Source organism: Folsomia candida, unplaced genomic scaffold (assembly GCF_002217175.1).
Source record: "Folsomia candida strain VU population unplaced genomic scaffold, ASM221717v1 Fcan01_Sc030, whole genome shotgun sequence".
In the NCBI taxonomy this organism is placed as follows: Eukaryota; Metazoa; Arthropoda; class Collembola; order Entomobryomorpha; family Isotomidae; genus Folsomia; species Folsomia candida.
Genome location: NW_019091222.1, coordinates 1,066,344 through 1,127,291, shown reverse-complemented (window position 1 = coordinate 1,127,291; position 60,948 = coordinate 1,066,344). Strand labels below are relative to the sequence as shown.

Genomic DNA, 60,948 nt, shown 5'->3' with positions numbered 1-60,948 from the left:
AGGTAGTAAATTTAAATTGTCCGCTTCAATAAGATTTTTACGTGGACTTACGCTCTCACTAGTCATGACCTTCCGTATGGCTGCGGCATCCGCTGGGTTGGCCCCGATTCCAAACTCAGAAGCCCCAATCGGGGGTTGGAATTTTCTCTTATTAAGAGTCTCTACCGCCAGTTCCATAGGGTCAAAATCTGGGGGCAAGGTGCGACTTCTTAAGTTTCCCGCAATCGAAAGTTGTTTGCCATATGGGTCGTAGCCAATGGACATGGTGTCGGCCCTCCTGTCCTGAGTCTTCCAAACGCTAAATGCATCACTCAGGAAATCTTGGGTAAGTTGAGAAATTCGAATTTGTTTCTCCTTGAGAACTTTTTTCGTCTTGGATGGTGTTCCGGGATGATCAATCAAGTTTTGAATTTTCTGCACTGCTTTTGCCTTGACTTCAGCAAAGTCCAATTTCGAGGGGTCAAGGGCCTTTAAGATTGGGGCATTTCGGGACTGGTACACTTCTTCGTGTAAGTCTACTGCAACTTTGTTTGCCAGTTGGGCCAGATCAGAAGGCGAAGGGGCTTGCGAAAGTACGGAGGGAAACAAAAAGAAGGACAGTATTAAATGGAAATGTGCCATAGCCATGAATTTCTTTACTCTTCGACCTCACATCCTGCAATTAGAAATTAAAGCCCGTTTATGTATTTCTTGAATGCAGAGGTGACTAAACAATCAAGCACACGAAAACTGGAATTTAAAGTCAATTTTTTTCCCAGTCTCATTTAACCCCAATCCCCCAGACATCTGGGTGTTCACCTGTCGTACTTCTTTCTAATAATGTCAATTGGAAAACTTCTTGGCGTCGAAAATCTAGGCAAAAAATTGTTCACTTTGTTCCATCCTATTTCCAACTTTTAAGGCAATCTCTGTAAACTTTCCTGTCATCTGTTCTACATGTTTTTGAAACAAATTATTAGAGATTGGTTTATCTGATACAGTTTTATTATTATATTATATACCAACTTACCCTCTTAACTCCACACTTCTAAACTGACGAGCATTCTCAACTATTTATCAATTCGGTTGATTCATTAGCGTACTCATTCCTGTGGTATTGTAAGCTTGAACCAAACCGAACTGAACGTAACAATTTGCAACTCTGCAAAATGATGGCCTCCCAAGAAGATTGAGTAGTCCTACATACATAGATAATCCGAATCCACAGCACAAAAAGAGGATTAAATTGTGGTATTCAATATATAGCTAATATGAATCACATCCATTCCAAGTAAAGATAAACTTCTCTTTGTATTTTAGTTGTTTATCCGGACCTATGTATAAAATAATGTCCTAGCGGATGTGCCTAATTCAATATATAGCTAATATGAATCACATCTATTCCAAGTAAAGATAAACTTATCTCTTTGTATTTTAGTTGTTTATCCGGACCTATGTATAAAATAATGTCCTAGCGGATGTGCCTAATTCAATATATAGCTAATATGAATCACATCTATTCCAAGTAAAGATAAACTTATCTCTTTGTATTTTAGTTGTTTATCCGGACCTATGTATAAAATAATGTCCTAGCGGATGTGCCTAATTCAATATATAGCTAATATGAATCACATCTATTCCAAGTAAAGATAAACTTATCTCTTTGTATTTTAGTTGTTTATCCGGACCTATGTATAAAATAATGTCCTAGCGGATGTGCCTAATTCAATATATAGCTAATATGAATCACATCTATTCCAAGTAAAGATAAACTTATTTCTTTGTATTTTAGTTGTTTATCCGGACCTATGTATAAAATAATGTTCTAGCGGATGTGCCTAATTCATCCTGTGATTGATTACTAATAAACGGACACAATAATGTAAAAGCCATAATATAGAGTTAGCACACTTCTCTACCTTAATTAATTGAGTATTGAAGGAGCTAGTTAATTATATAGTATCGATATATTTAAACTTACCAATATCCGACTATATGGAACTTCCTAACGTTGCCGAGTATAGTAGATTTTATTTTTAAAAATTGAGAAAAAATTAAGATAAATCAATTAAATATTTTATAAAGTCACATGATTCTCAATTAAAATTCTTATCGTTTAGAAAGAAAATCGTGATTTAAAAAGCTTTTAGTCATGAAACGAATATTGGTCTGCGGTAACAAACTCGGACTGACTGGAAAGAGTGAATACAAATGGTTTGACTCACTCTTCTCAAATACTGATTTTGACTTGACAATGGTGTGTGCATTGAAGGAAAACAAGTTTTTACGAACAGTTTGCTGAGTGAGATAAATCAAATGTACCCTAACCCAACCACAATATGCATACAAATTTTGTTAATGCTTGGCATTTATAAGCTGAAATTGCATACGCTTATCACGCTACCAGGAATCTGCTCATACATACTTGTCAGCCTAGAGATGTTGGCTCTGCAATTATTCCAGATGAGAATGTGAGTCATGGATTAATCGCTCACAAATTGTTTGAGCAAGGATAGGCAAATTTTCCTTAGTTCTTTGCTATATTCAATCTTCATTTGTGCTAAAGAAAATGCAATGTTTATGAAATATATCGATTTGAAAATTTGGAGGTTGGGGTCATCCTAAAATTGCACCCCTTACGAAGTAACGTTAGTTAAGTACTTCAAGCAGTGTGTAAATTTTTGCCACAAAATTTGGTTCGTTTCCGAAGGATTTTTATAATTTCTAAGGAAAGGAAGTAGTTGCGGTTGACCATTAAATTTGAAATGGTTAGGTTGCGTCATGTTATTCATTTGTAACGACTAGAAAGTCTATATTGACCTGCGGGCAAACGTCAACTCCAAAATTTTTTGTGGGATAAAATGAAAAACTTATTAACTCTCTGTACTATCTCAGGTTGGCAAATTGGCAAACGCATTACAACAACCCTGCTGGATACGACACAATTCAAATTTATGACACCGAACTAATTTATTTTAGATGCAAGGGACATATTTTAGAGCAAATAAGTCCTCGTAAAATGGATTTGCTAAAGTAGCGTTAGGTAACGGATATCCAATTAAATATACATACATGATAAAATGATAAACATGCAAAAAACAAGAATTTTAGTTTTTTAACATTTGACCTGGAACCGGTTGATCTATTTTCCCCAAATAAGTTATAATCACAGTAGCTAATAATTACTTTACGATCCAATCATAATCCAGTTTAGTCCAGTTTGCTTTTAATTCCTTGACTATTTACTATACGTATTTATTTTAATTGAGCAAAATCTGCACACATATCACGTCCATTTAAAATTACACATAATTTTTTCCGATATGCAAATTCCATGCAAAACTCGACTCCATAAATTATTTTCCCAATCCCACCTCGTAACCATGACTTATCAAATATCACCCCTATCCACACGTAGGCTCACTATTCAATCCAGTTTTATGACCATCATATGAAAATTGGTTGTCGAAGAGTGACTCGTAAATCTTTACAAAATTGTCTTCTTTCTCACTCTCTCCTTCACCAAGTAAATAAATATACATGGGTGCAAAACTGGTTTTGCAATACTCAGCCTTTAAATAAGTGTAGGGACCATGCATAAAATATGTCATCGGATGGTAAATATCTTAATTTTATAAATAGCCGCTCTACTCGTAAGATTCCTAATATCGTTTTTAATCTTTTTAGTATCTAACGGATATTTACTTTCTAGAGTAGTGACGAATTTTTTATATTTAAATTCAGCCATGTTAAGACGAGATCTTACTATTTACGTCCTCCTGTCAGAATAACATAGAAACACCGTTTAAAATAATCATGAATTTATTTCCTGTAATCTGTGTTACTTAAATGTCCAGCAACATTTTAAACCATGACTGAATTTAGGTTGCCTTTCCATGATCGGAATTTGCCTCACCGTCGTCCCAGTTAAACAAGAGGATGTTGTCATGAAACAAACAAACACCGCAAGATAAAGCCTGCCCTCATTTTCTCGCAATTTGTCAAGTTATGTAGGACTTTTTGTATTAAAGCGATTACTCAGTCGCAAAGTGACCGTTTTAGGTAAGTAGGTTGTATGTGTTTACTTTTATTCATGAATTCCAGACGTAGATTATTTCTATTAAGGTGGTTTGGTTATATTTGTACCCTAACATTTACTACCTTTGCAAGTATGTGAAATAATAGAAACTATAAGTGAGCCAAGGTTGGGATTTTCCAAAATAGATTTTATCACAAACTTTCCTTTCCCCTTTACAACTCCAAACTCCAAACCTCACTAAAACGCTTTCTCTGGGAATTACTGTCTCAACTTTCTCCAGACCGGAGGGTTACTATCAAATCTGTCTGGTTACATTCTTAATCGATACGTAAATGTACACCATCATTATTTTCTCAATAAAATTTCTCAGATATCGACAACATTCAAATACCATGTTCTTAAAGTAAAGATACAAATAATACAGAGTATGCATTCAAATTCTATTTATTTTATTCTCATATAAAACAATTATACATAATTGCGCTCTACTTCCTGCCATTCCAACAACTTTTTAAATGCAACGGGTCTGCCGCTAAGTCGCGAGTTTGCTTAGAAATTTGTTCATATTCAGAAACCAAAGTGTCAAATTGTTTAGAGGGGTTAAAAATCCAAAGTAATACAGAACAGAGTAAGGCCACACCGGCCATGCAAGGGACAATCAGGCGTAGAATGACTGCATTACTCTCATTATTCTCATTACTCTTATTATTCTCATTACTCTTATTATTCTCATGTCCCCCCCAAAGAATACCGCCGACCGCCGTACAAGACCCGACGACCTGCAGGATTCGAATCACATGTCGCATATAACTTGGTCGATTAGCCTTTGCTTTGTATAAGGCCTGATCCTCCTTGTCTAAATAAATAGGGGGAAAATGTTATTTTAGAATAATTTCTATACATACACAGCTTTAACATTTATCTTACCAAGGTCATCCAAAATTTTAACGCCTGTTGTCAAAAGTAATGTGGAACTGAATGAACCAGGATTTTCCTGGTTCTTAAATTAGTGCGATTAAATTCTTTATTTTTGGTCAGATCCAACTTTTATCAGGAATAGGAGGGTCAAATTATAAGGAATGTGTGGCTGCGATAATGCGACGAGTCATTACGGATCAGTTGGGAACTCAACTGGCGTGGAAAGGAGTACGAACAGGGCCCAATAAAAAGAGACCATTCAAAGATTTGAAATTAAAGAAGGTTATATTCGGTGAGACGTTTATTTTACTGATATGTTGTGCAGAATTTATTAATCCGTTTGAACAATATCTAACTCTATTATCATTTTTTATATGGAGCTGTATTGGCCACTCCGACTGGACAGTGCTCAAGCGCTACCGAGCATGACATGAAAGCCAAGATCGCAACCTGGCTCACACATTCCGGTGACAGGATTAAGGGGCACCTGGAGAAGTGTGAGACATCTTTCCCACCACATCTCACAATGCTGAGCTTATGACCCGATTTTTTTTGTGAGAATTGATAGATCTCCGCCGACATATGGAATTTGGCGAAATTTTTTATTGCATATGAAAGATTATTAGTTGCACTATAAGTCTCTGTACCCCAAATTTCAAAATTTTATTTGGTTATGCGTGATAACAAAGTGTGTAAATGTAGGTAAATTTGAAGAGGGAATTTGGAGCATCATAATTTCGACGCCAAATAAAATTTTGAAATTTGGGGTACAGAGACTTATAGTGCAACTAATAATCTTTCATATGAAATAAAAAATTTTCCCAAATTCCATATGTCGGCGGAGATCTATCGATTCTCACAAAAAAAATCGTAGTTTTTCAATCACCAAAGGTGACTAAATCATGCCTACTCGCACCAGTCACACCAAATTTAAAAACATGAGTGCTGGTGCTGATCCTCTCACTCTGCCAGTCAAAATGAGACTGATTTGAGATATATGGGTTACATATGGGTGATTGAAAAAAGTGAAGGCATGCGACCTCTGCCTCCACTTTCAACACCACAGTTCTCTGCGATTCCGCAGAGAAACCGTAAATAAGGAGTCATGCTTCTTAAACAGGTAACTTATAGTGTTACTCCGTCATAGTTGCGAAAATTGCATACAAAATATATGTTTTATATATATATTATAAATATATTTTACATACAAAATATGCATGCAAACATTGAAGATTTATTTGTGTTTGTTTAAGGAAAACACAAAACGACCGAAGGTTGGTGCAGAAGAGAAGAGGTCCGACGATATTTGAATTGAAGGATTGGCATTTAAAGTTATTTATACATTTCAAAATTAGTTCTGTACCAGAAAATGCAATAAATAAGTTTATTTGGTTGGAATTCAATTATGTAATTCAATTGTATAACAATAAAACCAATGGTGCCACAATGGAACAAAAACTGCGCTGTTATATCTCCACAATCTCGCATTTTGTTCGCATTATAACATCATCACAGGATAAACTGTGGACCTCACTATTGCGGACATTTATTCATCCTCAGTATGTCCAAATGTCCTCATGCATCCATACTATAACATCCTAGGGAGGAACTGTTCCTCCGATTAGGATATTAGTATGATAAACATAGAATATCAGTTGGCCGTTTGGGCTCCAGTTGGATGATGTTGTTATGAAATTTGGATGCTCCAGTTTTGATGTCTCTATGCTCTAAAAAAATTATTCGCACTACTTAATGATAATCACTTGTATTTTGGTATAATTATTTTCACTACAAATTCAAGTTCATTACAAATTATTTACCGGCAACGTATGCGAAAGAAAGTGAGTCAAGAGCGCGGAGGAGGTTGTCAATTGTAGTCCTCTGTCCTTGTCCGACTTATCCAGTCGTTTAAAATGTGGTGAAAAACCTGAAGTTGTGTCTGAGGCGTATGTTTCTGCCAACTGGATGCCGGCACATCTAACTCGTTGGCCAACTCATCACTCCTTGACAAGAAATGCGGGTCATTGATGTTTACTAGGAATTGTGCAACTTCGAATGAGCGGATGTTTGGTGCATTGTTATTCCTGATTATTATTATCTACATCCCAAGTACCTCTGTTCAAAAAGAAGTTTTGTAACGATGATCACACTAAGCCAGGCCGGAAGTCGGTTTAATCTTCTTCTCTGTAATTTAAGTCACACACTATAAAATAAATTAACTTGTGTGAAGAATGACACTTCTGATTAATTTAAAATAAATTATATTATGAATTAATAATTCAGTAGAAACCTTTGCCAAAAAGATCTACATATCTACATAGATTCTATTCAATTCTACCATTCTACACTGTAAAAAAAGGTGAGTCAAATTGCCACCAAGGCAACTATTGAGTAAAATTTACCGCGCCAAAGTTAAAATTTAGTCAAGGTTGAGCAAAAATCTTTCAAAGTTGGATAAAGTTTAACTTTTATTGGATAACTTTTACTCAATACTTGTCTTGGTGGCAATTTCGCTCAAAATTGAGTGAATTTTACTCGATATTTTTTAGAGTGTACTGCTAGCTGTTACACAGGGGGGAGAACGACTGCGACATTTGAAACGTGTGTCAGTCGAGAAAAAATGGTTCATGAAATGGGCCACGTCCTATGTTTTGGCCATGAGCAGAATAGGAATGACAAAGCGGGGTGGATCTATGATTGTAGCACGGAAAAATATGAGCATTTGAACTTTGGTCATTTATACGACTATATGAGCATAATGCAATATGGGTGTTGGTCATGCATCGCCCCGACGAGGGAAGGGGTGTCTCTGGATCAATGCGAGTCACGAGATGGTCTCTCCATCTTGGACGCGGAAAAGATTAATGACATGTACAACTGCGGGGGTGAGTTTGTAAATATCAAATCCGTAACAATTTTATAACGAAAATGTTCTACAAGAATCTCTGATTATTTTCCAGGCTGCCAATCCTACCGTTTCAGGTTCTCCCATATGCTAAGCGGCACCACAAACGTGGTCCTTGGCGGGTCAGAACCCTCCGGCGAGCCGTCTGTCTGTACGTCTGTCGGGCATTTGTCAAGGGGGAAATCGTGTCGGGCAAGTGCGTCGTGCGAGGAGGGGTTTGGAGTTGCTGGGTCCCTCACGGCGGGTCAGAGTATGGGGTCCATAACCAGGAGGAATTTGAAGGGCTGACGAATCCCGCGAACGTAAATTTGCGCTGGGTCGCAGGTGGGGGTGGGGCCATTCCAGGGAATGCGATTGCCTCGGGACGAACTGCGAATGGTGAACCGGTTTAACCGGTTTCTCGATGTCGAGCAAATATTAACGGACAGTTGGTCAATCCGGGCAAGGTGTATAAAAGTCGGGCAGGAGAGGCGTTCTACCCATACGGCGGGGCGGAGGTGAAGTGCACCGTTTTCGATGTGCTGGTTTGTGGATGAGAATTTTAGGGATGTCATTACCGTAAGTATTCTTGTGGATGAAATACACATAAATAAATCATCTTTTGAATAAATATCAAATTACGAATTGGAATACTCGGGACGAATTTTTTTTCACACAAATTGCATCACTTGCATGACATTTCCTAACTCCAATATTTTACATTTGTTCATGGACAAAATAAACCCTTGCAAACGCAAGTATCCAAACGGTTAAAGCAAGTGGTACTAATAAGGTAATTTTGAAAACATTTTTTTGTCCTGAAGATGTGAGGTTTAATTTGTGTGTGGGAGAAGTGAACAGCTGACTGACAAGGGAACTTTGTATTGTTTTAACAGAGCTTTCAACGAATGAATAATGCTTATATTTTGTAATAAAATTGTGGCAACAAATAATATTAGCTTGGCTAGCGAATTTCTTACTTTGATTTCCACATTAAACTATTTATAATACCTCTTTCCATTTTGATACTTCCATGACGTTGTCAATGAGCCAGTTTACGACATGTTAAAATCTCGTACCGGTTTGCCACCAAATGAAAAGGAAATGGGCAGAACTTGAACTATCATGATCAAAGTCATTTATGCAAATACAATTAATTTGGAAATATGTAACACAGCAAATTACGCCCTTGTCCACTACGACGCCACCCTTCAGGACGCGCTGGAAGGGATCTTCAACTGCTCTCTCTCGGATGCAGTCGTCCCTGCCGGTGAAGGAAGGCGGCCTCGGGGTCAGGCACGCTGTGGATGTGGCAATACCATGTTTTCTTGCGTCCGCCCACAGCGTCCTGCCCTACGTAGAACGTCTAATTCCCGGCTATCTCCATGGCAGAATTCAGCGGATAGCACACGTCATAATGCAAAACCTGCCACTACATCAACCATTGCAGTCTCTAGAAAACGGAATAACAAGGGCAACATAGTTTCAGCATGATTTCAGTCTGTCGTCCCGTTAGTACTAGTATAATAATAATTAATAATTGATTATAGTGTAGTAATTATTAGTGTAATTATATATGCATCAAGTCATCTAGTAACAATGTTTGACCTTGAACGCTGTGACCTTCAGTGCTCATTTTTGAACTCGTCATTTTTGAATGAAGTCGGAACGGAAGTCGAGCACAGCGGAAAATCCGTGACCATTTATATGAAAAACTACAAGAGCAAAGAGTACGTCGTCACGCACATCCAAGAAGTGCACAAAAACAACGCCTTCACGAGGCTGATGTGTCCTCAGTGCAATACCACATTCCAGTACGCCCAATCTTTGGATCGGCTCACAGCGAGGAGGGGATGAAAAGGTTTAAATGTCCGGATGTCCAAAAACCATTACGACCACGAAAAGATTGAGGTTAGAAATTACACTAATTTTTTGTTTAAATCTTATAATTTATAAATAAAGAAATGAAGAACTTTATGCATGAATTTTTTTAATTTTCGAATTTTGCTTTGTAGACGGTGAACATTGCGGAGGAGGGTCTGAACAATGGGAAACGTTTCCTCTGCAACATTTGCACCCAGGACTTTTCGACGGAGGACGGGCTAAAGTCGCATATCACTGGGAAGCATTTTCCTATCCACTTCACCTCCTTGTGTGACCACTGTGGCCTCCAAATTAGTCAGAAAAGGAAGAAGTGGCACTTGTGGAAATATCACGGCGTGCCAATTAATAAGGTAATTGATTAATTAATCAATCAGTGTATTTAGATTAGATTTTGGAATTTGTATATGAATATATTTTTTAGAAACACGATGTGGCAAAAACGAGCGAGTCCAGGACTCAAGTCAGCTCTGTGTTCGAGCTTTTGGACATTTTGCAGAAAATATACATCAAGGCTCCATCCTCGAGGGGAAAGCGAAAACGAACCAGGGTTACCAAAGAGGGAGAGAAAACCATTGTCTCACTGAAAAGATTGTTCATAAATCCGAACAAGAGGAAACGGCATGGGGGATCATCATCATCATTGGATTTGTTAGGAGGTAGATTTATTAGTATCGCGCTAGAACGGTGTGATGCTACTAATTGAGTTGTAATTAAAAACTGAATTACTAAAGTTCAAATTTAATGTCTTGAATACAAAATCGTTTTATTTTAAGAAATAAAGAAATGGACCTATGTGTACATATGTTTACATCAACCCAATAGCATCAGATCCTGGTCTCCATTTGGTTGGTGCGGCTGTAGGGGTGGTTGTGGCGGCGCTGGGGGTTGCTGTAGTGGTCCTGGAGGAGGCTGTGGGGGTCCTGGAGGATGCTGCCGCTTCCACTGCAGGTCCAACTGCCTTTCCCTGCGTAAAAGATGCTCGCGGTCACGTTGTTGGTTGAAGGCTCCATGTTGAGGGCCTCGGCGGCCTCCATGTTGACGGCCTCGGGGGCCTCCATGTTGACGGCCTCGGAGGCCTCCATGTAAAGCGCCTCGCCCAAGGGCTTGTTGCGGAACTTGGCCCCTAATTCGCTGACGTTGGCGACGTCCCTGGGATGTTCCGCGGCGGATGGGGCCAGGTCTCTCATATACATTAATCGTGACCATTGTACAGGTCCTGGGAAGACCAAGGTAAACTGAACCAAGTCCGAAATGACGATAAACTAAAAAGAAAAAGGAAATGAATTAGACCTGAGCAAGTCTAAAAACTGCTGAGTGTGATGAGGAGGAGGAGGTCGTGGGGCTCACCTTTGAATTATTTGTGGTCCTGGGATGACCGACGTAAACTCATCCAGTCCGGAATGACGATAAACTAAAACAAACGAGGAAAATGAATGAGACCTGAGCAAGTCTAAAAACTGCTCAATGTGATGAGGATGAGGAGGTCGTGGGGCTCACCGTTGATGTATTTGTGGTCCTGGGATGACCGTCGTAAACTCAACCAGTCCGAAATGACGATAAAATAAAAAGAAGAAAACGAGGAACCACTCGAGTTTCCCTCAAATTAATTTTTGGACGAGACCATTTTTGTGAGGGGTGTGGGGCAACGTGCTTTATGCACCGTTTTACATGGTGCTTATACCTCCTTAATTGACGTTAGTGACTGAGCAGCCCTACTACGCAACTGACTTTCTCTACGACACGTATCACAATTCTCAAACACAACCGCTCTCAGTCTCACTTTCAACTTACATACAAACATTATCATTTCTGTGCCGTTTTCACTCTGGGCACAGAAATGCTACAACTACATACATTTTCATGCAGGATTCGACAGTACACATGTCAAGTAGTTTATCTGGAACTTGACATCTCTCGAGTACGTGGCTTTGCCGCCCAGCTGGGCGACAAATAAAAGACTTGTGTAAATTAACACGAGCTTTTTCATTACAACGTGTTGGACACGATTGCTCAAGCTCAAATGGAATAACGTGAATTTGTTCTGCACGGAAGTTGGTTTTAAACGATAAATAAAGTATGACTTAATCTTTTGGACGACAAATGCCAGGTCAGGATGGAGGCCGACCTGGCAACCGAGTTAACCGCAGAGGTCGACTCCCTCAAACATTTCTTGTCCCTGAGTTGTCAAAGAATTCGTGAAATTGGTCGTCTTTTTGGAACATTGGCGAACAGGAGTAATGTGGTAATTGGATTGAACAAACTTGAGAGCAGGTTCTCAGTATGCAATGCCTTTACGCAATTTGGATACAGATGGTGAACCCAGCGATACTACACGACTGCTGAGTTTGGCTGATGCCATTTTGTCCCTGTCCTTCGCCGACGTCTGCATTTCAGGGTCGGAAACTACTTGTTTGGCCCCTTTCCCAACCAACGTCAACGAGGAAGACGACCCTCTTGGATTTGAGGAAGGCGAATTCCGCCCTTCACCAAGTCCACGCGACCAGGACGTTGAAGGCCCGGTGACCCGATTGAATTAATATTCGAAGTGAAGGAAGGATTGGACATTGATATTGAAAATGACCAGAGTTGTGACCTCGAAGGAGAAGACGCTGGAGTCTTCAGGCAACCTGACGATGGCAATGCTAACGATGTGAATTTGGGTAACTCATACATTATGCGTTATCAATAAACTAGATAAGGCAAAAAACCCAATGTTCTTGACCACCCCTTAAACATGTGTCCAACACAAGCACGACATTTTTGGAGCCATCAATAGGGGAACGTACATAAAATACGTAACTCTCGAGTGGGTTGAGGTCGACTATCTCTACCATGTTAAAATTATTCTCTCGTAACGTGTACAGGGGGAGAAAGTGTTGAAATAATCGAAAATTCGCGTTACGTATGTTATGAACATTCCCGAAGGTTAGGTCGATTTGTGAGACTTCTGCATAGACAGTTTTTCTATTAAGATGTTTTTGTAATGATCAATTAATAACTGCGAATACACTTCCAATTAATTCCATCAAAGTGCAGGCGGATGAACACTTGTTCATTTTTTGGGAACTTGTTTTATAAACTATAATAAACCGTGGTAACGTTAGAAGTTGCTCACCCTGTAATAATGATTTTGGCATAATTTTGCACCAATGGTGGAGAATTGGCAGATAAAATAGATACGCAATTTTGGCATAATTTTGCATTAATGATGCAGAATAGGCGGAAATAATTCATTACATGAATAAAGAATGAATGGAAAATTCGTGGAACTTCAGAATTTCAGAAAGAATCAGTGGATTTTGTATTCATTTTTTTTCCCGGTATGTTAAATACATGGAGTAAATAAAGAATGAATGAAGAATGAATGAATAATTTTAAAAAATTCAAATGAATGAATTCTACATGAACAAAAAAAGTTTGTACAGCTATGACTACAGTCTTATGCGTATGAATGTTGAACACCTCTTCATTTATCTTATCTTATCAAGTATGTACACACGATAAAATTAATCATGAACACCTCGGGGCCTCACCTTCACCTACGTATTCATTCCCTTGCATCGCATCACAAGCTACACACATCCACAAATTCCCATTGCAGAAACCATTAAAAAAAGTCGTGTTAAAGAATGCGGCATATTTTGACGATCTCACGTGGCATGGTCCTCATTGGGATCTGCTTCATAATCCTGTCACCTGTGGGATCCTTGTGCGACATAATCGTTTGGGATGAGGCCGACGACAGCTTGGAACTCAAGGTTGCCAATGTTTTCTTGGAGTATCGGAAAAATCAAATTTTCAACGACGCGGTAAAATTTATAAAAAATTTGAGCTTGGCGGGTTAACAAAATGAAACTAAATTATGTAAAAATTCAGATATACCTTTCCGAGCTGGCTGATGAAGCTGGCTCGAACGGTTGTGACCTGAAAATCCCTCGCCCACCAAACATCATCTCGCTAGCTGACACCCGACCCAGCTGGATCTTAATGATCTTCATGAACGCAAAGGTGGACGACTGTGAAACTCATGAAAAGATTTTAAACGTACAGAAAGCGGGGTATGCGGGGCTAATCCTAGTCTCCGAATCCAGCTACACGGACGTAGAACTACTCCGGCTGAATACAAATTTCCAATCAAAGTTTGACATCAACGTGTCCTTTATCCGAAAAATTGATGGGATCAATTTGCGGCAATTTGTAGTCAAAACGAGACATTCGAAACGGTAATAATTGGTTAAACAATTTTTGGAAATGAGAAGGAAATTGACAAGTTTTTTTCGACAGGTTTACATTAACAATTAGAGGAGAACTTCCCAAATCTACGACGACGAGGGCGACAACGACGACCCCAAAGCCAATTATTATGCCACCTAAACCCCGGATTATTCCACCGACGTAGTTTCCTTTAAATTCGACAACTTCATAATAAATTTAATCGATTCGTTTTAAGAGGGTTGTCGGTTCTTACAGGAAACCAGGACAGGATGCCGTTAAGGGAAATCTGTTGTACGCAGGGCTTTTATTCACCCTCGTGCCAGCCTTATACTTTGCTTATTTGGTCGTTTCCAAGGGGAGAATTCAGGAATTGATGCTTATTTCGGGCGCGGTCGGAATTGGATTTATTTTTTACGCATATTCTATAAGAATCCAGGACATTAGCGAGAGTGAATTATAACTCAGAGAATAAATGTTCACATAATACACTTATCTAATTTATCTTATCCCCGAGACGGGAAGTGAATCACTCTTTCATACACGTACATAACTGACTTCAATGGAAAAATAAGAGTCAGACTGTGAGCTCGTGCAGTTGACTTAATTGTAATGGACTCGTGATTTAGATAAGAAACGTTCCGAGCACTGGTAATCTGTGCAAAGCGATGCCGAGATAACACCCAACAGCGTAGATGATGATTACAATATTTAACGAGTTGCGAATTTTTTACACCATAATTCATTTGAGTTAGTTAAGCACTCCAGTCTATCCTTGGTGAACGAGATAAATTTTAATTAAGTAAAAGCAAGTCAATTTGAAAGGGACTTAAATCCCGTGTGAAAATGGTGTAGCGAAAATTAGCTGGATTTTATGCATAAAATTTTATGCGTATTTCAGCACGATTTTTATAATTTGTGCATAATTCTGGAAAGTATTTTCCGTAGAAGAGTTGTGCATAAAGTTTAAGGAAGTGATGGTGTGGGTAATTCTGCAGAATTCCGAATTGGTTTATGTAGAAAATCCAGCCAATTTTCGCACAGGTTTACTAAAGCGGGTTTTTCCAATATCAAACCAGGACCGACGCGCTATACTATATTGACGCTCTAATATGGAGGGGATCTATAAAACGTTAATGCTACTCGTAACAGCAGCAGCAGTTTCATCATCCCGAGTCAAATTTGATCTCCCGCCAGGCACCCCCGTCATTGGGATTGATTTGGGAACTACCTACTCCTGGTTAGCAGTAAAGTTGCCTTTACACTTCACACCTTGGTTCCTTGCGCCATACTTAAATTATAACATTGGCGCAAGTTACCAAGGACTGAAGTGTAAAGGCAGCTTAAGTCGTTTAATGCAACAAGGTAATTCACCTTTGAATCCTGCCATTTGGACAGTGTCGCCATTTCAATCAATGGCCGTCGCGAGGTGATCGCAAATTCTCAAGGAAATCGGATAACTCCATCGTACGTGGCATTCACCCCAGATGGTCACCGCTTAATTGGTGACGCGGCAAAAAGTCAGGTCACGACAAATCCAAAAAATACCGTTTTTGACACGAAACGGATCATCGGACGGAGATGGAGCGATCGAATTCTTCAGGCGGAAATTAAAAATTTCCCCTTCAACGTTATCGAAATGGAGGGAAAGCCATTCATTGAGGTAACTAAGAAAACAAGCGTCTGCCTAAATCTAAATTGAGTTAAGTGCATTCGTTGCCTAATTGTAAAGTGAGCTAAGTGCATACGTTGCTTAATTTTAAAATGAACTAAATGAATTCGTTGCTTAATTTGAAAATGAGCTAAGTGCATTGGTTGCTTAATTTTGAAATGAACTAATGGCTTGGTTTGCTTAATTTTAAAATGATATATGTATACGGTTTCCTCAATTTTAAAATGGGCGAAGTGCAGTAACTCCCCAATTTTAAAATAAGATAAGTGCAGCCACTAAACATGGTATTTGCGGGCACTTAGCTCATTTCAAAATTAGGAGGTTAGTGTACTTAGCTCATTTCAAAATTACGCAAACCGTGCACTTAGCTCATTTTTCAGTTAAGCAATGAATGTACTTAGCTCATTTCAGAATTAGGCCGACGCAAGTTGATCTAAAAAAACTGGATGCCGAAAACCTATTTATTTTTTAACTTGTAAATTCTTGTGCTGACTAAATCAAGCTCCGCACAAAACCGGGGACCACGCAATTCTTCTCGCCCGAAGAGATCTCCGCCATGATCCTGGCCTACATGCGGGAGACTGCCGAGTCCTACTTGGGTGTCAATGTGACCCACGCTGTCGTAACGGTTCCCGCCTATTTCAACAATGCCCAACGACAAGCAACCCGAGATGCCGCTGAAATTGCTGGACTACACGTAATGAAAATAATAAATGAACCCACATCCGCCGCCATGGCGTACTGGGACCGAACAACATTCGACCAAAATCAACGTGTCCTTGTCTACGACCTCGGTGGTGGAACTTTAGACGTGACTATACTCGATATCGACAAAGAAGGCTTCATGGTGACGGCAACAAATGGGAATGCGCACCTCGGTGGAGAAGATTTTGAAAGGAATGTCGTCTCCTACTTCGTTTCAAGACTGAAGAAAAAGATAAATGTCGATATCTCCCAAAATGACGGGTGAGTTGATAAAATTGTCATAAATTATGGATATTTAAACTTTCCTAATATCTGGCAGAGCCCTGCAAAAACTTCGAAGAGAGGTCGAGCGTGTAAAACGAGTTCTATCGAAAATTACCCTTGCAACCGTCGAAGTTGAGAATTTTCTGAATGGCCAAGATTTCTCGGAAACATTGACACGAGCCAAATTTGAAGATTTAAATTACGACTTGTTCAAAGAAACTCTACTCTCGATTGACCGTGTCCTCGAAGATAAAGGGCTGAGCAGTGGAGACATCGACAAACTCATTCTGGTCGGTGGATCCACCAGAATTCCAAAAATTCGACAAATGGTCCAAGACTATGTTAGACTAGAAGCTGTCTCTGCCACAGCGGTGAATCCCGATGAAGCCGTTGCCATCGGTGCGGCTGTTCAGGTGCGAATTCTGTGTGGGAAGTTGGTGTGATTTTTGAGAACCTTTAAATATCGCAGGCCGGAATTTTGGCGGGTCATCTCGACATCGTGGACGCGGACGTGTTGCCATTCACCCTCGGTCTGGGGATAAAGGATGACCAAATGTCTGTACTTTTAGAGAGAAATACGCCTATTCCAGCCTCAAGGACAAAGGGGTTTACGACCATTAAGGATAATCAAGAGGTGGTTGAATTCCCCGTGTACGAGGGAGAACGCCCGTTCGCCTCGGACAATAATTTCCTCGGGAGCTTTGAACTTGGCGGGATTCTCCCAGCCCCAAAAGACGTTCCCGACATCCAAGTCACGTTTTCTGTAAATTCTGACGGGATTTTGGTTGTTCGCGCAAAGGACGTGGCAACCGGGAATGTGAATGCTATCACGATTAAGAACGATCATGGTGGCATGAGTCCGGGAGAGATTAAGCGGAAAATCCGGGTGGGTGAACTGCAAATATTTTTGCCGCTGAGCTTGCACGTATTAAACTAATTTGAATAGGAGGCGAAAGACTTTGCCCGGGAAGACGAAAGGGTGAGGGAAGCTTTTGCCGCGAAGGATGACTTGGAGAGGGTTCTGGTTCGGGGGAAAAATCTGCTCTTACTAAAGTATCGGAATACCGTCGCTGTTCGTGCATAATGAGCTAAAAGTGAAAAAATGGCCGGCTTCAGAAAGTGACAAGTCGTTTTTCTCACCTTTTAAGTAGAGGCGGAAAAGAAATTAATGCTTCATCTTATTGCATCTGGACATTAATTTTATATTGATAATATTTTGGCGATCAATGGAGTAATTATCGGCGGGAAAAAAACATTTTGTAAGTCGTGAACAGACATATAATTGCTCAATGCTCCCCAAAAATGACTTGGTACGTTATGAAATCTCCCACTTTTTCACCTGGTACATTATGCACGAATAGCTAATAAATTCATAACAAAGTATTTATTTAAACTAGGGAATCTGGTTGATTGGATGGTGATAATTATGTAGATAACTGATGAGATTGAGCAGTGGTTCGCCGGTCAGGATACCCTTCAAGAGACCCACGCTTATCAAGAACAACTCGGAAAATTGGAAAAGATTCTTCATCCGTTGGTTAAAGAATTATACTCCGGCGAGGGTGAACAATCGGATGGAAATAGAACCCGGACAGAACTCTGATAATACATTTATTATTGCAAATTTCCATTTTGTTTATGTACATTATTAGCTCGCCCTGCGTAGCAGAGGAGCTATTGAATTCCTCTTGTAAGTCTGTCTGTCTGTTAACGAGTTTTTTGCATCAATTGATGCTAATAAATAGGCCCCATGTGCAAATTTTAGGAAATTAGTAGCACCATTGGTCTCGAACAAGCGGTAACACAAAGTGGTGCCAAACAATTGAGAAAATAGATGCAAAACACACCAAACGTGCATAAGAACCTAAAGAAATAACTAGAATTTCTACTTCGAATTTGTCAGGATTTTATGTCAAAATTCTGGATTTATTTTGCTCGTTTATTTTCCACCGTTGGTGAAAAATTATGTCACAATTATGTCACAATTTGTTAAGTAGATTTCCAACAGTCACGAGTCCACGCTTTTTCTTTTTTCGAATACATCTGTTTATATTACTCGCGATTCTGTGAGTTTGGACCAGGCGATAGCTGTATAAGATATTGTCAGCTCTTCTGCAACGTGGATCAAATCTGCGAAGTTCTGACTTTGCAATATCAGTATATGATAAGTTAGCTTCTGGATTCAATTTTCGTTTGATTCCGCAGTAAATAGAAGGGAAAGACAGCTCCTCAGCGTCGAGATCCATAAGTAACGACAGCGGGCGCATTCCTTCTCCAGGTGCAACTGCCATGATTTGTTGGTCTTCTTGCATAAGAGTTTCCGTTAAAGGTGGATCATTATCTTCAGTTTGGGAATTGTCATTGATAGATAGATCTTGAATATTATAAATGTGTGTATCATTTCGGGTAGCATCGTCTGGGTTTACTACATATTCGACAGTACACTCAAAATAAACTGGTGTCAATCCAGCGCGGTGTAGTCACATATAGACACCACGCGGTGTTAATTGCCCGTATTAACACCGCGCGGTGTCTATATGTGACTACACCGCGCTGGATTGACACCAGTTTATTTTGAGTGTATCAGTTGAAACACTATTGGCCCAGTCTGACGAAAGAAATACCTTTTCCTTTTTGTACAACTCGGTACGTACTAAATAATTTGCGGCATGAAAAACTTTGTATGGTCGAATTGTTTGGAACATATATGGATGCTTATAAGACATGCGGCGCTTCAATTGAACCTGCACTGTACTCGTCTCATCAAATCTGCGGGGAATTACTTTGGCGACTATGTCCATGTCGTTGGGAACGTTTACTACTCCCCCTCGGATTCCGTACTGACGGTCGCTTCCTAAGGATCTAATCTGAGCAAACGGTAATCTTAATGCCACCAAACGTTCCTCTAAGCTAGTCATGTTCTGTAATTGAGGTGGAATTGGAGGAAAATACAGTCCATTGGACATACACAACCGGGGCACGTCACCACTCTTCAGCGAATCGTGACATGTGCCACATAGGAAATAAATACTTCCCATCGACTTTGAGATTGGCGAAAGGTTTCTTAAGATGAAGTTTCCGCACGACTTCTATTGTTGTTGGATGCATAGAAGATCGATACCAAAGACCTCCACAGGAACCACATATCCATCTAGGTTGATCAAGTATCTCAGACTGGAAAGACTAACACAAAATATAAAAATCCACCTGGGCCCTATGACGTGAAATAGCTTTTCTAATTGTGTTCTGCTGTTGCTCGGCCTGCTTGAAATATGTATCATCTCGGCGGGTAGCGTTTTCTATCCTATTCCGCTCTTTTTCCTCCTCACGGTAGATGTGATCGCTTCTGCGCTCAGCTGGTCCTACTCTGTCTCGTTGTTGTTCTTGGTGCCGCATGTTCTCATTCATTCTTTGTAATTTCTTCGCGATAGCGTTTTTGGCGGCTTCGGCTCGGCGGAAGTCATCATCTTCCCTTTTTCTCCGCATGCTTTCTTTTGCACTTATCTTTTTGCGAGGCATGACAATTTATCGCGATTAGGCACGCGCTAACTAATTAGGTTACGTGCCTTCCAATCACCACTCGTTGTGGCACGTTCTCCCCCGTTCGACACGTCTCTCCAACTTTCTTCACGTTTCTCCTCCGTTACACACGTCTCTCCGACTTTTGATCCCTTTGTTCTCCGTTCGACGTTTCTCCTCTTCGGTTAGTTTGTCCAGAAATAGCAGTAAACAAGAAATAGAGAGCAGAAATATTGGGAAAGAATTTTTGATAAACTCTAGACTTTTTCTCTGATTTCTGATCTTTGTTTGATCTACCGAATGATGTAATCATAGTTACAATTTCTACCCATGTTTCTCGACAATTTTTACGTTATATATATATATGTATGCACATATTTTATAACGTTTGAGTCAAGATTACGTCAAAATTGTCCACCCACTTATTCTCTCACTTACTACAGGGCGAGCTACTTCTAACGTTACAACGGTTTATTGTATTTCAAAGTGTACAAAATGTCTTGACGAATTCGCGAGAGACAAAGAGATTATTCAACAAGGAAATCCCGTATCGCCGAAAATGGGCATCGTGAGATTTATGCAAATGAGGTGACACGCCTAAATAGGGGAATGGTACAATGAAATAGCTTTTTTTAGGCTCTTACGATTTTGATGTATGATAGATTATAATTTGTGTAATTTTGTGGTCATCAAGATTCCGAAGTAATATGTTGGAATATTATGTTGGAAATTTGAAATTCTCAGATTTCATGATTTTTGAATTTAAAAAAAAACAATACAAACCCGACAATCGTGAGATTGGTTTTGAGAATATCGAAAAACGCTGTAAATTGTAAAACTTGCCGATTTCGTGAAGACATGAAATCTATTTAAAAATCCAATTTACAAACCTTATTTTCTATTTAACGAGAAATTTTCTTGGAACCGTCCTGTCAGCATGCAAATTAAAATTCGACGAAATAGCTACATATAAACATATGGTTCTGTAGTTATAAAAACAGAACCGAAATTAGTTTCCTGGGGGGGAATTCAATTGTGACATGCGTAAGCATAGATTTTGCTTACGCATTGCTGAGCATAGATTTTGCTCAGCATAAAACGCGATTCAATAGATAAGCATGCGGAAGTTCAAAATTTGCGTATCTCTTGTCTTTTGCTTAGCACTGCGCAAGTTTTTCCACCACAAAACAGTGTCAGCTGGCAAAACTTATCAGAACAGTTATCTAGGTCGGAGTTTGCTTATGTAGCTAATTGTCACAACAAAATAATACTTATGTGGTATGGATTCGAAAAGTTCAGTTAAGATGGAATTAGTTGACACAAATGGAAAGAGTAAGAAATTATAATTATAAATATTTATTTTGGGAATGTTCAGAAAACACGAAACGCAAAATTAGTCATTTTTTTACACATCCCTCGTAGAGGGATATAGTCCATTTTTACACCCCATTTTTTTAACTGATCAAGGGGACCAGTAACACAACAGCCTAACCCCTCCCCTGCTTTGCGTTACGTATTTTATGAGCTTTCCCTCTAATAAAAATAGGTCAATTAATAAATACTTTGTAGGACGCCCAAACTTTTCCACTAAGGAATGTGAGGCTTTGGTCGACACCGTTGGACTTCACTACGATGCACTCTTTGGAAGATTTAGTTCAACCTTGACCAACAATCGGAAAAATGAGCTATGGGATGATGTCACCGAAAAAGTTAATGCTGTCTCTTCCGTTAACATTCCTAGAAGCGTAGCCGAGGTGAAAAAGAAGTATCAAGTTTTGAAAAGTAGCGTGAAAAAAATCGAGACCAACAATTCGAATGAAATGAAAAAAACTGGAGGAGGGTCTGCGATTCTACAACCCCAAAATACCGTAGGAGAGAAAATTTTGGCACTTGTTCCACGGGTCGAAAGTTCAGGAATTGAGGGTGGAATCGACATTAGTAAAAGTTAGTACGCTTAATTCAATTCCCGTCAGTCAAGCACAATTTTTAAACTCTTTCTTAAAATATTTAGTGTCGACCGTTGATACTGCGCCATTAAACTTGATCTCGGTAACGGGCCTCATCCCAATTGGAGACACGGGCTCAAGAACAAACAAACCGGCTGATGCTTCGGAAGAAAATGCTCCACATTTTTTCAAGAAACAAACGAAACGTCCTCTGGAAACTACTCTTTTCGCATTACAAGCTAAACAAGTTAAATTATTGGAGACTCAAACAATGCAACTGGCACAAATAGTTGATTTATTGGCGGAGCGAAACTCAATTGAAAAGGAGAAGCTACAAATTATGAAAAATAATTAATCCTCATCATTCATTTCTCTAATTATTTGATTATAAATATCTTCATCTTCGTTCAGTAATGCGATATTAGTCGTATGACAAAAGTTGTGAAGCGTGATTGTTGAAATAATTAGGCGACAAACTTTTGTTGGAGTATAGCAAAGTTCTCCCCCGGTCCTGTTAAAATGTTAATCAGCGATACACTAATTTTTAAAGGTTTAATAAATCGTTTAATTACCTGTGCATGGATCTAAACCTACTTTTCCATCGTCCAATTGTGCATTCAATGGCACATCGAACGGACGTTAACCTTTTATTGTAATCGTTCTGAAAAGGAGTAATAATTCCCCTAGCATAAGGAACCTCCATAAACGGAGAACGAGAATATCCTGAGTCACCTAAATAGATACAAAATAAATACATTAAATTAAAATTCCACTTTACTTCTTAGCTATTACCTACCTATTAATTTTCCATTCCCAAATTCTCCTGTCAAAAATCGGTGATGAATGTGAGAATTTCGGAACACAAACGAGTCATGTGCGCCACCCGGATTACTTGCCACGGCGTCAATGAATCGGAATTGGTCGTCGCAAATAATTTGGACATTGATTGAGTGGTTTTGTTTTCTATTCACGAATGACCTTTCGTCTTGACTTGGCGAAATTATATTCACATGTGACCCATCGATAATTCCTATTATATTTGGAAATCTACTCTTGGCATGAAAGGCTGTAGAAATTCTTTTCTGTTCAGCTGCATCGGGAAAAGATACGATTTTTGGCGACTCCGTAACAAGAACTCGGCTGACCTAAAATAAAATCGTAGAGAGCGATTGTAATCTTACAACATAATATAAGCGAGTGTTAATATTACTTAATATTAAAACTTTTACCTGCTCTATAATTCTTGACGCGGTTGGTTGGGATAATCCACAATCTGACCCCATTAACCATTGAAAACCTCCTGATCGAAAGAACCCCAGTGTCGTAAGAACTTTAGATTCCGCCGTCACAGCATGATTTGTAAATTGTTTCGGTTCCACATGTGGTTCTAACCACCCCAAAATCTCTCTAGCTCCCCACCATGGCAAGCCAGTGTGCTTTCTAATTTCAAATTCGGAGAGGCTCTCAAGTAACTTTCTTTGGGGATAGCGTCGATTACGTTCATTCCTCAAAACAAACAATGGCACCGACATGTTTCTTTAACCCTTTAAGAAGTATAATTAACTACAAGAAAGTATTTATTTGGGGACGTTATAAATATGTTGTGGCGACAGTGCGGGAGGAGGAAAGTGATTCACTGAAGTATTGATAAATATTAACTTTGGGCAAGGAAATGTTCAAATTAACATTTGGTTAAGAAAAGAGAAATCCCTCAAAGTTACAACAGATTTTACGCCGCGGAGAGAAAATCATGAAAATCAATGACCTCCTAGAAACGACCACAATTTTGCAGGACGGCTTTAATTTTTCTCTCGAGTTAAACCATCTCTTATTAAATGACGACAATTATCGTTTCAAATCAAAGGGTTAAAATGATAAGGCAGACAGGTACATACATTGGCTATGGAAGTTATTTAAGCAAGAGATAATACTGCTCCCGAGTACTTTAAAAATACGCAAGGTTTAAGAATTATATTTCTAATTGAATAAGATTTTTGGCGTAAGTGTATGAGTAAGCAAATTCCTAAATTCGGATTAATTGAATCCAAATTTTCCATTGCTTAGCAAAATCTATGCTTACGCAATGCTTATCTTCGAATTGAATTCCCCCCCAGGTATAACCTCCTCCAATTTATAGAACTTATTATACAGTCATAATACATATTTGCTTATGTACAATACTCGTTGAACCTCTCATTCGCATATGCCACCAAGTTTGAATCCAACTCTGTGTGGCTGTATTTTTATTTAGTAAATAAATTCTACATTTTTCTTGTTTAATTCAAGGGTTTTTTTGTCCAAAATTTTATTTCTCAACGGATACAAAAGCAGTTACCTTACATGCAACGAAAGATTTATTACTATTCGTGATCATTTTATTCCTGGAAGTCTTATACACTATTACATATATTAATAACTATTTATATTTTTATGTACTGTGTGGGAGACTTTTTAAATCCCGCTTTTCATTTCGTCTATATATCGTTCCACTGATGCAAGTTGAACCTAAACATATTTCATATTATGAAAATTCAATCGTCTTATTTTGCACGAACTTGCACACTTTTCTTATTGTTAGTTTCCCTCTACCTGTATCAGTGTTGCACAATTATTATTAAAAGAGCAAATGACACTAAAAAATTAATCTCCTGGATGGAAAATTTCATGAATGCTACTCTAACCTCTAATCCCACTTGTATCTACGTCTTACAATCGCCCTCCTCTAACTACTTGCCCAACGTGACGATCCACATTCAAGAAAAAGTGGTTTACAACTTCTACCTCAACAGCGTCGTAAATCGTTCGACTTTACGTAGTCAATCCTTGGAGTACTTCATGTACCTAGAAAAGACAGAATTTTCCTGGCTGGATGACACCAAATCAGTTTTTATCGTCGTTAAAGAGCGGACAATAATTTCCTCGGGAGCTTTGAACTTGGCGGGATTCTCCCAGCCCCAAAAGACGTTCCCGACATCCAAGTCACGTTTTCTGTAAATTCTGACGGGATTTTGGTTGTTCGCGCAAAGGACGTGGCAACCGGGAATGTGAATGCTATCACGATTAAGAACGATCATGGTGGCATGAGTCCGGGAGAGATTAAGCGGAAAATCCGGGTGGGTGAACTGCAAATATTTTTGCCGCTGAGCTTGCACGTATTAAACTAATTTGAATAGGAGGCGAAAGACTTTGCCCGGGAAGACGAAAGGGTGAGGGAAGCTTTTGCCGCGAAGGATGACTTGGAGAGGGTTCTGGTTCGGGGGAAAAATCTGCTCTTACTAAAGTATCGGAATACCGTCGCTGTTCGTGCATAATGAGCTAAAAGTGAAAAAATGGCCGGCTTCAGAAAGTGACAAGTCGTTTTTCTCACCTTTTAAGTAGAGGCGGAAAAGAAATTAATGCTTCATCTTATTGCATCTGGACATTAATTTTATATTGATAATATTTTGGCGATCAATGGAGTAATTATCGGCGGGAAAAAAACATTTTGTAAGTCGTGAACAGACATATAATTGCTCAATGCTCCCCAAAAATGACTTGGTACGTTATGAAATCTCCCACTTTTTCACCTGGTACATTATGCACGAATAGCTAATAAATTCATAACAAAGTATTTATTTAAACTAGGGAATCTGGTTGATTGGATGGTGATAATTATGTAGATAACTGATGAGATTGAGCAGTGGTTCGCCGGTCAGGATACCCTTCAAGAGACCCACGCTTATCAAGAACAACTCGGAAAATTGGAAAAGATTCTTCATCCGCTGGTTAAAGAATTATACTCCGGCGAGGGTGAACAATCGGATGGAAATAGAACCCGGACAGAACTCTGATAATACATTTATTATTGCAAATTTCCATTTTGTTTATGTACATTATTAGCTCGCCCTGCGTAGCAGAGGAGCTATTGAATTCCTCTTGTAAGTCTGTCTGTCTGTTAACGAGTTTTTTGCATCAATTGATGCTAATAAATAGGCCCCATGTGCAAATTTTAGGAAATTAGTAGCACCATTGGTCTCGAACAAGCGGTAACACAAAGTGGTGCCAAACAATTGAGAAAATAGATGCAAAACACACCAAACGTGCATAAGAACCTAAAGAAATAACTAGAATTTCTACTTCGAATTTGTCAGGATTTTATGTCAAAATTCTGGATTTATTTTGCTCGTTTATTTTCCACAGTTGGTGAAAAATTATGTCACAATTATGTCACAATTTGTTAAGTAGATTTCCAACAGTCACGAGTCCACGCTTTTTCTGTTTTCGAATACATCTATTTATATTACTCGCGATTCTGTGAGTTTGGACCAGGCGATAGCTGTATAAGATATTGTCACCTCTTCTGCAACGTGGATCAAATCTGCGAAGTTCTGACTTTGCAATATCAGTATATGATAAGTTAGCTTCTGGATTCAATTTTCGTTTGATTCCGCAATAAATACCAGTGCACCATGAAATGCGTTTTGACAAAGGAAGGCTTGATTCAGGACGACGGTCAATTAGCCATCGCAAACTACAACTCGTACTTAATCGACCACTTTCCACCCTCCATTCTTGACAGATCTAATGAAACATTTTATCCCTGCTCTTAGCTCTTTGATGGTAATAAATTAATAAATATTTGTAATCCATACGGTAAATTTTATTAAAAATGGATGGTTAACAGATTAGTTTGTAAAATTTTAAGGAAATTAGTGTTCATCGATTTCAAGTATAGATTATTAGCATTATATTTTTAAAAATAAGCCATTTCCCAATCCTGAGAGGATAAAACACGAAGTAAATTTGAAATATGTAAAATTTGTCGCATTTACAGCTCGTTTTCTCCTCTTTTGGGTGCAAACCTCTCTGCCAAACGTGTCCTTCGGGAGATGGCCTATTTTGAAAATTTAATGCTAATGATACTTGTAATCGATTGACACTAATTTCCTCAAAATCGGAAAACATACGTTGGGTAACATGCATGCATTGTTAGTCTAAATAAATCAACATACACGCGTATTTTCGATTTATTAATTTAGGGACAAATATTGGAGTGGATCCAGACTGCAAGGAATACGAGCCCTTTACGAATTGTCTTACTACACAATAAGAAAATAATGGAGTTGAAAGTTTTAGTTGAATTTAACTAAAAAATTATTTTCTCATTCCATTTATGAATACAATTAAACTTGAAAATAAAAATTTGCAAATTACTTTCCATTCTATCTTATTTACGGTCCAATGTGAAAACTGTGCAATATTATTGACACCCTGTGGATATATGTATGTAAATATGTAATTGGGAAATTGTTGTTTCGTAAATTTGAACATTAAACAAATAATTTATAAGTTTAACCTGATTAACATAGGTAAAACCATTTTAATCAAAACCACTTGAAATTCAGCAAAAGTTCTTTTTAGCAAAATTTCCCGAGAAATATTAGTTTGAGTTGTTAAATTGTCACATACCGGAAATGGTTTAAAGTCACTTTGTATTTTTGGATTGTTATGCTTCCTCGTATAAACAAAACATAATTAATAAACAATATAAATAATAAATCACTTGCTCTCTTCCTATTGACCTATTGACCTAACTTAAATAAATATCTATTTGCCTATCCTTACATAGTCTGCGTTATTGTAATAATTTTGTTAAGTAATAATTCTCCAAATTTTATAGATTTCCCAATTTTAAATAGTTCTTTATTTCACTGTGATGTTTGAGTAGAAGAATTTGTGACGTCAAAAATTCATCTAAAACTTGTGGTAATATTTAGTTATTGATATTAAAAATAATTAATTAATAATTAATTAATAATAATTTTTAATACATTCCGTATTAATTTATGATGTACATATCTTTTGCAGGTTTTAACATTGTTCGTATGCGATAAATATGAAAAAGTTTGGGTCATGTTTGATAATAAAATTATTAACTGGTAAGAAAAAAAAATAACTCGAGTATATATTTATGTAGTTTATTACGTTCATTATTACACTGGAAATACATACAATTTTGAAATGTTCTCCAGGTAAACAAATCGGCGACAGTATTCCTGTAAACCAAAAGTACCCAAAACTTGGATATATTTTACCCAACCGTTTTGGTTTTCTAACCGTTTGTGTAAATCCAAACTTGACTCAACAATAACCAAATGTTAGACGTCTTTACTTAATGTGTTTTTACATATCTAGGAAAGCAAAATGAGAGTCGTAAAACTTCTCCTCGTAAGCTTGTCGCTTCTGACTTTCTTCAAAACGGTGGAATTAGCTGGCGGGAAACGTCACGCAGCTCAAGAGGAAGTCGATCCCATCGAGGAGATGTTCCTTTTTCTCGAAGAAGTCGCAGACTTTCCCCGGGTAAACAAGACGACGCTGTTTTTAGGCAAAAGTCGCACCAGCACTTCCTCCTTAGTATCGATGCTAACCGTTAATAATACACAAGTTGTCGCCCTGGAGGATTCCCCGGGGTCAAAGAAGTTCAAAATCGGAAATATGTCAAATTTTGATCCCACAACTTATCAAAGTTTTTACCCTCTCGAGTATACCGATCCAGTTAGCAACACGTCATTTTACAGCTGTCCAGGATTTTCGGACATTCTAAAAACAAACCTGGACATCGCGTTATCCCTTTTATCAATCTGTTTACCCAATCAGTGAGAAATGTTAGGTTGGCTTTTATCATAAATGTTTCTGCGCTCCTGGAAGGAACGGAGGAAACTGATTTCTCCGATCTTGTCCAACATATTGCTGACTTTGTGTCCGATATTGGAAAGTATGCCGATTCTTTCGTTCTCATTGTGACCCATGTTAAGAGCAAGTACGAAAAAAATGGGACACTTATTAATAACGATGATATTTTGGTGAAGCAAGTTGAGAAGTTTATAAAAGCCTTTAAAACTGAGTTGGACGCCACGTACAAGAAGATGGATCCAAAGTCACCCCTAGCCAAAGAAACGGCGCGTTATTCAAAAATTGTGGATATTTTCTTGTCAGGATCGGATAAAATTATTGCTTTCGCCCGTGATCCTGATGCCGCTGGACCAATTGCGAACAGCAAAGTTATGCAGGAAGCGAAATTAAAGATTTTGAAAGTGATTAGCACAGCGAAATTCATTCAAGTTGGAGATGGTGATTTTGGCTATACTTTATCCGACAAGTCAGTCGACGAAGTGACAATTTTGATCGGAAATGTGACAAGTAAGGCTGGAAAAAAGGTTGAAAGTTCACTACAGTTTTGGACAAGTTCAAGAGTAGCATTTATATCGTCAAGTTTAAACTTTCCCTCTCTGCACGACCTCTTTTCCCGGGATTCTGTAGAGATAACCGGTTTAACTTCGGACCTTAAAAAAACCAGGGATTTAACATCCGTTGCTTTTCTTCTCCGAGATGCTGCACATCGCGCTGATTTAACGATTCCTTACGACCTTCTAAGCTCTATACTACGGTATGATGGGTACATTGCCTTCTTTTCGGCAATTAGCGGGCAATCTGAAACTTTTAGCGGAACCCTGTTTCAACCAAGTTTATCCAAGTTGGCAACTTTTATCCAAGAAAATAAAGTGTGGTACGACTTCCTAGTTCTTGTTAACGAATGTCTCTCCAGCTTCAACGTTCAAATCGATAAGGATAAATACAACGTTGGAAATATGGAGGATTGGGGCACCGGTGGGAAAGGCGAAGTGTCCGTGACACCCACAAATTTTGATACTTTCATTCAAAAAATTTCAAAAACATGTCCAACTTTAGCCAAGGAAGAATTTTCAGCTCTTAAAGGTCAACAACTGATTCCTAGTCGAGCCACTGAACTGGATTACATCCTCTCGGAAACGTTACGAATTTCAGTTGATGTCAATTGCACTGCAAAATCTGTAACAATTTCTGGTCCATTTGTCATTATATCTCAGCCCAATTTAAACCAATCCATTTGTGAGGGGGATGATTCAAATTTCGTAAATATTTCCATATTTGCGACAAGAACTGCGTTCGTTCACGAAGATATCGACTGAGAAGGTAGCATCGCTATGGCGATTATCTCACCAAGGATTGAAAGTGTGGGAACAAATGTTACGATTACCTTGGTAGGGGATCCCAGCGATCGACCTGTTCGAGAAATGCCGACCAGTTGCAACGTCCCATGCAGCGTGGACTGTTTCGGATATGTTCCGTCCTGGTGTGACGATGACACACACATGTACGACGATCCGGCTGACGGAGGTCCCATTCCCGAAGAAAATTGTCTCTATATGTATTGCACAAAACCGGAAACGTCAATTTTGAAGATGTGTATCTACAACAACATGACGCAAGACCCGTCATGTTCAGTGATTTCTGATTTCAAAAACAATACCCGAGGGGGCGATACGGGATATCAAGGGGGATCGATTAGCATCATAGCGTCGGAAACCGTGGACAAGTTGGAAATCATTTCCCAGGGAGGAGTAGGAGGTCAGGGAGATGAAGGTGGGTTTCTTGTCGGAAAGTATATCACGCCCCGACAACTTGGACCATCAGGAGCTGGCGGGTTAGGTGGGAAACCAGGCCTTATTTCAGTATATGGAACGTCCAATAATTCTAAAAACGTTGAAATTAAAACGCAAATGATCAACGGCTTAGTGGGGGAAGATGGAAATTTTATCAAACCAGCTGATTTTAGCGGTCCAAACGGAACTTCTGTACCCGCATCGGATACTAGGCCGTTCAACGGGGAGTTTAATATTAAAGAGAAAATTGACCAATACAAGGAGAAAACAATGCAAAAATATACCAACTATAGTTTGCCAGACCTGTTAAGTTTCTGGGATGGCATAGATTCTGAGCAAGAACTAACTCGCTACATGGGAACACGTCAACTAGCCGCGGAATTTCGAAGAGTCGTTCTTCTCACGACCCGAACAGATTATGAATCCCGACTCCCCGCAATTGTGTCTTGGCTGGGCTCACTTAACAAGCGGGCCCAGAATTACATTTTCAATCCAACATTTGTCCCTCAATATGCCAAACTTTCCAAATATAATGGTACAATTCAGAATGGCGTCGCTAAATACTGTGCCACCATAAATGGCACCGTGGACGAATCGGACAACCAAAATAAGCGAGTTCTCGCTACAATATACCACGCAGGCGTAGGACTTCTAAACTATCTTGAACCACAGGATGGAAATAACTTGGTGGTTGACGTCCTTGGATTTATTTCTCTGTCCCTCGATGCACTGAAAGAATTGAAAGCTCTCAAGAAAAGCGAAGGAATGGAAAAATCACTGAAAGACTTTAAAGAAAATATCGACAAGAAAATCAACGAGTCTTTATCCCTCATTAAATCGGAAATAGCGCCTGAAATTACATCCTTAATTTCGCAACTAAATGATAACGTTAATTCTGCTGTGGAACAAATTACGGATCTTCGTGATGACGCAGAAGCAAATAAGGAAGCGATTGAAAAAGCAGAACAAGAGTTGAAGAATACCTTACTCGCGAAAGAAATTACTGGAGGATTGCAATTGTTCGGAAATTTTTTGGGCTTGATTCCCGAAATTGGGCCAATTATTAGTACCGTGATAAACTCGGCGGCTGGAATGGTGGAGAATTTCGGGTTGACCGATGATTCTGGAGCGGTGGGAACGATTCAAGCGGGTGGTGAACAAGCGGCAGAGGCAGAAGGTTCGATGTCCAACTATTTGGAAAGCCTTCCAGATGAACAATCTTACGGAAAAATTATGTCGGAACTTGTTGAAAATTCCAAAATTTTACCAAGTGAATTTGACCCGAAAACTACCCAACTTACCAAACTAATTCAAAACTATAATCTCAACTTGGCGCAAGTCCTCCAGATTATGACAAACTAAACATCACTCGTGGCCAGATAGGTCGTCAAGTAGTGGAAATCCGGGATCAAATTAAAGCACGTCCAAAACGAGACAAAAATGACGATCCCGTCCAAACACCGCTGGAAAAGGCTATGGGTTACTTTGTCTTTGCTGCCGGGATATTTGACAGTATCGGCAATATTCCACCCTTTTTGAACCAGCTCTCCGATATGAAAAATACAATTTCTAACGCTGAAGATATCACCCAATCCTTAAACCACGTAATTCAATTATATGACGAAATGAAGAAAAAAATCTACCAAGTTCTGGTCCCTTTAATATCCTCGTTAAAAGAACTCGCGGCAGAATGGACGTCCGGAAGTTTGAAAAACATTTCTTCCGCCGGACTCGACGTGAAAGCTTGGCAGATTGGAAAAACCATTGAAACCGCGTACAACGAATTTGAACGCTTCGTAACCGCCGCCGGAATACATGCCGAGATTAAACCCATCTTTACCCAACTGCAGGATGCAATGCACACCATAATTTTGGTAGACAAGGATATCGCCGCCTACCAGGACCAGAAGGGATTCGCGGATCTCAACTATATTTTGAACAAACCCGCCGTTGAAGGAATTGTTATTGAGGATCCCGAATTAAAAGCAATACTGGACGAATGCACCGAAATAATTAAGACCCATAACGCCCTCTGGTTCGAGGAACGAACGAAAGCTTCCTTCCTGCAATTTGTCTTCCCCTTCACGAAACACTATTTGGATGGCGTCATCTTCCCACAGGACGCACATAGTTCAAATTTTAGCCGAGCTATCGACATTGCGGAAGATTTTCTGAAAACGATAAAAAACAAGGTTATCGAAGAACAAACCACTATACAACGGGGGGACGATTCGATCCGATTTTACGCAGATTTTAAAGAAACAAATGTCACCAAGCCGTTCTACAGTTGGAGCTGGACAGATTTTAAGGAGCAAATCCGCGCTTTACTTTCGGGTAAAGAGGTTTACCTTCGCGCCAGTATTTACGATAGTCCCGAAACTTTTGATGCCATCAAGTTTACAACGGCCCATCTCGAGTTGAGCATTCGAGGAGGGAATGAGAGTTTCGTGGCGAGCTTTAAATCTGCCCTGTCTTTCTTCAAGGTGCGTCTAACCCATGATGGTAACTCGTTTTATCGATTTGCCAACAAATACTATGTCATTTCAAATGCCCCGCAGCAAATTGAGTATAGTTTTGCAAACAAAGAGGACGGTACTCCGGAAATCACTAATGGCGTCTATAATAAATTAGCGAAGGGAGATTTCACCCTAAGTCCGTATACGACGTGGAAGTTCCAAATAACGAAATCAAGCAGTGGGAATTTCGACATGTTAAAGCAATATTTGGATGCCACGGTGGACCTGACATTGACAGGAAAAGCCATGTTTATCGACACGACACAAACTACCCCGGAAGATTTGGAGTTAGCGAAATATTATAAGTCGTATGATATCATGACGGAAATGAGTGGGGGAGATTTAAGTTCTCAGGTCGTCCCAGGACGAAACTCGTTCCAGTTTGTTAAGGTTGGGAGACATATTTGGGCAAGGTCTTTGGTGGCTTAAGATAGTTGGAGGTATCGAATGTGAAGAATTTTGGACTTTACATGGACATATGTTTTAATTTTTAAACTAAATATGTATGTACAATGTATGTAATTGTTTATTAAGAAATCTTTAGCATTCGAAGAAGATTAAGAAAATTTAAAGGGATCTAATGTTATTTTAACTAAATATGTTTGTAAAATAATTGAAATAATAATTGAAATACATACATTCATAATTATAGCTTGTTGCCACAATTTGATTAACCCAAATGAATTGCTGCATGAAAAGTAAATCGTTAAAACATAACATTATCGTTTAGATAGATCTATTTTTTTAAATAAAATATTTAATTGATAATATTTTCTTCGTGCCCATCTGCATAAATATATTCATTAATTATGAATTAAATCAACGTGATTATTAGAAACCTATTTAGCTTTATTTATGTTAAGTGTGCACTTCCACAACATTATTTACCAAGTAATTTGACAAACCACTTGGAATATAAAGATTATAAAATACTTTTATACTGAGCGTACTCACGTCAACCTTCTCATATTTTGCATATCTCGTTAATTTAGCATAGCCAAATATTGAAGTTTTGCGAAATTTGCGGTATTTCGCAAAAATTTTGCTGGATAAATAAAGGATTTTTTTTCACAAATTTACCCAGCAAATGAACGTTCTATCTTCGCAAAATTAGCCTTTCGCAAATTCATCCTCTCCATTGTCAGCAAAAGATATTACAGAAATCCATTGAAACAATACCAAAATAGAGGTTTCCAATAGACTTGCGAGATTTGCGAAGTCATATTTTGCGAGTCACCCCACTACAGAAATATTTTAATCTTCGCAAGTTTGCTAAATGAGTTGCGATGCGAAATAAGACGTTGTCGTGAGTACGCCCACTGTACGTTGCACATGTCCCACTAATGTGTGACATAAATTTATTTTGACGCGACGGCAAAGTAAATACTTACAATGCGATGGTGTGAAGTGTTACCCTCTGATTTCGTTGAAATTCTGAAATTACTTGGTCCATATCAATAGAACCAAAGTTTCTTTTGATAGTTTGTGCAACGGTTAGAATTTGCAAAAATATTTTAGGCCAAAGTAGAAAAATATTTGATTTTTAGCACGGGAAGAGAATTGAAGTCGAGTTTACGTGCTCCGCTAGGTCAAAATCGCCCGTTTTTCAACTTTGTCCTCAAATATTTTGGCAAATTCTGCCCGTCGCACAAACTGCCAGAAGAAACTTTGGTTCTATTGATATGGACCACGTAATTTCAAAATTTCAACCAAATCGGAGGGTTACGCTTCACACCATCGCATTGTTAGTGAAATCTAATAATGCTTTATGTAACAGTATAGATTGACAATGAGAAGATGTTCAAACTACATATAATTTGTTTCTTGGCGTGTGAATGTTGCACAGGTCGATAACTTTTGAAACCTGGAATTTAACTCCATGAGCCTTGAAGTACCAAAGCGTTCATAAATTCTTCACGGGAATCATATGCACGGAATGAATTAATTTCCCTGAAAATGTCAATAACGTCACCTTCTTCCATCTCCAACTAAAATATGGGATACAAAAGTAAATGAGCAAAATTTCTTAATCGATTGTGACATATCATACGAACCTTTTGTGGAGTGTGATCGTCCTGAATGCGTTTACCATCGTATAGGAAACGCAATTCGGATAGTTTCACTTTCTATAATGCAAATATCGATTATTTAAATAAATATGCATTAGTTCAATATCCTTTCTTAAATTTTAATCCCATTACAGATTTTGCAGCACAGATTGGCTTCAAATTTGCCAGTGGGGTCGAAATATTTACGCGAAATTTGATTCCATCGCCAGAATTTGCATGGATAAACATTAATCCGATTTCTGGTTTCCCATGCTCTCTTAACGTCTGCCCCATGTATATCAGAAAATGTGAAAGATCCAGTATTTCTGGAGGCAAAACTTCCATATTATTAGATACCTATGGAAACAGTCAAGTTTAGTATATTTAATTTACTAACTGAAGTAAATTAAATTTGTGTAGTAACATGTACGTAATTAATAAGTAAGTAATACGTAATAAGTAAGATTGTTAAATTCAACAGACACCATTGACCTTACGGAAGAACATTACTCGAAACTAGACTCACGAAGGAACCTTTTTTCAACCTACACCAGGATCGAGTAGCGAGTTATACCAAAAACTCAAGCCAAAGATTAGTAGCCACATCATGCCTATCTTTGGCTTGAATGGCCCCTTTGAAGAAAAATATTGACGATAAAGTTCAATTTTTGAGCAAATTTTCCCTTGCTTTTGCCTCCACGGGGCGAAAACCAAGGCGCTCGTGTGAACTTTGACCCCCAATATTTTTCTTCAAAGGGGCCATTCAACTGAAAGATAAGCGTCATGTGACTCCTAATTTTTGGCTTGATTTTTTCACATAACTCGCTACTCGATCCAGGGGTAGCTTGAAAAAAGGTTCCATTGTCAGCTAAGTGATTCCAAATTAAAGTGTGAAATTAAAAATTCAAAGTTAACTTAAATTCACCATCTTCCAAAAAATGAGCTGAATTTCCCCCATAGCACAAATCCCAGTTTGGTACAGGAATTTCCTGTATGCATGCCGGAATAGAGCAAGAAAATCTGGTATAAAATTTTTTTGTGCAGTTATTATGCATTACATGTACCCATTTTCCGGTACCAGTTACTTTGATATTAGTTTCATACAATACATGTACCTGTCTCACCTACACAGATCTGCACCAGTCAATTCTGTACAATTTTGGTACACAAGGTATAGCTATTCGCATGTACAAAAAACACTTGTACAAGATAGTCACAAGTGTGATACCGGCTAAATTTGTACAAATATTTCATGTGCCAAACTTGCAAAAGTAAAACATGGACTGACATGTATGCAAGAAGCATGTACAAGTCTGGTACATGTTTTGAATGTACAAGAAATCATCGTACAAGTTTCATGCAAAATTTGTGCAAGTAAATCTTGCGGTGGCAGCGGCATCTTGTAACTTTTGTCCAAGTCAAAGTAAATGCGCTGATCTTGATTTGCCACCTTCACCATCAGTCTACCTGAATAATTCCACCGTGACGTGCTCTACAAATCAAGCCCTGACAGATAATGACAGCTGAAGACCGATATAAAAATTTTGTCATTCTTCATTTTGAGAAGGACAACAGATTTGCAGTCGTTCCTTCCAATTGGTTATCAAGTGATTCGACGGAGTGCGCCTGGCCAGGCAGAAAAGTAAAAAATCCCTTGGATTTGCAATGTGATCCATTCTCACTTCCTGACAAAAACTTCAAATACTATAAAGTTAAAGTTCATAAAAGTTACGGTAAGTAATTTGTCTAACCTCTACTTGTGCAATATGAATCGGGCTGTAACTAACTCTCGTTGTTGTACTGTTACAGACGACTACGATAAAGCGGTACGGAAATCGGAAGATTTACGAACGAAACATGATGTTGATACAACTGACACTGATGCCTCACCGCATACTGTAAATCAGCCACCCCCACCTCCGATAATTCCAGTCCCAGAATCTTCGGCTTTTGGTGGTTAGTCTGATTTACATAAATTATTTTGCTGTCAACATTTTACTCATGATTTTATTGTAATATAACTAAATAAGTATTAATTTTAAGTCTTAATTTAACGTACTTATATAAATAGTTACTAATTAAAATTGTTAGCTTATTGGAAAAGTTCATACATCCAAGTTTATACATGATATATAATTGCAATTTAAAATCAAAATAATAAAATGTATGTATCTGATATATTATTAACTCTGTCCCTTTTTTATGCAAGATTATCCGGCATACAGAAAATGCGTTGACCAAACTTGTACAGTTTTTGCACCAAAATTACCTGCATGCACAAAATTCTTGTACCTATTTTGCATAGTTTTTGTACCAGAATTACAGGTACGCACAAAATTCTTGTATCTGTATTGTACAGTTCCTGTAAAGGCTATTCATGCATGCAGTAAAGTTTGGTGCCCATCCTGTACAAGGAAAATCGGCAAATCTGAACCAAACTTGTACCGGATTTTCGGTACAAGACTTGTACACAATCGGTAGATTTGTGCTATTGGGGTTATTTCTATAAGTACAAATGATCCTCTGCTCTGCTTAATAGTACTTAAAAAATCACTCACCAAGTTAGTTTCTGTGTTAGACATGACAATGCTGAAGTTAAATAAGCACTGTCAGGGGATAACTAGTTAATTAATTAATATGTAGTTCTTTCCAAACTGTGGAGGAATCTAAAAAAGATCCGGCTTTGGTTACAAAAGTGTTTTACTTGGACACGTTAAAATTGTGTTATTTTTATGATCAAGTGACTCCAGGAAAAGCGTAAGGAAATAATTAAAATTTTAGTTAATTGTCTATTAATGCACGTATAAATTGATGAGCTACAATTATTATTAAATATAGTTGCTCTTTATTTAACGAAAAATATACAAAAACCATATGAAGGACTGGTTTTATTTTATGATTTAGAGCTTGAGTACAAAATCAGAAAGGTTGCAGTGTCATAAACCAAAGACCCTGAGGGAGCACGACAGATCTATAGCTTCAGAAAGTGAACCTTTTCCTAAACAATGTGAAGAAGAATTCTAAAGGTAAATTTTAAGGAGAGGAGGTTGCGTACTATCAACTCACGGATCTCAATGTTCTCTGGATATATTATAGTGTCCCATGAATTAACAACAACCCTGAAGTGGTTTTATTCCATAGCCACATTTGCGTCCGCCACACCCACTCAAAGGTGCCCAAAAAACGCTTTCACTCCAGCTTTCACTCATTAAAATCCACGCCAAAAATCCAATTTTACTCTTATTTTGAATTTTATACTCACAGATAGACATCCAACAGGAGACTCAACTTTTGGAAAATTTTCCTATTTTTAAAATTTCAAATTCTGAATGAACATTGTTGTAGTAATCAACATCGCCAATTTGCCAGTGAAATAATCCAACACGTTGAGGTTGTTCTTGGATATAAAAAAACACCTATCTGGGAGTATAATGGTTAAAGAAATTTCAAAATAAGACTTAAATCTGATTTTCGGCGTATAATTCGAGTTAGCGAAAGCTGGGGTGAAACCGTTTTTTTGACACCTTTGAGTGTGTGTGGCGGGTGCAAATCTGGCCATGGAGTCAAACCATTTTATGGTTTTAGTACCCTCATGACACCCTACCACATATCCAAAGGACATCAAGATCTGAGAAGGGCGGGTGCGGAAGCTCTCCTTCTTAGATAAATAAATATTTCAGAGAGGCCGTTCACACGATGGCCATGCAGTACGCAACGAATGCATCAAGTGATGGGATAACATGTAAGGTATGGTTTATTCATCAAAATTTTGAACTTACGGAAAAATATATTTCAAAATTATATAATTTAAATGATGGAATGCAGCTTAATCTTATCTGGGCACCGACACTGATCCTTTTACTCTAAAAATTCTTCCTAAATCCTCAAAAAAACTTTTCACAGCAGCCTTCTTATTTACACTGTATTTTGAAATATTGTAAGATGTCATTTGACCACTTGTGTTTTACATTTATTCATTATCACTCCATGAAGAAGATAGCAGTAAGCTGTCGAAAGTTTGGAACAATAAAATATTTGTTAAAATGTCACACGACAAATTTATTATAGCAAATAATATTCAATGTGTACAAAATATTCAGTACAAGCCAGATCTAGAATTGCACGTGTATTTATTTTAAAAAGGTCTACATATGTGCACAATAAAATATTTTAAAAACCGACGTGCATTCTCAAATTATAAATTTAGAGTTAATTATTTAGAGTTAATTATTCAATGTTTATTTATTTATAAATAATTAACTCTAAATAAATTTGTAATTTGCGAATGCACGTCGGTTTTTTAAGTTTTTTTTATTGAGCACATAGGCCTTTTTAAAATAAAGACACTGCTGCACTTAGGCCTTTTTAGAATTAGTACGACGATATACCACATTTATATTGGTTAGGTTAATGTCTTTACTAACCTCAGTTACAAACTAACCTCACGACAGAGCAGACAATCAAATAAAAAATTTCTTTAAACTTATAATAAAAACTTGTCTTCAAAAGTCGATAAATTGTGACAAATTTCCCTGAGCAAGAGGTAAGCTCAATTATATTTTTTCCATGCCTAATTTATATTTAGTGTACTCACGTCAAGCTTCGCATTTCTTGCAAATTGAGCATAGCAACATGACTTGCGAAGTTTTGCGCTAGTTTTCGCAAAAAATTTGCTGGAATATTTTTTCTTTCGTAAATTTACCCAGCAATTGGACATGTTCTTATTTCGCCACATTACTTCGCAAACTCCTCCTCATTACCGTTAGCAAGAGAAACTAAAGAAATCCATAGAAACAATGTTAAAATAAATATGTAGGTGTTTTTCGGTAGATTGGAGAGATTGGCGAAGTCATATTTTGCGAATCCCCACACGACATAAATATGTATTTTGATCAAGGTTTCGTTAATGCCACTTTTTGGGGCCTAATGCCATGACACTGACATTAAGTGACAATAACCGACATTAAGTGACATTAAGCGACAAGTGACATTAAGTCATAAACTGGAGGAAAGTAAGAGGGAATTCAGCTCGGATCATGAGACTTTTCATCCCAGCCGGTTTGTTTGAAGGCAAAATTTGTTAAAATTCATCATTTCACATAATAAATTAAGACATAATTTTAATTTTAAAGTGATATTGGGGGGACCTAGATCAGATATCAAGGCAACGTAATCCTTTAAGTGTGCAGAAAGCAGATAAACTATGCTTTACCAATAATTTTTATAAGCTTTTGCTCAGTAAAAAGCGAATCAAGGACTACCACTGCGAAAAAGACAAAAGTCGTCTTTCGGAAATGACATGGTACACAAGTGAAAGTCGCCCGTGTCAATTTATTGCACCTGTGCACAGAAATTTTTCAAAATTATAATGGTTGCAAGTTTTGTAAATGTGCATGGATTTTAGTATTTATGTAATAATTATCTGGCACTTGCACCTACATGTATAATTTATGAATTTTCAATAACAATGCAATTTACAATAACTTGTTTTTGTTACGATTGAATTTTTTTAAATAGCTGAGAGTAGTTTAACTTGACAGCGGTATATTTTGAAAAAAATTAATATGATTCTTGGAATGTAGATTTGTTGCTAGATTTGCTATTATAAATAGACCAGGAAACTGTGCTTCTTATTGCTCGCGAAAAATACAACATTTTGAAAACGTTATTTTGCCTTAACAAAACTGGCTGGGATAAAAAATTTCATGATTGCGCTGATTTCCCTCTCACTTTGCCCCAATTTATGACTTAATGTCACTTGTCACTTAATGCCACCGAATGTCAAGTGACAACAACCGGTTAATGTCATTTAATGTCAGTGACTTAATGTCACTTATCAGTGTCACCCGAAACCTTGATTTTGATCTTCGCAAGTTTGCCAAATAAGTTGCGATGCGAAATAAGACACTGTCGTGAGTACGCCCATTAATAATTAAGTTTAGCAACAACACTGAGTGATGCAAAATAGTAGCGAAAAAACCTATATGTCATTAAACACATGTTCTTACGTGAAATTCAGAAATTGTTTAAACAAGGCCGAATTAGACACCAAATTCTAAAAATGACAAATATGTAAGATTGCAAATTCATCAATATATCATTATCAAAATGTGTATAAAGAACATGTCGCCACTTCCTTGAATTTTCTATCTTGCACGCTTTGGGATATTTTCGACGTCCCAAACTGAGTGTCCAAAATGACCAAAATCAATTTAGGCCTGCTATTTTGGACAGTGATTAAAAAACTAGAACGAAACAATGGATATTATGGGAACACTTAACAGGCGTACACGCCAAAAATATTTGAATGCCCACGTGAAGACTTAAGCCAATCAAATCCTGACTCTCTTCATACCCCAACATAGAGTTGAGGGAGCAGGGTTCGTCACGTGGCCATTCAAATATTTTTGGCGTGTACGCCTGTTAAGTGTTTCCATAATAACAGTCCCTTGCTGAAAGTAAAGGAGGGGGTCGTGCAGAACTGATGTCTTTGATTTCGGGGTTTATTTCGAAGATACGAATTAGGAAGGGAAAAATGAGTAACAAGTCATATAAATTCGTAATTTGGAAAGAAACCTCGAAAATCAGCGTCATCAATTCTGCACGACCCTCTCCTACACCAGAGCATAATAAACCTACGAATCACGTCATCCCAAAAAAATAATCCACAATCGACATTCTCGTCAGTGGCGAGGAACAAATCTCAAACATTCAACCAGCAGGTTGAATTGTGCAGCTGCTCAACAATATTTTAAAAAAACTTGTCTTACTTATTGCAGAGTTAAGTATTGGATAATTAATTAATTAATTGCATAATACATTTTAGTAATTTTTTAACAATATTAACTACGTTCCTATAACTTATGTGCAAAAGTAGCAAAAATTTGAATTATGTCTCGGTATTTAAAATGATTTTAAATACTATAAGGGTAGCCAAGATTAACGATTATTTGTATATGGATTATCATCGATTCCTGATTGTAATCGGGTAAAAATTCTCCATTATTTTATATAAAAAAATAGTCTAAATATACGAGTATTAAATAGCGTGAGCAACTTATTGGTATCGTTTTGTCCGTCCGCCGTCTGTCCATAAGCAGGATATCTCCAGAAAGAGTTAACATAATCAAATTCCGTTGTGCTTCTAATTTCTAGTCCTCGGTCAAGTTCTTAAATGGGGACCATCAGACCACACCCCACTGCGCTGGGGGGTGTGGTCCAAAATGTAATCTTAATTTTCATATGGGGTGTCATTTTGAAGGAAATTTGACCTAGAGTTTAAGGACATTAAAATTTGTTGACCTCTTGAGGTCAATTGTCAAAAACACTTAATAGGCGGTCATTTTAAAGGATATTTCTATCGTGCCAGCGCTACTTTTTTATGGGTCCTATTTAACTGATCATAATTTAATACTACTTCAGACCATAATTAATACTTTTTTCCTGAATACTCCATCTCATCATAATGGAATCCAACTCGACCGTAACTGGAATACTAACTTATTCATAATAAATTCTTCGTCGACCATAGCCAAGTTATTGGCGAATTCTCTTCAGTTTTTCATGTCAGAGCAAGGATTATACAAGTATTGTGTAAAAAATGTATTTTTTAAACATAGTACTTGGAAATATTTCGATAAAAAGTTGAAAAATTTACGGATGAGATACATATCTGTTGATAATTGTATAAATTTATTCTAAAATTCGAATGAGACCCATTACCACTGCAAATTGTAATAAAAATAACCGAATCCGGTTACCTAATTTAATAATCCTTAAATTATTGCAATTACCCATAGAGAGATATAACTTCTATCAAAGTCATCTTATATCATATAAGACGATTTTGATTTTATTTGCTGCAAAGATAAAGGAATGTTTGTCATAGCTAAATTTTTTCGAAAAAGCATTTGAAATTCTCCATCACGGGTATCAACTACTTCAATCTCCGAGAGCCACCCATATCGATTATTTTGACAATTCCTTGACTGCAAACAAATACATAGGTTCATCTGCACATGTCCATCATAGTTTAAGACATAGTTTGTAAGCACATAATGCTATAAAACTTAAAAATTTTCACCCTCCACCCCAGGCTAAATGCATACCAATTTAATGGAAAAGCAACCGTGATAGTTCAGAAAAACCTATGTAGTAATTTGTGGATGACTAAAAATAGAAAAGTTTGTAAGGTTTATTCAAATTTCATATTTTAAAACGATTTTAAAGTATGTTTTTACTTATGGCAAAATCGAGTAATTATTATAAACAACCAAGCACTTTATTATGGTGAGAGAGAGTATTCAGGAAAAAAGTAATAATTATGGTCAGAAGTAGTATTAAATTATGATGAATTAAACATTTTCTCGTTTTGGGTATATTCGTTTGTACGAGTATATTTTGAATTATAATCGTTTGTGATCCTCCATGGCTATAATTGATTTGAGAATTTTGGTGGCTGGAAGAAAATGAAATCTAGCTGGTCCGACAGATTAATCTGCCCACTCATAGTCCCAGATGATACTTAATCCACAAACCTTGACTACTCTACATGTATTACAACCTTTTTAATTCTGTTACATAAATGTATAACATCAGCATTATATAAATTTCAGAATTATGAACACTGAAGAAGCCCGTGACGGAATCCATCGTTGGTAAGTTTAAAACCTTTAAATTATACTCTTCATTTGCCAAATCAACTAATTAGTGACTTATGTAGCTAATTGCCATTGACTAAAATCCATTAATTAATTGAAAACTGTTCCTTCTAGGGATGAAACTAACGTTGCAGATTTATCAGCCTTGCTTGAATCTCTCAACTTCCTGGGCGACAGGGGGAGCGGTGTCCCGAACACCGTGAACCATGGTGTTCCTATGATGCAAACTGCTCAGCGTCAGAACCAAGGACAACCTGTCAACAATGTTTTGCCACTCAATAATCAACTAAAAGCTGCCCCACTATCAAATATAGATCCCGCAAAGGGAAAACTGATCCAACAACAACTTATCCTGCTCCTGCATGCACACAAGTGTCAGAGACTGGAAAGTCAAGCTCTCAATGGTAAAGAGGTAAAATGAATGATTAATTATTTGAATTATTGTTAGGGGCCGTCCATAAATTACGTAATGCAAAAATAGCGATTTTCTAGACTACCCTCCCCCCTTTTAAGATGCGTAACATAGGCATGACATCATTGGAGAGTTAGACCCCCCCTCTTGCGTTACGTAATTTATGGACGGCCCGCGTAGAATTGGAGCTATTGAATTCTTCTTGTCATTTGCAAAAAATATGAACTGATATGTACACTTAAAATTTGTTAATGCATGGCTATTTTACATATTTTGCAGTGTACCCTTCCGTATTGTCGGTTAATGAAGGACGTGTTGGCGCACATGGTTACCTGCCGTGCCGGAAAATCTTGCACGGTCACGCATTGTTTGACCTCTCGTCGAATCTTATCGCATTGGAAACATTGTACGCCAGCCGACTGTCCTGTTTGCCTTCCGCTCAAAAGATAGAGTCAATCCAACTCAGAATATGTATAACCTTTTCTGAAGCTACACCGGGATCGAGTAGCGAATTATGTCCAAAATAAAGCCAAAAAGGATTCACATGACGCTTATGCTTCCGTTGAATGGCCCATTTGAAGAAAAATATTGGGGGTCAAAGTTCACACGAGCGCCTTGGTTTTCGCCCCGTGGAGGCAAAAGCAAGGGAAAATTTGCTCAAAAATTGAACTTCATCGTCAATATTTTTCTTCAAAGGGGCCATTCAAGGGAAGCATAAGCGTCATGTGAATCCTTTTTGGCTTTATTTTTGACATAATTCGCTACTCGATCCCGGTGTGGCTTGGAAAAAGGTTCCATTGTCAGCCAAAATAATTAAGAATCAGGAGCAGGACAATTTTAAAATAAACTGCTGCAATGCAGGGTACCCAAGTAGTGCAAAAATTCAGATAATGCGATGCAACATAAAGAGAATAAATAACGATGATTAAAGATCGCCGAAATCTGAATTAATTAAAAATAATATAATAACTGAGGTTTCCTTATTTATATCGAGCTACTCTGGAGAATTTTTTGCTGCCCCATGGCCTCGATATGTTTGGGTATGTCACAAATTTGCTTTAGCGGATAGGATAATGCTCGTTTTTCTTCGGTACGCAACACACTGAAAGTGTGGCCCCGCACGAGCATACAAATGCTCAGGTGGGGCCCGGCGTAGCCAGAAGAATGCGTTCCCAACGAGCATCCAAAAGGTCGCACAGCTCTCACGTCTGAACGATGCATCGGAGAGAAAAATGACAAGAGAGCAAATTATCAGAGAATTACCTTCCAGTGTCATCTTTTTTCAAAAATATTGATTTTTGAGTTTTTCCCATCGAAATCGATTTTTGAAAGATTGACCATGGTTAATGTGCAATAAAACTTAAACTTTCGCTATAAACATATTTGTTTTTTAGAATCTACAGGTCAAGGGCGATTTTTTTTCTTTGATACACTTTTATGTACAAGGTCAATTGAATGGGTGACAGGGCAATTAAAACATTTACTTAATATTTAGTGGTAAATACATTTGGCAAAGAGCTATATGCTCAGTCAATAGGACGGGGTGGCGCAATCGATAAAAGTCGCGAAGCTGGATTACTTGGTGCTAGGTTCGATTCCCTTAATATTATTAATTTTTGTACTTTTTTTACGCACATTTACTTGGCAAATTTTACCCCAACATACATATTTGACCTCGCACATACAAATTTGACCTCCCACCTGCAAACTTGACCCCGCACATACATGTTTGACCTCCCACATGCAAACTTGACCCCGCACATACATGTTTGACCTCCCACATGCAAATTTGACCTCCCACCTGCAAACTTGACCCCTACATACATATTTTACCTCCCACATACAAATTTGACCCCGCACATATATATTTGACCTCGCACATACAAGTTTGACCTCCCACCTGCAAACTTGACCCCGCACATACATATTTGACCTCCCACATACAAACTTGACCCCGCACATACATGTTTGACCTCCCACATGCAAATTTGACCTCCCACCTGCAAACTTGACCCCTACATACATATTTGACCTCCCACATACAAATTTGACCCCGCACATATATATTTGACCTCGCACACACAAATTTGACCTCCCACCTGCAAACTTGACCCCGCACATACATGTTTGACCTCCCACATGCAAACTTGACCCCCGCACATACATGTTTGACCTCCCACATGCAAATTTGACCTCCCACCTGCAAACTTGACCCCTACATACATATTTGACCTCCCACCTGCAAACTTGACCCCTACATACATATTTGACCTCCCAAATGCAAACTTGACCCCTACATACATATTTGACCTCCCAAATGCAAACTTGACATTAAAATATATACTTCTTCTCCCACATGCATACTTTCCCATTCCCATAACTTTGTTGGAGCGGTAAATACTCAAGAATACAGAATATAGAGTCCATATATCGTACCATTTAAAAATACATTAAGAGGAATAAGGCGTGTCAGGTACGTAGTATTTGCAAATATGTACATATGTATGTACATATGTATGCATGTATGTATGTATGAATGTATATATATATAGATATGTATAGATATGTATGTACAGTTGGATCAGCATACATGTACGCACCTTGGTTCAAGCCAATATCTTATTACAATTTTGCATTAGCATTGTTTAATGAAGGAATGACTTATGCAACGTTTTCTATTGTTTTCGTATAGACGGAACTTAACAAGTCGACTTGAGACATACATACATATTTCTTAGTGGAGGAATAATTCCAGTAAGATGACTCATTCTCGCCCCCATTTACACTGCCTCGCCCATATTGTACATAAGTAACAAGCCCATTACTTTTTCCAATAAAATAATTCCTTCATTTAACAAACAAGTGATAGTTTCAAAGACATTTTAAAACCTAAAATAAATTATTTTTGTAAAAAAAGAATCTTCGGTGACGCAATACGAATCTCGAATAAAAAAGCAAAACAAGGAATTTTTTGTTTTCAATATTACAGATATCGGATATGAATACGAAAATTTTTGACCTATACAAATTTTAGTTTCACATTGAGAAGTTGCGTCACCGTGGGCCCATTATCTTTAAAAATAACAATTTTTAGGCAAGTGATTTTTTGGCCCGACCGAACGGGTTGGTTTTGACGACGCAGCAGGACAAATTAAGATTTCTAATTTGTGTGAACCTGTGTAAGATTCTACTATGAAATGATTCTAAATAAAATATACCGCAAGTGTTACAGTAGTATTCTTGTGATCACATATTGCCATTATTTATATTGAACATAACCTGTTTTAAACCACTCCAAACAATTTATCAACTATGCCATTTTTGTTGATGGGCCCACGGTGACGCAACTTCTCAATGTGAAACTAAAATTTGTATAGGTCAAAAATTTTCGTATTCATATCCGATATCTGTAATATTGAAAACAAAAAATTCCTTGTTTTGCTTTTTTATTCGAGATTCGTATTGCGTCACCGAAGATTCTTTTTTTACAAAAATAATTTATAGGATTCTCGCATCTTCATTAGAATGGTCCATGCTTGTCCTCATTTTGACCAAAAAATAACCACAATCAAATATAAGATTAGTATAAAATATAAATATAATATAAATAAAAATAAACAAATATAAATATAAGATTAGAGCAGAAATTTCAGAGGAATTATTTGGTGCTATATTGATGCTCAAAGACTTTTGCAGCAGAGTGTAGTACCATCTCATCTTGTCACCTGGTTGTTTAAATATTATTCTCATTTACATTGGCTTCATACAAAGTTGGTGGCTGCACACATATATGTATGTATGTACATATATAAATACTTATGTATAAGAGCAGATTACCAACTCTTCCTTGTAAAAACATCTTCTTACAGTTTCTTATTCTTATTCTTCTGTAGGTCGAGGGTTAATTCTCGCTCGGGTTGATGCATACATAAAACTACGCATCTCGCCACCATTGGGTTAAATATAATTGTCTGCAAATTTTCATTATGTAAATAATTATAAATTTTCTAACCTGAAATGGATGGATAGGCGTTTAATATTTTTTTATATCCTCAAAGTAAAAAAAATAAGGGCAAGGTGGTAAAGTATAATTGTGTATTTTTTAACTCATAACAATCGACGGTCACAAACAAAAATTATTTATTCGCTATTGTTGTTTAAGTTATGTATTAAGTGGTGCAGGTCTTTTATGGTTTAGCCGTGTCCGTCGTCAGTCTGGATCAAATCGTCCCGGGAACAGTATGTATGTAATGTACGACATGTATTTTTCACAAACCGGTTTGAAATTTGCAGGGACGTAACCACCATTTACTTAAGATCACAAATTGGAAATAGAATTTGGAAAGGTTCCAAAAGGTCTTATTGAACGAGATAATTTTAGTGGATAGGTAACAGAAGAAATTTAAGTAGATGCGTGGCGTTTGTGGCCTTTCGTAAAACAAAATTTTGCCATACGCCATGTCTATATCGATAAGGTATGGATCAGGTATGTAGGTTAAAATTTCGCGAATACCATTTGGACATGGGGCAGAATGAGACGTTGACATGGTACATTGAGACAATTGTGTAAAATGACATAAAGCATAGTCCGAGTTTGAGAATTAAATAGTAAATATTTCTAAAAAACAAAGTAACAGCTTCGCCCCTTTTTTACGCTTCGTTATATGTAACAGTTTATTTTTATTGCTTTAAACGTATACTTGACGTCATGATTACATATACAACAATATGGAATCTGAAGGTTGTCCTTAAGCAGTACATACAAAATAATCCTTGCACCACATTAAATTTGCGTTCATTCCATTTTCCTCAAAGTAGCTGTTCACACTTCCAAACTAAATTCCCAAAAAATAGCTCGGAAATGAAGTTTGTTTTCATTCTAGGAGCTCTACTTGCATTACTACTTGTCGCAGGCCATCAGGCTTCATCCCACCGATGGGGCGGAGTAAGAAATAATCTAAAAAATTTCAAAACCCAATTTTTTAAAAATAAATCTGATTTCAACTTATACAGATCATTCCCTGCCTCCCGATAGGCGCTAGATGTCAGCACATTGAATTTGACTGCTGCCCCAGGCTAAAGTGTATCGCGGACCCTGCAGGTTATTTCTGTGTAAAGCGGTTCTCACATAATAAGTGAATGAGGTCCTCCCAATTTCCCACTTATTACCAAACGGGGTTTAATTAATACCATGATGCCTGAACAATCCGGCGTGACCATTTTTTATAGTACTTTACAATGGTTACAATAATTTTATCAAAATCAGTCTAAAAATCATTTTGGATAATTTGTTAATTTCTGTAATTGCAAATAAACGAAATATTTATGTATAAGTAGCGAAGAAGCCGCACGAGGCTTCTTTAGCATCCCCAGATTTCACACAGATAACAAAATACGTCACAACCGTTCCCAATATCTTAATTAAACATAAACACAAAATTCATAGAAATCTCAATTCGGAATAAATATTTAGTGCCCCACTTACATTGAAAAAGGCTCCGTAATCAAAGTAAAAGAAATTAACGCTAATTTCCACCTAGTGAGATTTAATTTGAAACACGCTCAGAATAAGGCCAGCTTTGGGATAATTGAAATTTTCTCGTGTCTTCCTGGTGGGTAAATTCAGGTAAAATTGCCTTTGATAATTCCTTCATCCACAACTAATCCACATTTCTGTCAGCCAGGTAGTAAATATTAATTTAATATTTACTACCTGTATATAGGTTGCGAGAAATATATATTTTCAAATTTTTGAAATTCGGCCCCACCCATTAGTTGTCGAGGTCACAAGGTCAAAAAAGTGAGATTACATTTCTGTACCGAATTTTAAAATTCTAAAACTGGATTGGCAAGGTCATGGTACACATTATTGGGGGATAATCAGGTCATCGTATCCAGCGATTATCTGGCCGCACCCCTTCATTTGGGTCAATATGGGGGTGGTCAAAGGGCAAATACAAAGGATTAAAGTACAAAAATTGTCCTACCTTCGTTATTTCTGAAATTAAACAACGCCATTACCCATAATTTGGCTGATGGATCTTATCCGATTGACATGACGTTATCGTACACATGGCGACAAGGGGGTGTGGCCATCGGCGCTTCTGTGAATACCCAACTGATATATGGCATACGACATATCATTCTTCTCAGCTTAGTGAGGGGATCTTCATAGCATAATCGAAATTTCAAAACCACACCCCCCAGTGGGTGTGGTCATCAGCGACTGTTCCATTCTAAAGAAACTACGTCATGTGATATATCATTTTTCTCAGCTCCATGGGGAGATCACGGCTGAATACTTGAAATTTGGAAACCACACCCCCACTGGGTGTGGTCATCAGTGACTTTTCCATTCTGACGGAACTACGTCATCTGATATATCATTCTTCTCAGCTCGACGGGGAAATCACGATTGGGTATTTCAAATTTGAAAACCACACCCCCACTGGGTGTGGTCATCAGCTACTTATCGCGTCTAACGAAACCATACCATGCGATATATCATTCTTCTCATCTTGTGAAGAAGATCACAGTGGCATCATTCACTAAAAAAACCTAACCCCCTGGGGGTGTGGCTGTTAACACAAATGCACGGCTTAGAAACCTGATCATGAGACATGTCATTTATCTTGGCTTGTACAGGCGATCACGTCCCACGATTGAAATTCAAAAAGTCAAACCCCTTATGGGTGTGGTTGGCTACACAAAAAAACACGCCTATCTGGCGGGTTATGTGACTTGCGAAGCAAAACCCTAATAGTTTTATGGCAAAGATTTTGTAAAAATAAGTTTTGTTTCCATGCTCACTTTTCGAGATAAGCCTAGCTTAATCTGAGTACTGGTAGTGTACCCTTATAAGGTGCTATAGCAACGCCCATACTCTTAGCAACTTGGTAAAGAATTTCTAATACGCGTCTTTACCGAGCTCTTGGTAATTACTCGTCCTACAAAATCAACAGGGTAACTAGCCTTCCACCGCAATATTTTGAGTTATCTTCATAATTTTGGTAATAAATTCATACGAGCTGGTAATTATTTCCTTCAAGTTTAGATAACACTCTTTACCATAATTTTAACCAAGTGTAGTACAATTTTTTTCCGTTGTAGTTTTCCGTTCACAGCAACAGACCATGCTCTCCCACAAATGACACGCAAGATAAACTACTTAAAAAACTAATCAAACCTCTGAACTACAAACTAACTAAAAAATGAGTCATCCACATATAGTAAAAAATATCATTTTTTAAACATTGCATTTTGTCTTTAAATTTGTCATACGACATACATATGTACTCTTTACATCTAAATCTCATCTTAGGATTACAAATATTAATTTAATTTAATAAGTACTTATTAATTCAATTGAACAATTTCAACTGTTTAACTTAAAGAAAACCATCATTAAGCTCCCCCCAGAGATCTTTTCATTTTTACTTCATCCTGACAGTTTTTGTCATCTCTGCCCTACAAATTATAAAAACGTAAAAAATATGTACATTTGTCCATAAGCTGTATTATTTCCTCTGTAAACTATTAATGAGTTAAATCCAGTCATAACCATATGTACATACCTTGAGAACAAGGAGCTGAAATTCCTCCGTGGCGAAATTCCTCACGTCCCACTTGATCCAATCTGCCCGAACTTCCATTTCATACAAACAACGTCCTTCGTTTGGAGAAAAGTTTCCCAACACCGCCATCGACTGGTGACCCGTCCCGTTAAACAACTTACGGCAAATCTGGAAGAAAAATTGAAAACTTTGGAAAAATGATGCTAGGGGAGATCCATAAATTATGTCACGCAAAAATCGCCATTTTCTAGACCCCCCTCCCCCCTTTAACATACGGTATCATTGGAACCTTATACCCCCCTCCCCCCTTGCGCATGACATAATTTATGGACCGTCCCCTAATTAATATTGAATATATGTACACCCTGTTGAAAAGTTTGTACAATGTCTACTTGGATTTTTTTTTGTTTTTTGGCTGGATTTAAAAATTAAATCGCCTTTTTCGTCAGGCAAAAAAATATAAAACAGTCATTGTACAAACTTTTGTAAAACCCTATATTTTAAATAATTTAGTAACAGGACATATGTATTGCGGTGATTTATTCTGCCAGTATGGTAAAAATTTGTTATCTACCCGTAGTAAATTTTTACCCGGGTTGGTGTTACGTGAAATCTTAGAGTTGGAGATATGTAGTATCGTCATGGTAACAAATTGTTACCATTAAGGTAGAATAACATATATACAGTCCGCATGGGAAGGTCCATATATTACGCCATCATTTTACTAGGTGGGTGGTTTATGTCTTGCTATTTTCCCATGTTCAAATTTCCTATCCCTTTATGCTTACGTTGGGTGGGTGGGTACAAGAATCATGAATGTTTGATGACGTAATATATGGTAGCGTTGCCGGTGAGTTCTAAATGAGTTGAGATGAGTTGTCGTTAAATGCATTATAAAAAGGCACTACCATGTGACAAAGTAAATTTTGAGGCATTTTTGAATTTGGGGTAGAATGGTAGACATTTGAAATGCATAAAAAAATTGCAAATTAGTAGTTTTGAGCCCTGCTTGTAAATGAGTTTTAAATGAGCTCAAAACTCATTTATAACTCATTTACAAATCAATCTTAAAATGCGAAATATATAAATTTTTGTGTTGTTTGAAATTTATACCATTCTACCTCAAATTTATCTGGGAATTCAAAAATGCCTCAAAATTTACTTTATCACATGGTAGTGCCTTTTTATAATGCATTTAACGCCAACTCATCTCAACTCATTTAGAACTCACCGGCAACACTGATATATGGATGTCCCCCATGGTAAATTATAAGATTTTTTCAGCTTATTCATCCCGTAATTAAAGAACGTCCGGGAATGAATGGGAATGGTCTGAAAATGTGGTCATAAAATCACAATGAGTTATCGGAATTTTAAACTTTTTGCATATGTATAATACCAAATACGTACCTACATAATTTAATTAATAGCTAAGGCCGCCACACCCCCGTTGGCGACTAGTTCGATTTTCTTGCGAAGATTTTTCATTAAATTTTTTCCCGAAGTTTTTGCCACTTCCGAGGTGATTTTCTTCCATCGTCCTTTGAATTTTCGAAAGGTGTCAGGCACATCTTGAAGCCGGGAGTATACTGACTTAGAACGTGCCCAGAATTTTTCGATTGGGCGGAGTTGGGGTACATTAGGTGGGTTGATATCTTTTGGTACGAAATCAATATTTTTCTTTCTGAGGTACTCGGTCACTTTCTTTGCATAGTGACAAGTGGCGAGGTCAGGCCAAAACAAAACTTTATCATTTTTGTGAAACCTATTAATAAATGCTTCCAATCCAGCCTTGACGCAATTTTTCAGATAAATATCTTGATTGATATTCCCTTCGAGAACTACCGGGTCTGATACATGTCCGTGACTGGAGATGCATTGCCAAATGCAATATTTCTTTGGAAATTTGTCTTTTTTTCGTACTTTTTCTTCATAAGCCACTTCAGAGGGATCCGAGCTATGAAAAAAATGACGCCCTGGAAGATTTGAAGGGTCAACCGGAACATACGTTTCGTCATCCAGGATCACTACTTTTCCACGCATTTTCTTCAACAATTTTTGACAGCAATCCTTGATCCGACTTTCTTGTACGGGCTTGTAATTTGGTGCAGGTTTTTTGGTCCTTGCTTTGATTCCTAATTTATGGACCTTAATTTCCCCCAGGTAGCTTTTGGAAATTTTGACTTTCCTGGCAGCTACAGCTACTGACGTTGATGGCTTGGTTTTGAAAATTTTTTCAATTCTATTTTTCACTCGAGTGGTCGCTAGCTTCGCCGGACGACCAGCTGGCTTCTTGAATTGCACATTTTCGGAATCCTTGAACTTTTTTATGTAGGAATACACATTTGAACTTGGAATTCCTTCCTGCTTAAAAAAGTTCCAGGTCACCTTGGAGTCTCGGTTGGCTGTCGTGTTGTAGAACTCCATCACTCGTTTTGCTAACAGCTCCCTTTCAAACAAGCTTCTTCTACCCTTATCCATTTTTGAAATTTAAGAGTGATATACCAAATTGACCCTAATGAAGTGGGCTTTCAGAAATTTAAATTATTATAGTTCGCGGGTTTATTGATTTGTCAATATACTCGCTAGAGCGCGCATTCCCATTCATTCCCGGACGTTCTTTACTACTCACGTTACACAAGATATATTTTTATCTTGTATCTTATATCTTGTATCTTGGCCAACCCCGGTTATATTACGGAATACACAATTATTGCTAATCTATTAACAAGCCTCTCACTAAATCAAGGTGTATAACACAAGTTTTGCGACATCGTTCCTTTAGATTATTCAAAGCCAATAAATAACTCAACTGTTAAAGTTCAGGTTAACAAAGCACTCAGCTGGCTCAAAAGTTATGTAATTTATATGAACACAAAACTCGTCTCCGGATGATTTTAATATGTTTGAGCATAGATACAACACGGGTGCTGACCAGTGTAAGCATAATTTGGTTTAAACTGAGGCTGTATCAAATTCATGCGTTCAACACATGTATAACTTTACTCAGCAACATAACCACTGCATAGGAAGAGTTGACCACGAAGTACATATGTACTTACCACTATATGTTCATGAAAAATTTTTTTTACGTACGTAAGGTTAGGTGATCTTAAATTACTCATTTCGTAGATACATACGTATGTACATACGTAATAGGTAGACAACTCTTACTTATTAAGAACTAGGAACAGTTGACCACATTATACACAAGCGAGAATAAAGCATTGCTATACAAAGAAATGCTTCATTGCCTTACATAAGGAGATAGTGAATGGAGAGTTTGACTCGTTAAACTGGTTGTGGCAAGTGAGCAAGCTACTGGAGGGTACGCTAACTTCATGCACACTTTAGATGCAGCCCTGATCCCAGCAATGCTGGAAAGAATAATTGACATATCAAGTCAGGAGGACACAAGCAAAGTGAACGACTCAACACGACACAACTATTATAAGGAACTTATTAATGGAATTCCCGGCCCTGATCCTTATTTACAGTTTAATTTACCCTTTAAAAAACTCACCCTGATTGCACAAGTCCGACTCAATTTAACATCCTTCTTTCACGATAATACATAAATAAGTTAAATGTTGACGGCATATGTAATATATGTAACAGCAAGGAAGAGGAATCTATTTTTCATATACTTTGGAGTTGTCTCGTCTACGGAGCTAGCAGAATGTGGATAAGAGAATTATGTAGAAGCTGATAGTATTTGTGATGTCTTAAATTGCAATAATATCCGGCAGGCTGAATCAGTTTATAAATATTTAAATGAAGTACTAAAAATGAGAAGAATGATGGTGGAGGAGGATAACTAACAAGACTAACACAAATTAATATTCTGTTAAGTAATTGTAAACGGACTCGATATATATATATCTATATATATATATATACACGGCAAAAAACGCCCGTCGGTATTTAAGTACGGCCGTACCGCAAAAAACATTGCGAGCCATCCGTACTCAAATTAAGTACAATAACACTTCGTACAAGTGGGATTGTACTCAATTTTAAGTACGGATGGCTAGGTCGGGGCGGTTATCGGGGGGATTGGATCACACTATGAACCCATCTTGGTAAGGGAAGATTTGCAAGATAAAGAACGTCCGGGAATGAATGGGAATGCGCGCTCTAGCGAGTATATTGACAAATCAATAAACCCGCGAACTATAATAATTTAAATTTCTGAAAGCCCACTTCATTAGGGTCAATTTGGTATATCACTCTTAAATTTCAAAAATGGATAAGGGTAGAAGAAGCTTGTTTGAAAGGGAGCTGTTAGCAAAACGAGTGATGGAGTTCTACAACACGACAGCCAACCGAGACTCCAAGGTGACCTGGAACTTTTTTAAGCAGGAAGGAATTCCAAGTTCAAATGTGTATTCCTACATAAAAAAGTTCAAGGATTCCGAAAATGTGCAATTCAAGAAGCCAGCTGGTCGTCCGGCGAAGCTAGCGACCACTCGAGTGAAAAATAGAATTGAAAAAATTTTCAAAACCAAGCCATCAACGTCAGTAGCTGTAGCTGCCAGGAAAGTCAAAATTTCCAAAAGCTACCTGGGGGAAGTTAAGGTCCATAAATTAGGAATCAAAGCAAGGACCAAAAAACCTGCACCAAATTACAAGCCCGTACAAGAAAGTCGGATCAAGGATTGCTGTCAAAAATTGTTGAAGAAAATGCGTGGAAAAGTAGTGATCCTGGATGACGAAACGTATGTTCCGGTTGACCCTTCAAATCTTCCAGGGCGTCATTTTTTTCATAGCTCGGATCCCTCTGAAGTGGCTTATGAAGAAAAAGTACGAAAAAAAGACAAATTTCCAAAGAAATATTGCATTTGGCAATGCATCTCCAGTCACGGACATGTATCAGACCCGGTAGTTCTCGAAGGGAATATCAATCAAGATATTTATCTGAAAAATTGCGTCAAGGCTGGATTGGAAGCATTTATTAATAGGTTTCACAAAAATGATAAAGTTTTGTTTTGGCCTGACCTCGCCACTTGTCACTATGCAAAGAAAGTGACCGAGTACCTCAGAAAGAAAAATATTGATTTCGTACCAAAAGATATCAACCCACCTAATGTACCCCAACTCCGCCCAATCGAAAAATTCTGGGCACGTTCTAAGTCAGTATACTCCCGGCTTCAAGATGTGCCTGACACCTTTCGAAAATTCAAAGGACGATGGAAGAAAATCACCTCGGAAGTGGCAAAAACTTCGGGAAAAAATTTAATGAAAAATCTTCGCAAGAAAATCGAACTAGTCGCCAACGGGGGTGTGGCGGCCTTAGCTATTAATTAAATTATGTAGGTACGTATTTGGTATTATACATATGCAAAAAGTTTAAAATTCCGATAACTCATTGTGATTTTATGACCACATTTTCAGACCATTCCCATTCATTCCCGGACGTTCTTTATCTTATTTTGTATCTTGTATCTTGACAAATTTTTTCAGTCAAGGTATTTGAAATGCAAGACACAAAAAAACATCTTGTATTCTTAAAATAAAGATACAAAATGCTTTTTTATCCAGACTAGCACCACTGTGTGTAAAACCAGAGAATTTAATGCATGTTCATAATGTCGCATTCCACGCATGAAGCATCTTGTATCTTGAAAAAAGTGTTTCAAATACAAATGCATTTTGTATCTTGCATTTGCACATTTACTAAAAAGTATTTTGTATCTTGTATCTTGTATAATGCTTGGTATTTGTACTTAGTATCTTGTATCTAAGATATCATGGAAAATATTTTGTATCTTGTATATTAAAATCAAAGTATCTTGGCCAACCCTGAATCTAACACCGTGACAAAGTTTTCAACATAATCCGTCAAGGTTTCATATTTAGACAAAATGTCGGGAAAGTGTTATTGTGCACGGTGTACAACGTGGGGTCAGGGATTTGGAATTGAACACATTGTAAGGATTTCGTATAGATTATACGAATTAGGATACAATTTGGGTTAAGTGTTATTTAGAAGCAGCATATTTATAAAAATGTATGATAACTTATATGCTCAGTGTTTCGAAGTCAATAATTATATACACTCTAAATTTCACTAAAATTTACTCAAAGTTGAGTAAAATTCACCCAAGGTTGAGTAAAATTTTTCTAACATAGAGTACAATTTATTCAATGTTGTACATTAATCCCACTATATTGAGGAAATTTTGCTCAATTGTTGTGTCATTGCGAATTAAACGTATATATATATATGCATTGTATGTACATATATACACAATGCGATCACCGTTGTGGTCTGGTGACTTGTCTCTTGTACGCGTCTGACAAATAAAATGCAATTAAACATATAGTTAATTATATTGATAAAACTTATCAGTTTTGAAGTAAATTTAAATAATTAAATGTAGAATTTTAAAAAGATTGCAGGAATCTTCAATGTCATCGTTGTTATGTTTCTCATGCTCCGTGGCGTGGAACCAGAAGGTGGGTCCCATGATCAAAGTACAGGTACAGGAAACACATACAAACATTAATCCTACATTTAATTTATCAATGTAAATTTTGTCACTCGGCCATGTACATTCATACCTATTGTTTCGGAACTCTGTTACACATGTTAAAGTTGGAGAAAATCACGATTTTACATTACCCAGTGTATGGACGACCACTTATGTACATTTCTTTATTAATTTGCGCTTATATAAACTAGAATATTTAATTTAATTAGGTTTGACCAGATGCAGAATTTTATTCAAATGTTGGAAGGGACAACTATTTACATAGAATTATACCCCTGTAATCAAGCTTGTGAAAAACCACGGGTTTTACTCTTAAAATCACGACCCACGTGGTTTTGCCAGTAAAACCCCATGTAACATAATTACATAGTTCCTATTATTACCGCGTTGACGTTGATTCTCTACTTTCTCTCGGCCGGGCTGCTTTTCCAACTTTTCAACCAGCAGAGAGAAAGACGGTGACATGTAGACATACATAAATTTATATAACTGTGCAGCAATCATGGCAGGCAGACATGTAATTAATATCTATAAGGGAAGAGAGGGAGAGAGAGAAAGTGTGGTTTGACAGACATGAACCAATCAAGGATTACACAAACATTATAATACACAGGTAATTACAAGCCACATTTATTACAATTAGTTACAAATGCTCAACACATAATTTATGTACATAGCACACACACATACTAAATTCTTGTCCGGAAAAAGTTGCGGGAGGAAAAGTTAATTTTTTGCTTACCCATTGTAATGAAAATGATAATGTGAGAGGACGTGTACTGAGACTGGGATGTAGTAATCCAAACGGTGAAACGGCCAAGGCTAGGAATATGTCCCGACACATCAGTAGCTATTTTTCAGTACTCCTGTGACAGGACAATATAGTAGCCAGCAGCCAGAAGTAGTGGGAGATGATTTTTATTATGATTACAGAATCCTAGACTCATAGATCGGATATTTTGCGTACTCCGGCCTCCGCGTACTCCGGCCTCCGGCCGGCCATGCGTACTCCGGCCTCCGCGTACTCCGGCCTCCGGCTGGCCACGCGTACTCCGGCCTCCGCGTACTCCGGCCTCCAGAAAAAGTCGCGTACTCCGGCCTCCGGAGGCTGGAGTACGTACTCCAAGCCCGGAATTCTCCTATCTATGTGATCGGAAATTTTGCGTACTCCGGCCTCCGGCCGGCCATGCGTACTCCGGCCTCCGCGTACTCCGGCCTCCGGCTGGCCACGTGTACTCCGGCCTCCGCGTACTCCGGCCTCCAGAAATAGTCGCGTACTCCGGCCTCCGGAGGCCGGAGTACGTACTCCAAGCCCGGAGTACTCCGATCTATGATCCTAGAACGCTCTCTCAAGGTACCACACCCTTATAATCACCACGAGTATACACAGTTACCGATGTAAAATCTCAGTACAGAAAAACCATGTATTAAGTAAAAGATGGCTGATATATATTATTTATACATAACTAAATATCTCCGTGTGGCGTGGCACGGACTGTTTGTCACAAAAATAATGAACACACTACTTTCTTCGGGTGCAACACAAAAAAAGCAAATACATTTCACGCACTGTTTATTATTATTATTTACCAGGTATCGTTTCAGACGCCGTCGAAATCAAATCTAGTCTATGCCATTGACTAAATTGTTGATTGTTGTAGATTGTTGTACTGCATTCCAATTTTGAAAGTAATGACTTTTCTCAGAGACATACAGGCAGATTAAATTTTTAGTGTTAATAATTATTTTACTTTTTCAGAATTAAGCTCGACTCTCAGTTTTGTTGAAAAGAAAACTTTCTAAAGAATTATTGGAAGATTTGTCTATCTATGTATTTCCTCCTCCCTTCATGCATGATGATAGGATTTCATGTTGCATATTATACGACGACTATTGGAGAAAGTTGGCATATTGTGTGTTGTAGAGTTAAGGGTAGAAATGATAATCAAGAGTCAGGGCATTATTGACCAACCAACCAATAATTATCTTAAAGCTAAATATTCAGTGCGAGTCTTCCTCACAATTGTTCGATTTTTGGGATATTTATTGTGTTCCTTCTACATGCATAATTGTGGATGTGACCGAGTTTAATTGCCGTGCTTACGTTTGAAATTGCAAAATTACATACGTATGTACTTATGTTACATGGGGCTTTACTGGGTGTAACTGGGTTTCACCAAATTAACCTTTTAATTCGTGACCTAGACGACTCGAAAATTGCGTTACTGCGGGAATTATGTTTTCTACACATTGCTAAGGCGCGGGGTCATAATTTTGCATCTTTAATCTGATTGCGGATGCAACAGTTATACACTTTTACCCTTAATGCGGGAAGGGTTTTTTAAAGATTTTTGAGTTTTTAGCCCGAGTCAGAGCTTATGTAACCTTCACGTCCGTCTGTCCGTCTGAGACAGATTTCTACCAAAACGGCTATGCTGATTGACTTGAAATTTTCCATACATGGTTAGTATGCAAATGCAAAGATTGAATTCGAGGATGAACAAAATTAGTCAAGTGGTAGACCGGTGGGGGTCGCATAGATGGGTGGGTTATTCTGCACCAAAATCTCAAAATAGTTGTGGAAAACTGAAATTTGACACACGCATCTCTGATGGCTTCTAATGAAAAATTCTAATGAAATTGGACAAATTTTCATGAAAAGGTACCATATAGGGTGACCCCCACCGGTGATCGTAAGAAACTGAAATTTGGTATCAAGGTGCATGCGCACATGAGACCAAACAGTATGAAGTCAGATTC

The 60,948-nt window shown here is 37.8% G+C and overlaps 7 protein-coding genes and 1 long non-coding RNA gene across 14 annotated transcripts; 5 read left to right on the top strand and 3 right to left on the bottom strand.

Annotated features, from left to right (window-relative positions):
• Nucleotides 1-13,181: 13,181 nt before the first annotated feature.
• LOC110860232 (endoplasmic reticulum chaperone BiP) lies at nucleotides 13,182-18,581 on the top strand. 2 transcript variants are annotated; one of them, XM_035860137.1, is made up of 10 exons: nucleotides 13,182-13,513; nucleotides 13,581-13,927; nucleotides 13,989-14,099; nucleotides 14,175-15,156; nucleotides 15,315-15,579; nucleotides 16,091-16,554; nucleotides 16,613-16,970; nucleotides 17,027-17,443; nucleotides 17,504-17,629; nucleotides 17,990-18,581. In XM_035860137.1, exons 4-10 carry the CDS (start codon nucleotides 15,029-15,031, stop codon nucleotides 18,158-18,160), a joined length of 1,929 nt encoding a protein of 642 aa, XP_035716030.1. In that variant the 5' UTR covers nucleotides 13,182-13,513; nucleotides 13,581-13,927; nucleotides 13,989-14,099; nucleotides 14,175-15,028; the 3' UTR covers nucleotides 18,161-18,581. The 2 variants fall into 2 exon arrangements, with proteins under 2 accessions (XP_035716030.1, XP_035716031.1); XM_035860138.1 differs by having other exon boundaries at nucleotides 13,183-13,513; nucleotides 17,504-17,610; nucleotides 17,990-18,198.
• A 739-nt stretch (nucleotides 18,582-19,320) lies between these two features.
• LOC118439046 lies at nucleotides 19,321-22,408 on the top strand. The gene is made up of 2 exons (XM_035860060.1): nucleotides 19,321-22,020; nucleotides 22,088-22,408. Exons 1-2 carry the CDS (start codon nucleotides 21,597-21,599, stop codon nucleotides 22,375-22,377), a joined length of 714 nt encoding a protein of 237 aa, XP_035715953.1. The 5' UTR covers nucleotides 19,321-21,596; the 3' UTR covers nucleotides 22,378-22,408.
• A 78-nt stretch (nucleotides 22,409-22,486) lies between these two features.
• LOC110860219 (putative nuclease HARBI1) lies at nucleotides 22,487-23,554 on the bottom strand. Its single transcript, XM_022109272.1, has 4 exons — nucleotides 23,252-23,554; nucleotides 22,819-23,167; nucleotides 22,617-22,754; nucleotides 22,487-22,533 (listed from the first exon to the last, which is right to left on the bottom strand). Exons 1-4 carry the CDS (start codon nucleotides 23,552-23,554, stop codon nucleotides 22,487-22,489), a joined length of 837 nt encoding a protein of 278 aa, XP_021964964.1.
• A 1,120-nt stretch (nucleotides 23,555-24,674) lies between these two features.
• LOC110860218 (luminal-binding protein 1) lies at nucleotides 24,675-26,123 on the top strand. The gene is made up of 4 exons (XM_035860081.1): nucleotides 24,675-24,859; nucleotides 24,925-25,135; nucleotides 25,196-25,321; nucleotides 25,682-26,123. The coding sequence occupies exons 1-4, from the start codon at nucleotides 24,675-24,677 to the stop codon at nucleotides 25,850-25,852; spliced, it is 693 nt and encodes a 230-aa protein (XP_035715974.1). The 3' UTR covers nucleotides 25,853-26,123.
• Nucleotides 26,124-33,664: 7,541 nt separating this feature from the next.
• LOC110860217 (small ubiquitin-related modifier 5-like) lies at nucleotides 33,665-37,935 on the bottom strand. Of its 2 annotated transcripts, XR_004837214.1 has the most exons (5): nucleotides 37,607-37,935; nucleotides 35,202-35,405; nucleotides 35,055-35,126; nucleotides 34,736-34,988; nucleotides 33,665-34,386 (listed from the first exon to the last, which is right to left on the bottom strand). XR_004837214.1 is itself a non-coding variant. In XM_035860101.1 (4 exons), exons 1-4 carry the CDS (start codon nucleotides 37,628-37,630, stop codon nucleotides 34,872-34,874), a joined length of 417 nt encoding a protein of 138 aa, XP_035715994.1. In that variant the 5' UTR covers nucleotides 37,631-37,935; the 3' UTR covers nucleotides 34,713-34,871. The 2 variants fall into 2 exon arrangements, 1 of the variants encoding a protein (XP_035715994.1); XM_035860101.1 differs by lacking the exon at nucleotides 33,665-34,386 and having other exon boundaries at nucleotides 34,713-34,988.
• LOC118439076 lies at nucleotides 36,532-37,067 on the top strand. Its single transcript, XM_035860102.1, has 2 exons — nucleotides 36,532-36,781; nucleotides 36,858-37,067. Exons 1-2 carry the CDS (start codon nucleotides 36,565-36,567, stop codon nucleotides 37,007-37,009), a joined length of 369 nt encoding a protein of 122 aa, XP_035715995.1. The 5' UTR covers nucleotides 36,532-36,564; the 3' UTR covers nucleotides 37,010-37,067.
• A 3,794-nt stretch (nucleotides 37,936-41,729) lies between the features above and the next one.
• Nucleotides 41,730-45,081, top strand: LOC110860265 (histone acetyltransferase p300). Of its 4 annotated transcripts, none has more exons than XR_004837237.1 (5): nucleotides 41,730-41,828; nucleotides 43,664-43,705; nucleotides 43,823-44,120; nucleotides 44,400-44,624; nucleotides 44,912-45,081. XR_004837237.1 is itself a non-coding variant. In XM_035860134.1 (5 exons), exons 1-4 carry the CDS (start codon nucleotides 41,912-41,914, stop codon nucleotides 44,568-44,570), a joined length of 636 nt encoding a protein of 211 aa, XP_035716027.1. In that variant the 5' UTR covers nucleotides 41,737-41,911; the 3' UTR covers nucleotides 44,571-44,591; nucleotides 44,912-45,081. The 4 variants fall into 4 exon arrangements, 1 of the variants encoding a protein (XP_035716027.1); XR_004837236.1 differs by having other exon boundaries at nucleotides 41,737-42,036; XM_035860134.1 differs by having other exon boundaries at nucleotides 41,737-42,036; nucleotides 44,400-44,591.
• Nucleotides 45,082-51,359: 6,278 nt separating this feature from the next.
• LOC110860253 lies at nucleotides 51,360-54,647 on the bottom strand. Of its 2 annotated transcripts, none has more exons than XR_002548930.2 (3): nucleotides 54,508-54,647; nucleotides 51,695-51,862; nucleotides 51,360-51,587 (listed from the first exon to the last, which is right to left on the bottom strand). It is a non-coding gene; the product is annotated as an uncharacterized LOC110860253 (long non-coding RNA). The 2 variants fall into 2 exon arrangements; XR_002548929.2 differs by having other exon boundaries at nucleotides 54,327-54,639.
• Nucleotides 54,648-60,948: the final 6,301 nt, after the last annotated feature.

Coding starts and splice junctions, on each gene's coding strand:
- LOC110860232 (XM_035860137.1), top strand. CDS start 15,029: ATGGAGGGGATCTATAAAACGTTAATGCTACTCGTAACAGCAGCAGCA. Junction 16,971..17,026: donor CCATCGGTGCGGCTGTTCAG/GTGCGAATTCTG, acceptor TAAATATCGCAG/GCCGGAATTTTGGCGGGTCA. Junction 17,630..17,989: donor AGTATCGGAATACCGTCGCT/GTTCGTGCATAA, acceptor ATAATTATGTAG/ATAACTGATGAGATTGAGCA.
- LOC118439046 (XM_035860060.1), top strand. CDS start 21,597: ATGAGCTTTCCCTCTAATAAAAATAGGTCAATTAATAAATACTTTGTA. Junction 22,021..22,087: donor TGGAATCGACATTAGTAAAA/GTTAGTACGCTT, acceptor TAAAATATTTAG/TGTCGACCGTTGATACTGCG.
- LOC110860219 (XM_022109272.1), bottom strand. CDS start 23,554: ATGTCGGTGCCATTGTTTGTTTTGAGGAATGAACGTAATCGACGCTAT. Junction 22,755..22,818: donor TGGGAATGGAAAATTAATAG/GTAGGTAATAGC, acceptor GTATCTATTTAG/GTGACTCAGGATATTCTCGT. Junction 22,534..22,616: donor CACAATTGGACGATGGAAAA/GTAGGTTTAGAT, acceptor ACATTTTAACAG/GACCGGGGGAGAACTTTGCT.
- LOC110860218 (XM_035860081.1), top strand. CDS start 24,675: ATGGAAAATTTCATGAATGCTACTCTAACCTCTAATCCCACTTGTATC. Junction 24,860..24,924: donor CAATCCTTGGAGTACTTCAT/GTACCTAGAAAA, acceptor TCGTCGTTAAAG/AGCGGACAATAATTTCCTCG. Junction 25,322..25,681: donor AGTATCGGAATACCGTCGCT/GTTCGTGCATAA, acceptor ATAATTATGTAG/ATAACTGATGAGATTGAGCA.
- LOC118439076 (XM_035860102.1), top strand. CDS start 36,565: ATGACAGCTGAAGACCGATATAAAAATTTTGTCATTCTTCATTTTGAG. Junction 36,782..36,857: donor TAAAGTTCATAAAAGTTACG/GTAAGTAATTTG, acceptor GTACTGTTACAG/ACGACTACGATAAAGCGGTA.
- LOC110860217 (XM_035860101.1), bottom strand. CDS start 37,630: ATGTCTAACACAGAAACTAACTTG. Junction 35,406..37,606: donor CTAACACAGAAACTAACTTG/GTGAGTGATTTT, acceptor CTGTTTCCATAG/GTATCTAATAATATGGAAGT. Junction 34,989..35,054: donor ACGATCACACTCCACAAAAG/GTTCGTATGATA, acceptor CCCATATTTTAG/TTGGAGATGGAAGAAGGTGA.
- LOC110860265 (XM_035860134.1), top strand. CDS start 41,912: ATGTGCAAAAGTAGCAAAAATTTGAATTATGTCTCGGTATTTAAAATG. Junction 43,706..43,822: donor CGTGACGGAATCCATCGTTG/GTAAGTTTAAAA, acceptor TGTTCCTTCTAG/GGATGAAACTAACGTTGCAG. Junction 44,121..44,399: donor AAGCTCTCAATGGTAAAGAG/GTAAAATGAATG, acceptor CATATTTTGCAG/TGTACCCTTCCGTATTGTCG.